This window comes from Hemiscyllium ocellatum, chromosome 42, assembly GCF_020745735.1.
Source record: "Hemiscyllium ocellatum isolate sHemOce1 chromosome 42, sHemOce1.pat.X.cur, whole genome shotgun sequence".
Lineage (NCBI taxonomy): Eukaryota > Metazoa > Chordata > Chondrichthyes > Orectolobiformes > Hemiscylliidae > Hemiscyllium > Hemiscyllium ocellatum.
This window is the reverse complement of record NC_083442.1, coordinates 10,549,720-10,621,808: the sequence shown is the minus strand read 5'-3', so window position 1 is coordinate 10,621,808 and position 72,089 is coordinate 10,549,720. Positions and strand designations below refer to the sequence as shown.

The 72,089-nt window shown below is 43.9% G+C and overlaps 2 protein-coding genes and 1 long non-coding RNA gene across 7 annotated transcripts in view; 1 reads left to right on the top strand and 2 right to left on the bottom strand.

The window, feature by feature from the left end:
• The window catches only part of idh3a (isocitrate dehydrogenase (NAD(+)) 3 catalytic subunit alpha), a 48,822-nt gene extending 43,693 nt beyond the window's left edge, over positions 1-5,129 (bottom strand). Inside the window, exon 1 of the mRNA XM_060853625.1 lies at positions 5,055-5,129. Within this exon, the coding sequence (XP_060709608.1) occupies positions 5,055-5,093 (39 nt within the window). The 5' untranslated portion in view covers positions 5,094-5,129. The remainder of the gene's footprint in view (positions 1-5,054) is intronic.
• A 13,507-nt stretch (positions 5,130-18,636) lies between these two features.
• Positions 18,637-45,164, top strand: LOC132834841 (uncharacterized). Its single transcript, XR_009647253.1, has 3 exons — positions 18,637-18,894; positions 30,319-30,409; positions 44,623-45,164. It is a non-coding gene; the product is annotated as an uncharacterized LOC132834841 (long non-coding RNA).
• On the bottom strand, positions 23,734-52,007 carry lrrc61 (leucine rich repeat containing 61). Of its 5 annotated transcripts, none has more exons than XM_060853913.1 (10): positions 51,850-51,999; positions 51,378-51,648; positions 50,228-50,323; positions 47,774-47,920; positions 37,816-37,876; positions 37,584-37,669; positions 36,692-36,757; positions 31,394-31,462; positions 24,440-24,562; positions 23,734-24,303 (listed from the first exon to the last, which is right to left on the bottom strand). In XM_060853913.1, the coding sequence occupies exons 2-10, from the start codon at positions 51,400-51,402 to the stop codon at positions 24,218-24,220; spliced, it is 759 nt and encodes a 252-aa protein (XP_060709896.1). In that variant the 5' UTR covers positions 51,403-51,648; positions 51,850-51,999; the 3' UTR covers positions 23,734-24,217. The 5 variants fall into 5 exon arrangements, with proteins under 5 accessions (XP_060709896.1, XP_060709897.1, XP_060709898.1 ...); XM_060853914.1 differs by having other exon boundaries at positions 51,397-51,648; positions 51,850-51,997; XM_060853915.1 differs by having other exon boundaries at positions 51,556-51,648; positions 51,850-51,997.
• Positions 52,008-72,089: the final 20,082 nt, after the last annotated feature.

Below are 72,089 nucleotides of genomic sequence, written 5' to 3'. Positions count from 1 at the left end.
CCCAGCCCCCATTCCACCCCCATCCTCCAGCCCCCATCCCCATCATCCTCCAGCCCCCAGCCCCCATTCCGCCCCCATCCCCATCATCCTCCAGCCCCCAGCCCCCATTCCACCCCCATCCTCCAGCCCCCATCGCCCCCCCATCCTCCAGCCCCCATCGCCCCCCCATCCTCCAGCCCCCATCGCCCCCCCATCCTCCAGCCCCCATCGCCCCCGCCATCCTCCAGCCCCCATCCCCCTCCATCCTCCAGCCCCCATCCCCCCCCCATCCTCCAGCCCCCATCCCCATCATCCTCCATCCTCCAGCCCCCATCCCCATCATCCTCCAGCCCCCATTCCGCCCCCATCCTCCAGCCCCCATCCCCATTATCCTCCAGCCCCCAGACCCCATCGCCCCCCCATCCTCCAGCCCCCATCCCCATCATCCTCCATCCTCCTGCCCCCATTCCGCCCCCATCCTCCAGCCCCCATCCCCATATTCCTCCAGCCCCCAGCCCCCATTCCACCCCCATCCTCCAGCCCCCATCCCCATCATCCTCCATCCTCCAGCCCCCATTCCACCCCCATCCTCCAGCCCCCATCCCCATCATCCTCCAGCCCCCATTCCACCCCCATCCTCCAGCCCCCATCCCCATCATCCTCCAGCCCCAGCCCCCATCGCCCCCCCATCCTCCAGCCCCCATCGCCCCCCCCATCCTCCAGCCCCCATCGCCCCCCCCATCCTCCAGCCCCCATCGCCCCCCCCATCCTCCAGCCCCCATCGCCCCCCCCATCCTCCACCCCCCATCGCCCCCCCCATCCTCCAGCCCCCATCGCCCCCCCATCCTCCAGCCCCCATCGCCCCCCCCATCCTCCAGCCCCCATCGCCCCCCCCATCCTCCAGCCCCCATCGCCCCCCCATCCTCCAGCCCCCATCGCCCCCCCATCCTCCAGCCCCCATCGCCCCCCCCATCCTCCAGCCCCCATCGCCCCCCCATCCTCCAGCCCCCATCCCCATCATCCTCCATCCTCCAGCCCCCATCCCCATCATCCTCCATCCTCCTGCCCCCATTCTGCCCCCATCCTCCAGCCCCCATCCCCATCATCCTCCAGCCCCCAGCCCCCATTCCACCCCCATCCTCCAGCCCCCATCCCCATCATCCTCCATCCCCATCATCCTCCAGCCCCCAGCCCCCATCCTCCAGCCCCCATCGCCCCCCCCATCCTCCAGCCCCCATCGCCCCCCCCATCCTCCAGCCCCCATCGCCCCCCCCATCCTCCAGCCCCCATCGCCCCCCCCATCCTCCAGCCCCCATCGCCCCCCCCATCCTCCAGCCCCCATCGCCCCCCCATCCTCCAGCCCCCATCGCCCCCCCCATCCTCCAGCCCCCATCGCCCCCCCCATCCTCCAGCCCCCATCGCCCCCCCCATCCTCCAGCCCCCATCCCCCCATCCTCCAGCCCCCATCCCCATCATCCTCCATCCTCCAGCCCCCATCCCCATCATCCTCCATCCTCCAGCCCCCATTCCGCCCCCATCCTCCAGCCCCCAGCCCCCATTCCACCCCCATCCTCCAGCCCCCATCCCCATCATCCTCCAGCCCCCAGCCCCCATTCCACCCCCATCCTCCAGCCCCCATCCCCATCATCCTCCAGCCCCCAGCCCCCATTCCACCCCATCCTCCAGCCCCCATCCCCATCATCCTCCATCCTCCAGCCCCCATTCCGCCCCCATCCCCATCATCCTCCAGCCCCCAGCCCCCATTCCACCCCCCATCGCCCCCCCCATCCTCCAGCCCCCATCGCCCCCCCCATCCTCCAGCCCCCATCGCCCCCCCCATCCTCCAGCCCCCATCCCCCCATCCTCCAGCCCCCATCCCCATCATCCTCCATCCTCCAGCCCCCATCCCCATCATCCTCCATCCTCCTGCCCCCATTCCGCCCCCATCCTCCTGCCCCCAGCCCCCATTCCACCCCCATCCTCCAGCCCCCATCCCCATCATCCTCCAGCCCCCAGCCCCCATTCCACCCCCATCCTCCAGCCCCCATCCCCATCATCCTCCATCCTCCAGCCCCCATTCCGCCCCCATCCCCATCATCCTCCAGCCCCCAGCCCCCATTCCACCCCCCATTCCACCCCCATCCTCCAGCCCCCAGCCCCCATCGCCCCCCCATCCTCCAGCCCCCATCGCCCCCCCATCCTCCAGCCCCCATCGCCCCCCCATCCTCCAGCCCCCATCGCCCCCCCATCCTCCAGCCCCCATCGCCCCCCCCATCCTCCAGCCCCCATCGCCCCCCCCATCCTCCAGCCCCCATCGCCCCCCCCATCCTCCAGCCCCCATCGCCCCCCCCATCCTCCAGCCCCCATCGCCCCCCCCATCCTCCAGCCCCCATCGCCCCCCCCATCCTCCAGCCCCCATCGCCCCCCCCATCCTCCAGCCCCCATCGCCCCCCCCATCCTCCAGCCCCCATCGCCCCCCCCATCCTCCAGCCCCCATCGCCCCCCCCATCCTCCAGCCCCCATCGCCCCCCCCATCCTCCAGCCCCCATCGCCCCCCCCATCCTCCAGCCCCCATCGCCCCCCCCATCCTCCAGCCCCCATCGCCCCCCCCATCCTCCAGCCCCCATCGCCCCCCCCATCCTCCAGCCCCCATCGCCCCCCCCATCCTCCAGCCCCCATCGCCCCCCCCATCCTCCAGCCCCCATCCCCCCCCCCATCCTCCAGCCCCCATCCCCCCATCCTCCAGCCCCCATCCCCATCATCCTCCATCCTCCAGCCCCCATCCCCATCATCCTCCATCCTCCTGCCCCCATTCCGCCCCCATCCCCATCATCCTCCAGCCCCCAGCCCCCATTCCACCCCCATCCTCCAGCCCCCATCCCCATCATCCTCCAGCCCCCAGCCCCCATTCCACCCCCATCCTCCAGCCCCCATCCCCATCATCCTCCATCCTCCAGCCCCCATTCCGCCCCCATCCCCATCATCCTCCAGCCCCCAGCCCCCATTCCACCCCCATCGTCCAGCCCCCAGCCCCCATTCCACCCCCCATTCCACCCCCATCCTCCAGCCCCCATCGCCCCCCCATCCTCCAGCCCCCATCGCCCCCCCATCCTCCAGCCCCCATCCCCATCATCCTCCATCCTCCAGCCCCCATCCCCATCATCCTCCATCCTCCTGCCCCCATTCCGCCCCCATCCTCCAGCCCCCAGCCCCCATTCCACCCCCATCCTCCAGCCCCCATCCCCATCATCCTCCATCCTCCAGCCCCCATTCCGCCCCCATCCCCATCATCCTCCAGCCCCCAGCCCCCATTCCACCCCCATCGTCCAGCCCCCAGCCCCCATTCCACCCCCCATTCCACCCCCATCCTCCAGCCCCCATCGCCCCCCCATCCTCCAGCCCCCATCGCCCCCCCATCCTCCAGCCCCCATCGCCCCCCCATCCTCCAGCCCCCATCCCCATCATCCTCCATCCTCCAGCCCCCATCCCCATCATCCTCCATCCTCCAGCCCCCATCCCCATCATCCTCCATCCTCCTGCCCCCATTCCGCCCCCATCCTCCAGCCCCCAGCCCCCATTCCACCCCCATCCTCCAGCCCCCATCCCCATCATCCTCCAGCCCCCATCCCCATCATCCTCCATCCTCCAGCCCCCATCCCCATCATCCTCCATCCTCCAGCCCCCATCCGCATCATCCTCCATCCTCCAGCCCCCATTCCGCCCCCATCCCCATCATCCTCCATCCTCCAGCCCCCATTCCGCCCCCATCCCCATCATCCTCCAGCCCCCAGCCCCCATTCCACCCCCATCCTCCTCCAGCCCCCAGCCCCCATTCCACCCCCCATCGCCCCCCCATCCTCCAGCCCCCATCGCCCCCCCATCCTCCAGCCCCCATCGCCCCCCCATCCTCCAGCCCCCATCGCCCCCCCCATCCTCCAGCCCCCATCGCCCCCCCCATCCTCCAGCCCCCATCGCCCCCCCCATCCTCCAGCCCCCATCGCCCCCCCTATCCTCCAGCCCCCATCGCCCCCCCTATCCTCCAGCCCCCATCGCCCCCCCTATCCTCCAGCCCCCATCGCCCCCCCTATCCTCCAGCCCCCATCGCCCCCCCCATCCTCCAGCCCCCATCGCCCCCCCCATCCTCCAGCCCCCATCGCCCCCCCCATCCTCCAGCCCCCATCGCCCCCCCATCCTCCAGCCCCCATCGCCCCCCCCATCCTCCAGCCCCCATCCTCCAGCCCCCATCGCCCCCCCCATCCTCCAGCCCCCATCGCCCCCCCCATCCTCCAGCCCCCATCGCCCCCCCCATCCTCCAGCCCCCATCGCCCCCCCCATCCTCCAGCCCCCATCGCCCCCCCCATCCTCCAGCCCCCATCGCCCCCCCATCCTCCAGCCCCCATCGCCCCCCCATCCTCCAGCCCCCATCGCCCCCCCCATCCTCCAGCCCCCATCCCCCCATCCTCCAGCCCCCATCCCCATCATCCTCCATCCTCCAGCCCCCATCCCCATCATCCTCCATCCTCCAGCCCCCATCCCCATCATCCTCCATCCTCCTGCCCCCATTCCGCCCCCATCCTCCTGCCCCCATCCCCATCATCCTCCAGCCCCCATCCCCATCATCCTCCATCCTCCTGCCCCCATTCCGCCCCCATCCTCCTGCCCCCATCCCCATCATCCTCCAGCCCCCATCCCCATCATCCTCCATCCTCCTGCCCCCATTCCGCCCCCATCCTCCAGCCCCCAGCCCCCATTCCACCCCCATCCTCCAGCCCCCATCCCCATCATCCTCCAGCCCCCAGCCCCCATTCCGCCCCCATCCTCCAGCCCCCATCCCCCTCATCAGCCCCATCCCCCCCCATCCTCCATCCCCCCCCATCCTCCATCCCCCTCCATCCTCCATCCTCTCTCAGTCACAGGCCGCGGTCTCCCTTCCACCCACACACCCGGACCTGGCCAGGCCCGGTCCATTGAGTCAGCCTCAGGTTCCCCACCCCGGCCTCACAGCAGATTCCCGCCCGCAGTTCACCGCTACTCCCGGAGTCTCCACAGTTCACCTCTGCACCGGTTGCCCTTACCGCGTTCCGCCATCCTGTCAATGTCGCTGCCGCTGCCATGTTCACGCTGCAAGAACCACCGCTCACAGCCCCGCCTTCCGTTACCATAGATCCCACTCCGCCAATCAGAGGCGGCTAACGAAACAGGTGCCGCCTTCCTGTATTTCCATTGGTTTGAGTGTCTGCCCATCAATGCTGGAAACCCCCACCGCGTCCGACCTCTAGATTTCTATAGGTTGTAAACTATGCCAATTAACAGGTCCCGCCTCCCCATGTCAGGGATGACCCGCCCCATGTCAGTCGCCTGGACCCAATCCTGTCAATCACTAAGACCCGCCCCCTGTCAATCAGCATGTTCCGGCTCCTGTCAATCACCAAGACCCGCCCCTCAATTACCATGCACCTAAACTAAGTAGGGGAGGAGGGGGCGGGGGGGGGACAAACTGGAAGTTTAAGAAGGAAATTGAAGGGAAAGTTAGAATAAGGGAAGTGAAGAAAGACAACGTATCAATGAAGCAGAAAACTCAGAAAGGGATCAAGCCGTAAGGTTGAGTGAGATTGGGGTTGATAGGAAGGATGAGGGTAGCAACAAATTAAAAATACTATATATGAATGCATGAAGCATTAGAAATAAGATGGAATACGATCCATATGTATAACCCCTACGTTCCAGCGGCTGATGTCATGACCTTCCTGGGAAGGTACGTCCAAGTTGAGGGAGAAGCGACCAATGTGATCAACCCCTTTGGGATCTGGACCAGTAAGCGGCAGGTCAGGGTAACTCTGAGGGTCGATGATAATAGGAACATTCCCCACCCACCCTCGAGCTTCACAATTGGAGGGAGCAGAGGCTACCTGACATATGCAGGGCAGCAGAAAGTGTACCGAACCTGGGGGAAGGCGGGGCACGTGGTGGCGGATTGCAAGGTGACCAGCAAGGTCCACCCAGACAGCAGGGAAACGGAGACTGGTGGCACCCAGAAAGAAGAACAGGCTGGAGTGGAGGAGGCAGCAGCCAGCAAAGAGACACAGCAGCTGATCCTAGCTCTAGCTGGGCGGATGGAAGCAATGGAGGAGGAAGTAATCGAGAAGGCAGAGGAGTGGATACTTATTAAAAACAGGAAGAGAAAATCCTGCCAGGCCCCCAAAGCCTCCCAGCAAAGGGGGAAAAGACAGCTTCACGAGGGAGAGACGGCTGGCTCTTCGGATGGGGAAGACGGGCGCAAAGAAGGTCATCACCACCAGAAGAAGAGACAGAGCGCCATAGATAAAGAGGAGGGCATTTCCTCCCAACCAGGAAACAACGGACCCCCAAAGTCCACCCTCCACCCAGTGAGAACCAGGGGGTACCCACTGCCCCACAACTACAGGTAACTGAAAGCTGTGATCCTCTGACAGTCCCATTGTCAGACACAGAACTGGACGGTGCAGACCCTTGCTTTGGCTCAATGACACCAGAGCGGATAAATGACCCCAGTGAGGAGCTGGATAGCTACCTCAGCCCAATGAAGGTCCAGCAGTTTGTGCTCACCATGGGGATGCAGACAGCTACCCCAGAGACAGGACAGTCAAATGGACAATGGTAACCCCATAAACTGGGGGTTAAAGAAGGTTCCTTTGCTATCGTATAACAGGGCACCCACTCAGTAGGTGGGTTCTGCTGAAGCCACAGCTAAATAATAAGAGACTGGATGGTTAATAAAGGGAACTGTAAATAGGAAAACTGTAAATTCGATTAATTCAATCTGTTCTTTGTAATGTTAAGACATGCAATGTATATATCTATGAACAACATGACAAATTGTACGGGTACCAAAGATTTAATTTTATGAATAAAGTATATTTTGAAATTTTAAAAAATGAGTTTGAGGTTCAAGGGGGCCCATGCAGTCATTTGGGCTCTGCTGACGCCTCAGCTAAATATATGGGCATATGATTGAAAAATGTACAGACCTGTATATAAAAATGATAATTTCTGATCTCTGTATGTAAATGTTTACATATGTATGGCATGACCAACTGTACAGCCCATCAAATTATTTTATGAATAAAGTATATTTTTGAAATAAAAAAAAGCTTGAGGCTCTTTTGGAAATTGGCAGCTACGATATTGTGGGGATAACTGAGACGTGGCTTGAAGTGGACAGGGCCTGGGAAATGAATATTCAAGGATATATGTGCTATCGTAAGGACAAACTGATGGGCAGAGGGAGTAAGGTGGCCTTGTTGGTAAGGGATGATATTCAGTCCCTTGCGCGGGCGGGGGGGACCTAGAATCAGGGGATGTAGAGTCAGTATGGATAGAGCTGAGAAATTCTAAGCTATCTACAGGCCCCCAAACAGTAGTATGGATGTAGGGTGAAAGTTGAATAAGGAGCTGAAATTGGCCTGTCGCAAAGATGTTACTCCAGTGGTATGGGGATTTCAACATGCAGGTAGACTGGGAGAATCAGGATGGTATTGGCCCTCAAGAAAGAGACTTTGTGGAGTGCCTCTGAGATGGATTCTTAGAACAGCTGGTGCTGGAGCCTACCAGGGAGAAGGAAATTCTGGATCTGGTATTGTGCAACAAACCAGAATTGATCAGGGACCTCGAATTGAAGGAGCCATTAGGAGGTAGTGACCATAATACAATAAGCTTCAATCTGCAATTTGAAAGGGAGAGGGTACAATCAGTAGTGACAATATTTCAGTTGAATAAAGGGAACTATGGAGCTATGAGGGAGGAGCTGGCCAAAGTTCAATGGTGCAGTACCTTGGCAGGGATGACAGTGGAGGAACAATGGCAGATATTTCTGGGTATAATGCAGGAGATGTAGGATCAGTTCATTCCAAAAAGGAAGAAAGATCCTATGAGGAGGCAGGGGTGGCCGTGACTGATGAGGGATGTTAAGAAACATATAAAGTCAAAAGAGAAAAAATATAACATAGCAAAGATGAGTGGGAAAACAGAGGACTGGGAAGCTTTTAAAGAACAACAGAGGATTACTAAGAAGGAAATACACAGAGAAAAAATGAGGTACGAAGGTAAACTGGCCAAAAATATAAAGGAGGATAGTAAAAGCTTTTTTAGGTATGTGAAAGGGAAAAAAATGGTTAAGACTAAAATTGGGCCCATGAAGACAGAAACAGGGGAATATATTACGGGGAACAAAGAAATGGCAGAAGAGTTGAATTGGTACGTCAGATCTGTGTTCACTGGGGAAGACACAAGCAATCTCCCTGAGGTAACAGTGGCTGAAGGACCTGAACTGAAGGAAATTTATATTTGCCAGGAATTGGTGTTGGAGAGACTGTTAGGCCTGAAGGCTGATAAGTCCCCGGGGACTGATGGTCTACATCCCAGGGGAGTGAAGGAGGTGTCTCTAGAAACCGTGGATGCGTTGATGATTATTTTCCAGAGTTCGATAGCTTCAGGAGGGTGGCTAATGTTGTACAACTTTTTAAGAAAGGAGCGAGAGAGAAAGCAGGAAATTATAGACCAGTTAGTCTGACCTCAGTGGTGGGAAAGATGCTGGAGTCAATTATAAAGGATGGAATTATGACACATCTGAATAGCAATAAGAGGATAGGTCAGAGTCAGCATGGATTTATGAAGGGGAAATCATGCTTGACTAATCTTTTGGAATTTTTTGAGGATGTAACCCTGAAGATGGACAAGGGAGACCCAGTGGATGTTGTGTATCTAGACTTTCAGGAAGCCTTTGACAAAGTCCCACATAGGAGGTTAGTGAGCAAAATTAGGGTGCATGGTATTGGGGGAAAAGTACTGACTTGGATTGAAAATTGACTGGCTGACAGGAAACAAAGAGTAGTGATAAACGGCTCCCTTTCAGAATGGCAGGCGGTGACCAGTAGGGTACCGCAGGGATCAGTGCTGGGACCGCTGCTTTTTACAATATATATTAATGATATAGAAGATGGTATTAATAGTAACATTAGCAAATTTGCTTTATACCCTAGCTTAATAAAAAAAAGATTATCTTATATTTAAAGTTAACAATTTAATTAACATTAACCTCTGTTTGAGGAAGAACATTCTAAACTTTTAAATGTAGAAGTGCTTTCTAACATCTTTCCTGCGTGACCCTGACCTAATGCTTAGGCAATGCTCCATCATTCTAGAATCTTCAACTAGTGTAAGTACTTCATCTTTATCAACCCTGTCTTTCCCTGTGAATATTTTGAAACCTTTCTAATCTCTCCTGATCACATAATCACTGAAAGCCAGGTATCATCCTTGTAAACCTGCATTGAACTCCCTCTAAGGCCAAAACATCCTTCCTAAGGTGCCCAAACTGCTCACAGTATCCTAAGTGGAGTCTATCTACAGTTTTGTATAACTGCAAAATAACATCTGCATCCATATACCCAGTCCTTTAGTTATGAAGGCCAGCATTCCACTAGCAATCTTGACTATTTTCAGCACCTATTCGTGGCATTTTAAAGAGTTATGCACCTGAACCCTTGTTGGACATCCACTAAATTCTAAAAAAAACCTGATCTATCCTTTTTCAGCTCAAAATGGATAATCTCAAATTTGCTTGTATTAAAATCCATCTGCCACAGTTTTGTCCTTTTGTCCAGGCTTCAAGAGGAGTCAGTTTGGAACAAAAGCAGAGGGTGAACTCTCAATTGGTGCCTGTATATTTCTTCAGCTGGGACCAGTATTTCCAGACCCCTTTCCCTCACATGTCAACACTAGTGCATGTGTCACCATTAATGATAACCTCATAGGGACCATTGCACTTAGGGGTGAAGCCAGGTTTAATGGGTAGAGTCTTAACCATAACTTAATACCCGCTGATGGGACTACGAGACAATCCTCTAATTGCCTCTGTTCATCCTGTCCCTCCTGTTTGAGCCTGACTGTTTTCCACATCTCCTTCAACTGGGCACGCAGTTCAAGCACATGGTGATGTATTCTATCGCGGAGAGGGCCAACATCGGAACTCCCCCCATGATGATGGACTCGGGCAGTTGCATTGCCCTACCAGTCATCAACTCCTAAGGGATAAAACCAGTCAACTGGCTTGTGATGGACTGGAATCGCATGAGTATCGCAAGCAGGATCTCAGTCCAGCATTTGTCAGAGTCCTGCATGACCTTAGCAAGGGAGGTTTTAAGAGTTCTGTTCATTCACTCCACCGTGCCAATACTTTGTGGATGGTAGGGTCTGTGAAATTTTTGTTTAATGCCCATCAGCTGACATATGATTTTTCCAGTGAAATGGACTCCCTGGTCAGAGTCAATCTGTGATGGCACTCCCCCACCTGGGAATCACTTCCTCAGCTAAAATCCTTGCCATGGTGTTAGCTGAGCAGTTCCGGGTAGGGTAGGCCTCCTGGTGAATTGGTGAATAATCACAAGGAAATATGTCTTTCCCTGGGATTGAGAAGAGATCCCATAAAATCTATCTGTACATGTGCCCAGGACCCCCCTTAGGTGCAGCTGGTCCCTCATTCTAATTTTAACAGGCCTGTCTGGATTGTGCTGGGCACACATCACACAGAATCGAGCTATATCTCTGCCCATACCTTTCCACCACCATTCCTTCCTGATACTGGTCACCATGGCATCATGGCCCACTTGGGACACATCATGATGTAAGTGCATTAGAGTATGTTGGATGCATGTTGGGGTATGTTGGGGTTATAATCTTGTCATTCAATCTCCAGACACCTTTCTCATCTGGCACAGCCCCCTGCATCTTCCACCTTGCATGTTTGCCCTCAAGGGTATCAGCGTGCAATTGGGTATTACTTATGGCCAGGCCATCATCAGCGAAGGTGGCAGAGAAGGGCTGAATATCTTCTGTCTCTGGGACTGACTGAGCAGATTTATCAGCAGCCTGGTTCCTCTTAAAAATGTGCCACTTAGGATTCTCTTTGTCTGGTTCCCTCTGGTAGACCTTGACCTTCAACACTGCAGCCTCCAATTGGACCTCGCTGGCCTCCAGTAAGGTGTCCATTATCTGTTCATGTTTGACAGGGGTGCAAGCCCAGGGATAAAATTCCTGCAGTAATTAAACAAGCCCAAGACCTTTCTCACACCATAGACTGTCACGGGTCATGACATCTGTTATATAACTGTCTTCCCGTCTGCAGGCATTTCTTTCATGTCTTGGGAAATTAAATGTCCCAGATAGGATAGTGAAGAAGGCGTTTGGTATGCTTGCCTGAATTGGTTAGAACATTGAGTACAGGAATTGGGAGGTCATGTTTCGGCTGTACAGGACATCGATTGGGCTATATTTGGAATATTGCATGCAATTCTGGTCTCCTTCCTGTCAGGAGGATATTGTGAAACTTGAAAGGGTTCAAAAACGATTTACAAGGATGTTGCCAGGGTTGGAGGATTTGAGCTAGAGGGAGAGGCTGAATAAGTTGGAACTTTTTTCCCTGGAGCATTGGAGGCTGAGGGGTTACCTTATAGAGGGTTACAAAATCATTAGGGGCATGGATAGGATAAATAGACAGAACTAGAGGGCATAGGTTTAGGGTGAGAGGGGAAAGAGATAAAAGGGACTTAAGTTGCAGCCTTTTCACGCAGAAGGTGGCGTGTGTATGGAATGAGCTGCCAGATGCTGGTACAATTGCAGCATTTAAAAGGCATCTGGATGGACATATGAATAGGAAAGATTTGGAGGGGTATGGGCCAAGTGCTGGCAAATGGGACTAGATTAGGTTAGAATAACTCGTCGACATGGGCGAGTTGGACCAAAGGATCTGTTTCCATGCTATACATCTCTATGACTCTATAAATAAAGAACTTTAGTTTTCCCAATTTGAGTTTTCTTCGGGCTGGCTTGTGTTGTGTGACCTCTGAGTTGAGTCAGTTCCCGCTTGGGATAAATGCCTAGATTAAATAAGCTGAATATAGGGAACTGATGATTCCTAAAACAGGTATTGCCGGACATTGATAGGAACGATCCTGGGTGAGACGTGACTTGCGGGTAAATGCGATCGACCAACAGAGGTTCCATGAGTATAAAGCTATCATTGTTATGGCAGAATAGGGAGATCAATGGGGACCCACAGGTCCCGGTATATGACAGACAGACATTCACTCATTAGACAGAGGAGGATGAGCGGTTGGGATCTGTTCCAGACCCTAGATTAACAGTGAAATTGGCACATGTGCGAAAAGACAGGACCAAGAAAATTGGAATCCTTTTGGTCCATCAATTGGCCGGCCTCATAGACTTTGAAATCCAAGCGGGAACAATCACACTGACTCAACTCAGAGGTCACACAACAGACACTCACTTATTCACTCTGAACAGATCAACAGTTCCTGATGAAGGGCTTTTGCCCTGAATGTCAATTTTCCTGCTCCTTGGATGCTGCATGAACTGCTGTGCTCTTCCAGCACCACTAATCCAGAATCTGGTTTCCAGCATCTGCAGTCATTGTTTTTATCTAACAGTTTCTGTAGTCTGACTTGCCTTTGACCGAAATCCTGCCCCAAAGCCCAGGAGGTGGTCACCCTACCCGGGACAGTGAACAGAACCCTGCTTGTAGCACCAATTTGTTTTAGGTAGAATTAATTTTTTAAAAATGCAAATTTAGAAGCAAGTCAAGGAACTGTTCATTAAACAAAAGCTTTTGGGAGAGGCAGCGTGACTCTGACCCTAACTATGGGACTTGACCACGCCGTCTCTCTCTAAACAAAAGGCACAGCAGTTTTTATACTCTCGATGATTTATCGATGGTATCTACACAAAAAAAACCCCGTTAAAGCCCACGATTCACAGTCAGTTGTTTTCACGCACGCTCGCGAGCAGAGCTTATTGTTTCAAATGATGTTTCCTCTTCCGGCGAGAGGTGAAACATGGTCCAAAGTTTCACCTCCCCATCAGATTTGTCACACAGCACTCCACCTGCAGCAAACCAGCCCAACAGCACACCACTCCACAGTCTGTAAGTATTAACCCTTCGTGTAGGAGAAGGTGACGACTGCAGATGCTGGAGATCAGAGCTGAAAAATGTGTTGCTGGAAAAGCGCAGCAGGTCAGGCAGCATCCAAGGAACAGGAGAATCAACGTTTCGGGCATAAGCCCTTCTTCAGGATTGCTTTTGTGTTCCGAACCTTTCAATTTCCATTTTCAGTCATACAGATATAAAGCATGGAAACAGACCCTTGGTCCAACCCGTCCATGCCAACCAGATAAACCAACCCAATCTAGTCCCACCTGCTAGCACCCTGTCCATATCCCTCCAAACCCTTCCTATTCATATATCCATCCAAATGCCTCTTAAATGTTGCAATTGTACCAGCCTCCACCACTTCCTCTGGCAGCTCATTCCATACACATACCACCTCTGTGTGAAAAAGTTGCCCCTTAGGTCTCTTTTATATCTTTCCCCTCTCACCCTAAACCTATGCCCTTTAGTTCTAGACTCTCTGACCCCAGGGAAAAGACTTTGCCTATTTACCCTATCCACGCCCCTCATAATTTTGTAAACCTCTATAAGGTCACCCCTCAGCCTCCGATGCTCCAGGGAAAACAGCCCCAGCCTGTTCAGCTTCTCACCGTAGATCAAATCCTCCAATCCTGGCAACATCCTGTAAATCCTTTCTGAACCCTTTCAAGTTTCACAGCATCTTTCCGATAGGAAGGAGATCAGAATTGCACGCAATATTCGAACAATGTCTATTCATTTAATCTATCAATATCCTGTTAAAATTTTAATGCTATCGCCAACACTGTCTATAATGCTGCCCAATTTTGGATGTTTGATTGTTTTTATGCCATTATCCAAGTCGTTAATGAATATTGTGAATGATTGAGACTCCAACACAGATGTCTGAAGGACAACACTAGTCATGCCTGCCAATTTGAGTACTTACCCATTATTCCATCTATTTCCTGCCACTCAACCGATTTCCTATCCATGTCAGTAATTTGCCCTCAGTTCTGTGGGATCCCATCTTAGTTAACTGTCTCTTGTGTGAGACTTTATCAAGATCCTTCTGAAAGTCTGTATAGAGTCCACACGAACAACATCCACTGACTTACCTCTGTCCACCACTATTGTCACCTGTTGCAAAAGCTTTTTGTTGTCAGCATGACCTATCCCCTCGATTAACTGAAATATTTTGAGGTGATCAGTCACCTTATCCTTGATTATAGACGCCAGCAATTTCCCCACCACAGATGTCTAGTCTGTAAGTCCCTGGTTTCCCTCTGTCACTCTTTTTAAAGAATGAAATGACATGTACAAATTTCCTATCCAGATGTACAACTCCCTGAATTCAGGGAACTCTGAAAAATTATGTTTAAGGCATCAGGAGTGTGCTCTCCTATCTTCTTTAATACCCATGGATGGAAACCATCAGGTCCTGGGAATTTGTCACTCATCAGTTCCATTAATTTCACCATTATTAGAACATAGAACATAGAGCAATACAGAGCAGAACAGGCCCTTCGGCCCTCAATGTTGTGCCAACCTGTGAATTATTCTCAGCTTGTCCCCCTACACTATCCTAAAATCATCCATGTGCTTATCTAAAGATTGTTTAAACCTCCCTAATGTGGCTGAGTTGACTACCTTAGCAGGTAGGGCATTCCATGCCCTTATGACTCTCTGCTTAAAGAACTTGCTTCTGACATCTGTCTTAATCTATTACCCCTCAGTTTGATGGTATACTTAAGCTAATTTTATTAAGATCCTGTGCCTGATCCTTTGTTAATTTCTTTAGGACTTCTGGCAGGATATCCTCCTTTTCTGCTGAGAATACTGCAGCAAAATGATCATTCAGCAAATCAGCCATTTCCCCATGGACAATGTCCCTACTCTCAGCCTTCAATGGGCCAATAGTACTCTTCACCAGCACGTTCTCTGTATATAACTATAACATCTCTTATTGTCTTTTATAATCGTTGATTCTCTTACTGGTTAAAAGTCTGTTTATCTCAGCTTTGAATATACTTAACAACTCGACTTCAACAGCACCCTGTAGTAAGGAATTCCACAGATTCATTATCCACAATAAATTCTTGCCCATCTCTATCATACACAACTTTTAAACAATAAAAGAATGTGGAACCGGTAGGAAAGAGGAATTGAGGATTATCAGATCAGCCACAATCTCATTGAACAGCAAAGCTGACTGGATGGGCCGAATAGCCTATTTCTGCTCCTATATCTATGGTCTTCTGATTTTAAATATGTGACCCCTTACACTGAGATTATGCCTTCTGGTCCTAGACTCAAAAGGGGAAACAACCTCTTTGCATGTACCCAGTCAAGTCTCTTAAGAATGTTTCAATAAGATTTGCTCTCATTCTTCTCAAATTTAATGAATTTTAGGCTAAGGGAATAGCAGATTTAAAATAGAGAAGAAGAGAAATTACTTCACTTGAAGGGTCATGAAGCTATGGAATTCTCTAGTGCTGGTTGAGATATTGAGTAAACTTAAGAAAGCGATAGATAAAGTTATAATTAGTAATGTGTTGAGAAGTTACGGAGAGTGAGCAAGAAAGTGGAGTTGAGGCCAAGATGAGATCACTCATAAATGGTAGAGGAAGCTTTAGGGGCTGAATTGTCTTTGCTTGCTGCTAGTTTTTACGTTTTTATAAGTGCAGGCCTAACCTACCCAACCTCTCCAGCTTAGAAAATCCCTCCATATCCAGTATTACCCAAGTGAACCTTCTCTGGGCTGCCTCCAATACCAGTAGATTTTTTCTTAAATAGGTGAACAGTCTGACTAGATGCAGTCTGATTAAGGCTTTGTATAATTTTAGCAAAACGTTTCTATTTCCTTTGAAATAAAGGCCAACAATCCATTTGCTGTCCCTAATACCCCCTGGATTTATATGCTAGCTTTTGAGATTTATGCACAAAGTTTTACAAGTTTCTCTGTTCCAAAATTTTCTGCAATCCTTTTCCATTCATATAATATTCAGCTCCTCTATTTTTCCTGCCAAGGTGCTTCACCTGATATTTCCCCACATTATCTTCGATCTGCCATATTTTTATCCATTTGCTTAACCTGTCGTGGTTGTGGGTATGTTCCCTGAATTGGGAAGTTGATTTGCAGACGTTTTGTCCCCTGTATAAGTGACATCTTCAGTTCTTTGGAACCTCCTGTGAAGATGCTGTACTGTGTCTTCTGGAATTTATTTGGTTCCTGCTGCTTCCGGTTGCTGGTTCCAGTTGTTCGTTGTAGTATATTGGGTCTAGGTCTACGAGCTTGCTGATAGAGTCTGTAGACGAGTGCCAGGCTTCTGGGAATTCTGTGGCTGTCCTCTGTTTAGCTTGTCCTATGATTGTTGTGTTGCAACTTCATCCACAGATGCCTTACAGACACCAACGCGACAAGAACATGCCATGACCTAACTCACTAGCCACGCTACCTTTTAAAGAAAAATCTCCCTGAACTGACAATCAGACTTCTCCGACCACTTGGATCCATTTCAGCCCATAAGCCGACAGCCACATTCAGACAACAACTCAACAACCAGGTCAAAAAAGTCCTACACCAATCATGTGCAAGACAAATATAATTTTCAAGATTCCATGCAAAGAGTGCACGAAACAGGCAGACAACTAGCAATCTACATCCACGAACACCAACCAGCCACTAAATGCCATGATCAGCTGTCACTAGAAGCCATACACACAGATGACAGGGGCCACAAATTCGATTGGGACAATACAACGATCATAGGACAAGCCAAACAGAGGACAGCCAGAGAATTTCTAGAAGCATGGCACTCATCCATGGACTCCACCAACAAACACACAGATGGAGACCCAATATACCGGCCACTACAGTGAACAATCGGAATCGGCAACCAGAAACAACAGGAATGGAACCAAAGGCACAGTACAACAGCTTCACAGGGGGCTCCAAAGCAATGAAGATGTCACCTAGACAGAGGACGAAATGTCCGCAAATCAACTTCCCAGCTCGGTGAAACATACCCATAATCATGGCAACCGGCACACAAGCTATAAATCTTTACACAAACATTGATTTGCTTAACCTGTCTATATCTATTTGCAGCTGAAAATGTGTTGCTGGAAAAGCGCAGCAGGTCAGGCAGCATCCAAGGAGCAGGAGAATTGACGTTTCAGGCATGAGCCCTTCTTCAGGAATGAGCTCATGCCCGCTTTTCCAGCAACACATTTTCAGCTCTGATCTTCAGCATCTGCAGTCCTCACTTTCTCCTATATCTATCTGCAGACTCTTTATGTCAATGTCACCACTTGTCTTTCCAAATATTTTTTGTGACATCTATAAACTTGTTTAAAATAAATTCACTTTCCTTATCAAAGTAAGTAATATATTCAACAAATAATTATGGCCTCAGCACTGATCCCTGTGATACTCTATTAGCCACAAACTGCTATATTGAAAATGCCCCCTTTATTTCAACTTTGTCTTCTGCTAGTTAGTGAATCCTCTATCCACCGCTAGTTAGTGAATCCTCTATCCACCGCTAGTTAGTGAATCCTCTATGCTCCTTTACTAACATGGTTAAAGTTTCTATGAGATGTGGACTAATATATAAAGGGATAGAGATGAATTACGTCTGGTTAGAGCATCTCAGACTGGGGAGAAGCACAGCCTCAAAATTAGAGACTGACCTGGCAGGATTGCAAATAGGAGCCACTTAACTGAGAAAATGGCAGTAGGCCTTTGGAACTAATTTCTGCAATTAGAAATTGATTCATTGATTAATACCAAAAGAATAATTTTTGTTCAATAAAGATATTATGATATATGGTAAAAAGATACGTGTTGTGTCAAAGTCAATAATAATAATACAGGTTTGAAGAGCTTAATGAAGAGCGGCATAGTGGTTAGCACTGCTACCTGACAGTACCAGGGACCCAAAATTCCAGTCTGTCTGTGTGCAGTTTACACTTTCTCCCTGTGTCTGTGTGGGTTTGCTCTGCTTTCCTCCCTCAAAGTCCAAAGATTTGCAGATTAGATGAATTGGCCATCTTAAAATCACCCATAGTGTTTAGGGATGTGTAGGTTAGTGGCATTAGTCAGGTGTATTTAGATAAGATCTCCTTTTGTTCTTCTCAACTCCAAAGAGTCCAAGCCCAAGCTTCCTCTGAAGACAGTCCTTCCATACCTGGTATCAGCCTAGTAAACATTCTAGCAATCTATAAGAAGTTTACAGAAGTTACATTAGTTATCAGTAACTAATCTTAACTCCGCCTGTGCAGGTCACATTTCTGATAAAGGGCTTATGCCCGAAACACTGATTCTCCTGCTCCTTGAAAGCTGCCTGACCTGCTGTGCTTTTCCAGAGCCACACCTTTTGACTCTGACTCCAGCATTGGCAGTCCTTGCTTTCTCCAACTCTTATTTCTACATCTCTCTGCATCTTGTCTATGTTTATTCTGTTAATTTGTTTAATTATCTTAAGGGTTTTTCTTTGATTTCCTCTTAGTGTTCCTTCTTCAAAACTTATTTTCAGTCTTTCCCAGAGATGTTGGGAACCATTTAACATTATATTTGAGTGCAGTGTATGATTTGGCTTTGATTTGTAATCTTTACAGGAAGTGATTTTGATCACAATCTTCTGCTAACTCCACAATTTATAGACTTAACCACAAAGTATGCTCTGGTGTCAGGCTTGCAAATGGTACAGAAAGCCTTGTTGTATCCCCAGGTACATTTTCCTCATTGTGCTCTGCCGAATGTTCTCCAGTCTTCCAAAATCTACTGGGCTTCCAGTTATCCTGGCCGAGTGTTACGGACTGGCATATTCCAAGATCCAGGAAATGTGATGATGGATTCACTGGAGCTTGGGGCAGCTGAGTTACAATGGAGTAAAGTCTAAGACTTCTCAGCTATTTCGTACCACGGGCTGAAAACTCTAAAACCTCTTGAGGTATGTGCCTCACATATTGTGTATGTTGTAAATCAAGAATATTGAAAATGTAGCGAGGCAACTCAGGGTGAAACATGTGCTATAGATTATATCATTGCAGTTTCATTGACTTTCAGTTGGGCTGTTTTGCCCTTGGGCTGTATACCTTGGGCTGTGGAATGTATTGTGTAAATATTAAATGGATTCAAGTCGGTCCTGCTGCCTTGGAATGTGTTGAATTTTCTTGCAAGTCCTGTCATATTCAATTCTAAATGTTTTTGTAATGCTTTAGTTTTGAAATTTTATGATTAAGCTAACATTTTGCAGATCAAGCTGTTGGTATCAGTTATGACCAAAGGTCCAGCATGTCTGTCTTCATTATATCATTATACTATTCTTTTCAATTCATTATTCCCAACCAATATGCACATGCAGAGTTAAGGTTAGTTTCTAATAACTGTTTCTGTTTACTTCTGATAGGTAAGTTAAGATTAGTTACTGACAACTGTTTTGTTAACTTATGATAGATTGCAAGAATGTTTATTAGGCTGATACCAGGTATGGAAGGACTGACTTCAGAGGAGAGGTTGAGTACGTTGGGCTGGTACTGCTTGAAGTTTAGAAGAACAAAAGGAGATATTATTGAAATATAGAAGATATTTAGGGAGCTTGACTAGGTAGATGTTGCGAGGTTGTTTTTCTTGTGGAGAATCTAGAACCAAGGGCATAATCTCAGAGTATGGGGCAGCACATTTAAGACAGAAATGAGGAATTTCTTCTCTCAGTGGGTAGTGAATCTGTAAAATTATTTACTGCAGAGGGTTGTAGAGGCTGAAATTTTAAGAATATTCAAGGCTGAGACAGATTTTTATTCAGTAAGGGAATCAAGGGTTATGGGGAAAAGGCAGGAAGTGAATTGAGAATGATCAGATTATCCATAAACTCATTGAATGACAGAGCTGATTTAAATGGGCCAAAAGCCTGCTTCTGCTCCTACATCTTACAATCTTATATGATATATTCCATTTGATGGAGAACATTATCAAGACCTCATTAAATTTACCCAAGTGTTGAGAGGGAGAAGATACACTCTGATTTATTAAGAATGTAGGCCTACCTGCACAGGTGCTTGGTGATTTTTAACTAACTGCAATATTTGGAGTGTGAGTCCTGAGAAATATAAAACAAAGGGCACAGCCATTTAGGGAGTGCAACACTTCTGAGTGTCTATGTGCATAAGTCCTGCTGACAGTTGGGCAGCTTGAGACAGTGGTTAAATAAAGCATATAGCATTCTGGTCTTTACTAATAGGGGTAGAGAGTACAAGAGAAAGAAACTTCCGTTGAACTTGTATAACTTTTGAATCAGTGTCAGCTAGAGTATCACATCCAGTTTAGAGTATTACACTTTTGGAAGAATGTGAAAACGCTGGACATGGTGCATAAATGATCCACAAGAATGGTTCTAGCAATGCGGAACTTCAGTTCTGATGATAAATCAAAGAAGTTGGGATTGTTTTCCTATGAGAAAAGAAGACAAAAAGGAAATTTGATTGGGGTATTCAAAATTCGTGAGAGTCTGGCATAATCAAAAATAAGAAGCAACAGACTTGAAGCAATTGGTAAGCAAACTAAAAAAAAACTGACATGAAGATAAACTCTCTCTCAGCAGCAAATACTTAGGGTTTCAAGTACACTGTCTGAAAGTGTGATGGAGGCAGGTACATTAGGCAAAGGCTCTGGTACAGTGGTAATGTCACTTGGCTAATAATTCAGAGTGTCCAATATTGTGGGAACATTGGTTCAAATTCCATTATAGCAGATGGTGAAATTTGAATGAAAACAAAAGTGGAGTTAAAAGATAGTTCAATTGCGACCATATGATCAGCATTGATTGATGTCTAAACCCACCTGACTCACTAATGCTCTTCAGAGAAAGAAATCTGCCCTCTTGACCTGACCTGGTCTACATGAGATTCCAGACCCACAGTCTTGACTCTGAAATACCTTCTGAAATGGCCTAACAAACATCTCAGTTCATGGACAATAAATGCTGGTCCAGCCAATGATGCCTACATCCTATGGACCAATATAAAAAAACTCAAAACATGCAAAAAGAAATTCATGTGTTAATTGAAAAGGTAGAATATACATGGTTAGGGGAGAAAGGAAGTAGGTGAATTGATCATTTGGAGAGGCAGTGTAAACACAATGGGCTGAATGGCTTCCTTGTTAACTGTATCAATTCTGAGATTCTCTGAGTTTGAGTTACAGGGAGAGGCAGAATATGCGGTAGCATTTTTCCCCTGGAGCATCAGAGGCTGAGGGGGCAGCCTTATAGAGGTTTACAAAATCACGAGGGACATGAATAGGATGAATAGCCAATTTTTTTTTTCCCTAGGATGGAGGTGTCCAAAATTAGAAGTTGCAGGTTGAAAAGGTGAGAGGGGAAGGATTTTAAAGAGACCTAAGAGGCAACCTTTTCACATAGAGGGTGCTTCATGTATGGAACAAGCTGCCAGAGGAAGTGGTGGAGGTGTGTTATATTACAACATTTAAAAGACATTGAACAGGTATATGAATAGCTTAGAGGCTATGGGCCAAATGCTGGCAAATGGGACTCAGTCAGATTGGGATGTCTGGTCAGCACAGACAAGTTGGACCGAAGGGTCTGTTTCCATGCTTTACGATTCTTTAACCACATAGAAGTGATAACAAAGAATGGAAAAATCAGGAGCAAGGCTGCTCCTGAACTTTTGCTGCAAGAACAGTAGGATCCACTACCTAGTCAGCTATTTGTAAGGAATTTTCAATTAATTTGTTAAATCTTTTTTTAAATAAGCAGCATCTAAGGTATGACTCGTTAATTAATTAGATAGTAAATACCCAAGTCAGAGATCTGAGTGAGAAAGAGTGAATTAAATTACAGAAAGATTAGTGTCAGGCTTGTGGAGTGAGTGGAGGTGCTCCACAAAATGGCCCATTAAATCTTGTATTTCATGTTGCCAATGTAGGGGTGGCTGCAGTGTGAGCAATGAATGCAGTGTATTGAAAGAAATACATGTAAATCATTTCTTCACCTGGATAACGTTTGGGGCAGCAGACAATGAGATTTGTTTTAAGGCTCCATTTAATATCACAGAACAAATGTTTTTGTTCTGACATTTCAAGAGTAGGTTATAGCTGTAAATTTCCTGTTTGCACTAGCTACATGTTTAATGCTAAATAAAGTTTTCTGCTGGTATCGGTAAAGAGCCACACACTGAAGGAATGTACATTCTTACACCTTCGAAAATCAAGGAGAATACATGGTGGAATGAGATAGAATACAGTAAGTGCAATGGATTCACTAAGTTTACCCAGAAATTAGGTAATAAAGGACACTCTTTCAGATACCAGATTAACATATGGGAGAACACAGTGACAAGGAATTCAGGATGAATGTTTAAAATTATGGAAAAAGTAACAGGAAGCACAATTGCCAAAAATCACCATTCTATTTTAAACAAAGTAGGCATTATAATTAAATATTTTTAAATTGTAGAGGTATCACAGTTTATATAAACTGGCCTGGACATGGTCAACTGAAAGATTATGGTAAAGATGGTAAACCATTCTGTTCATATTAATTACAATTGAACTAGAACACTAAGTTAGGAGACAGTCAGGTATGCACATAGGAGCATGAAATTCGAAAGAAATATGGACAGACTAAGTGAATGGATTTACCGGTGACTAGTGGAGTTCAATGTGGGAAAATGTGATATTACTTTGCATCCATTACAAGAAGAATACTTCCAAAATGAAGAGAAATAAGAAACTGGAAGAACAAAGTTACTTGACTTGTGTCCAAAAGACACAAATTATTTAGGCACAAAAATTAATCAAGGCAATGAAAAGCTGGCCTTTAGTTCAAGCAACTGAGCTGGATACAAAACAGATGAGGTAATGATTCAGATAAATATGGCCTTGTTTTAAAATGATAAGATTTGTTTCAGAAGTTCCATTTGTAAAGAATCCTTGCTTTGAAACTGCAGAGATAAGAAATCATTATGAATTTCTAAGAACAAGTGAGCTAGACTCTAACAGGTAAAAAAATGTCAAGTTAAAGAAGCTGTTTACAAGTTTCATATGAAAGGTTATCCAAGTTTTTTATTTTGTCCAAGCAGGGGGTTAAAGTGTTTATCATAAAGGGTGGCACGGTGGCTCAGTGGTTAGCACTGCTGCCTCACAGCAGCATGGACCTAGGTTTGATTCCAGCCTCAGGTGACTGGGTGGAGTTTGCACATTCTCCCAATGTCTGCATGGGTTTCCTCTGGCTTCCTCCCACAATCCAAAAATGTACAGGTTAGGTGAATTGGCCATGTTAAGTTACCCTTAGTGTTCAGGGATGTGTAGATTAGGTGCATTCGTCACATGTAAGCTTAGGGTAGGGGAATGGGTTTGGGTGGGTGACTCTTCATAGGGTCAGTGTGGACGTATTGGGCTGAAGAGCCTGTTCCCACACTATAGGGATTCTAGGATTGTAAATATCTTCATTTGCTTCCGTATAACGAAGTTAAAATTTAGAAATCTCATTTTGGAGATGTATTTTCTGCAGCAACATTCAGGAAATAAATGTGCATTTTAATGTTACTGATGTGGGAAGTCTTCCGAGCATCAAAACCTAAGAACGAGGAGCAAGAGTAGGCAATTCAGCAGCTTAAGCCTGACCTGCCATTCAATAGGAGTTTAATATGGGTGTGGTATTTCAAGATACAACATAAGGAAAGTCAATCAAATCACTCGTTCATTTAATCACCACACATGAATGATTTGTTCTAGCTAAATTGTCAAACTTGCAAGTTTTGAGCAGATTTAAAGCATTTTATTGCAGTTTTACACTAGTGAACGACTTACAAAAAACAGTATTGGGTCTAGAAAGTGTACAATTGATAAACACGCCACGCTGTCAGTCAAAAGTGAGGTAGTGAAACAGATTTAAATCCATACAGGTTAGATGTCTTCCTTGGTTCATAAGCTTCGAGTTGTAAACACCTCACTTAAAAGATAATTAGGTGATCAGCCATAGTTTATGAAGAATCATAGGCATCTCTCTCCATTAGAGACAGACCAATGGCTTTCACTGCATGAGCACCACTGAGGGCAAGGCAAAGAGGCATATTTCCATGACTTAATGCACCTTTATATTTGTTCAGAAAACAATCAGAATTTAAAAGGACCATTTGTTTTCTTGGTTTGAACAGAGATGAAAAAAAAGATTCAGTTTAGATGAGAAAACAGCAGCATCATCACAGTTCTTTGGGTTCTTGGGTTTCTGTAACTGTGTTTATTGCATGTGTTCATTACTTCCCACTACTCAGTGTCCTTTCTGATTTTTCAATGACATCAGCAGCCTTATTGTTGAGCTCTCTGCATTCCTTCAAAATATCTGTGTATTAAAAATAATGACCAGTCAGAATCATTAGTATTTAACAACATAACTGAAGTTTTAAAGTGTCAGAATTATATTTAAAATGGAATCACTAAATTGTACAGTCAGTCAAACATTGAGGAAGAACCCTTACTATAAAACTTCTCAATAGCTTCATCAGACTGAGTTTTCTGGATTGGTTTGAGCTCCCAGTAATTGTCCTCAACCCATTTCTTGGGAGCAGATAGCTTGCCAACGGGACCACTGCTGCACATTTCTAAAAATAAGAATAAAATTGCATTTAAGTAGCACCTTTTGCAATGTCACAATGTCCAAAACTATTTCATCGTCAAAATATTTTTGAAGGCTACTTTTGTAATGTAAGAAATCCGGCAGCTAATATGCACAAATCCATCTGCCATCACAGCAATGTGTGAGTTGGTTGAAGGATTAATATTGACCAAGGAAAACACCACTATGTTTCGTCATATTACAAGAAGGTTAAGCAATTTCTTTATATTAGTTTATTCTGTAGAATGGAGTTAATGTGTGGAGAAGATGAAATTGTGTGATAATGTGGAGTTACATCACCGACTGCTGGTTACAACCTTCAATTACAGAAGTTACCAGGACCAATTTCAGGAAATTTCCATTATACCAGATGACATTAACATTTTCAAATGTAAAATATTGGCAAAATTGATGACATCAATTACGGCTTACGGGCAGGAAATGTGCTCACGGAACACTAAAGTGTAAAAGTGGGAAAACATTCCAGAGAATACACAAAAGAATAATCAAACATGACTTTCAATACAATGCTGTCCATTTTACGTGTGATGGAATATTCACCACTTGCCTAGAGGACGTCAGTTTCAATAACACTCCAAGAAGCATTACACACCCATGAAAAAGCAATTGCTTGATTGACACCATATCCACAAACATCCATTTCCCTTACCAATGTTCAGTGGCACCAGTGTGTACCATCTACAAGATGCATTGCTATGAGTCACCAGAATTCTTTCACCATCCAAACCCATAATCCTGTCCATCTAGAAGGACAAGGGGAACAGATCCATGGGAACACCAACACCTGCAAGTTCCCCTTCAAGTCACACAAAATCCCGACTTGGAAATCTATCACCATTCCTTCAGTGTTACTGGGTCAAAATCCTGAAACTTTCTCCCAGTCAGCACTGTGGGAGTTCATACAGCACATGGACTGCAGTTGTTCATGAAATCAGCTTATCCCCACCTCCTAGAGGGCAACTAGGTTCAGGCAGTAAATGCTGCACTAGACAGTGAAACAAACATGATCAAACAAAAGAACCACAATCGAAATGGGAGAGGAGGGCAAGGGTAGAACGATAAGACCTGTCCAATCGGATTGGTTGGCACCATCAACAGTCTCCATTGCGTCAGAACGCGATAATGAAGTCTACTGGAACTGGAAGCAGGCCCCAGGATGAAGATAGCTGTGCTGCCCAGAACAAGTAACGGATTTTTGACTGGAAACCCAGGGAGGGTTATGGGGATGACAGGATTTGGAGGCCATGTAGGGAGGAACAAAGTATGGGTAGGATAATCCAGTGGCTTGACTAACACAATGATACTATAGTTCAAATTCTGTCAAGGGAGCTGGTGGAACTTAAATTCAATGATGTAGAAGCCCTCACTATTAGTTTTCTGTTTTTCTCTTTTTTTTGGTTTAGAACTGGGAGTTAAACTTCTAAAGAGACACCAAAGACAGATTTTTACTTTTGGGAACTGGCCTGGAAGGTAATGCAAATTTAAGAAAGGTTGCAAGAAGTGTAGACCAGCGAGTCTGACATCATTGGTGGGTAAATTGTTGGAGGGAATTCTGAGGGACAAGATTTACGTGTATTTGAAGAAGCAAGGATTAATTAGGCATTGTGCGTCGGAAATCATGTCTCACTAACTTGAGGTTTTTTTTTGAGGACGTGACCAAAAAGAGAAACAATGTTGTCTACATTGATTTTAATAAAGCCTTTAGTAAAGGATTCGTATGGTAGATTGGTTAGCAAAATTAGATCACATGGGATTCAAGGAGAGCTTATCAATTGGATACAAAATTGGCTTGATGGTAGAAGGTGGGGATGGAGGGTTGTTTCGTATACTGGAGGCCTATGGCCAGTGATCAGTATTGGGTCCACCGTTCTTTGTCATTTATAGAAACAATTTGGAAGAGAATTTAGGCAGCACTGTTATTAAGTTTGCTGATGACACTAAAATTGGTGGTATAGTCAACTATAAAGAAGGTTATCTAAGATTACAAAAGGATTTTATCAATTGGGCCAATGGTCTGAGGAGTGGAAGATTGAGTTTAATTCGGATAAATGTGAGGTATTGCATTTTGGCAAAATGAACAAGGGCAGGACTGAGACAGTTAGGTTGTGTTATTAAACAAAGAGACCCAGGCATTCAGATATATAGTTCTGTGAAAGTTGCCTCTATTGCTCAGACCATTGAGCTTAGGAATGGGATGCCATGTTGAAGTTGTACAGGATGTTGGTGAGGCAAGTTTTGGAGCATTGTGTACAGTTCTGGTCACCCTACTAGAAGAATAGTAGTAAATTGGAGAGGGCTTAGAAAATATTTCCAAGCAAGTTTCCACGACTGGAGGCTTTGAATTATAAGGGGTGTCTGGATAGGCTGTGACTTTTTTCACTGAAGCGTAGGAGATCAAGAGGTATCCTTATTGGGATTTATAAAATCATGAGGGGCATAGCAAAAGTCTTTTCCCTGCGATAGGGAAGTACAAAACTCGAGGGCATATTTTTAAGATGAGTGGAGACAGATTTGAAAAAGGGACCTGAGAGGCAATCTCTTCAGAGAGAGGGTGGTTCAGATGTGGAATGACCTGCCAGAGGAAGTGGTAGATGCAGGTATACTTACCACATTTAAAAGACATTTGGACTGATACATGAATTGGAAACATTTAGAGGGATATGAGCTAAATGCAAGCAAATGGAACTTATTTTAGTTTGGGAAACTTGGTCAGCATGAATGAATTGCACTCAAGGTGTGCTGTATGACTCTATAACTTAATTTCTGATTTAAGGACACTGTAGACAAACCAGCACTGAGCTGTCAATTAAGGGAAGACCAGTGCTAAATCCTAGACAAAAGTGAGGACTGCAGATGCTGGAGTAGAGGCGAGAGTGTGGTGCTGGTTAAACACAATAGATCAGGCATCATCCGAGGAGCACCCTTCATGCTCCTCAGATGCTGCCTGACCTGCTGTGCTTTTCCAGCACCACACTCTCGAGTGTTAAATCCTAGCCAACCACAGATTTTTGATTAAAAACAGCAGAAACTGATTCTGACTGGGTTTTGGCATGAGGGCAATTTTTGGCTGCTTCTGAAAACTGCTTGTGTTTTGTTCTCGCTCTTTTTTTTCCCTCCAGTTATCGAATTGAATGTTTTAGGAAAAGAATCCCAGTCTGTAAGAAGTAAGTAAATATTTCTAAGAGTCTGCTGAAAATGTTTGTATTAACCAGTGAATTCAGAATTCAAATAAGATATACAATTCTACCTATCTGTGAACAAATCATTTTCTAAGGATTTCATGAAGGCCTAGTAACCATCACTGGAAATGGTTTACTGAACGGGCAAAGTACGATTCTTTTGTTTTCTTTGTAATTTATCCCTTAACTGTGTCTGCACATCTGTGGCAGTCTCAAAAGGATTGAGCTTTAGATTGTAGATATTAATAAGATTGCATTGTTGCTGGTATTTGGCACAATTACATTATAACTTAAAGATTAACATTTTATTAATAAACTTTGTGATCAATATCTATTATTCATAAAGTCTGGTTAGGAACAGTTAGGCAAATTGGAGGGTCACTTAATGTTTTAATTATTGTGAATCCAGTGATAGTGAGGCTGATTTGGTTTAACTGACTATCCCTGTCACCTAAAAAAAAAACAATCTGGAAATGAAAGCTAGCGTCAGTGATGATGACTAATTGATTTTTATAACAGTTTATTGGTTTGCTAATGCCCTTTACGGAAGGAAGTTTACTGTCATCACCTGGTCTTGACTATGTAGGACTCTAGACGCTCACCAGCTGTGGTTGACTCTTAACCTCCTTTGGAAATGGCAACAGAAAGTCGATCAGTTCAAGGACAAGTAGGGATGGGTAACAGATGCTGGTTTTGTCAGTGATGCCATCATCAGTCAACAGTGTTTATTGCTTAAGGGGAAACCAAAATAAAATCCTTCCACAATGCTGGACAGTAGCTGAATGGCTTTGTAGTCTGGTGTAGCATTGTCCTGTGAATACCTCCAGTCATACATGGTTTACTTCGCTCCCTTCTATGGCAGTAATAAAAGAACAGAGGACAGCACCTTCCATTAGATATTATACAGAGAACGGAAGCAACTAAACCTATTGGAGAGCAGGAAAAATAAATGCTAAACCAGAGGTCAACAATTCTATTTGCTACCTGTGTTTCTTCTCTCTTCATGCTGGACTTGAACGTGCCATTTCTTCAGAAACTGCAAGGACTAAGGGGATTCCTTTCAGCCCTCAAGACACGCCATTACCATGCATGTAGTGCAGCACATCTCATCTGAATTTACATTTGAATCATTTATATGGTTGGAAAATAGGGCAGGCTGAAATCCAGGCTCATTAATCCCGCTGTTGATATCCCAACACATGCTATGATGGGGGTGCAATGCAAAACACATACTGTAATAACTCAAAGACAGAGCCTTGAAAAGTAGTTACTTATTAAATCACCTGCATTTTGTCGTTTCTACGTATAGTTATTTTACATTCAAAATCAAATTTCTGTGGTACATAGGTGTGATTTATTCAGATTCACCAAAGACACATCGTAGAATCTTACAGTATTCTTGCAATTGACTACCCTTCCAACCACTGTTCTGCAATTCTCGATTGAACATTTTAATGGGTAGAGTAACAAAACAAAGAATTCTAAAATTATAAAGATTGGTGTAATTAGTTCCAGAAAAAAAAAGATATCTTTAGTTTTTCCAAATCCAAGCTTCTGTGAAGTGAGTTGATAATTTGTACACTATACATTTGAGTGATTTGTTTTCTAACTTTTACTTTATAACTAAAGCCAATCTTTAACATTTCCAATTAGTTCTCCTTGATTGCTAGTTTCATAAATTTTAAAAAGCATAAATGTTAATATTAATGATTTAATTTACTGGGTAATTTCTAGCACCATACTTTTGACTTGGATCTTTAGCATTTGCAGTCCTCACTTTCTCTTAGTCTGGGTAATTGATGAACATCATACATTATTGGCACTTGGAATACAGCAGAAACTGCTTCCATGGCATTTCTACACTTTACATTTCTTCAGTACTGCATCCATATAGATATGTGTGTGCGTGTTTTGGTACAGTCGTGCCCCTGTTTTTAAAAACATTAGGATGAGTTGCCATCACAGAAGGATAAACAACACAGGATAAACTTGCTACAAATATGGTAAGATTGAATGCACATAATTCTCACTAACAAGATTTTAAAACATTTGTTCACGGAACATGGATGTTGCTGGCTGGACCAGCATTTGTTACCCATCCCTAAATGCTCTTGAGAAGGTGATGGTGAGTTCTCTTCTTGAACTACTTCACCCCTTAGAGTAAGGACATCCACAGCACAAAGGGTGGGAGTTCCAGGACTTTTACCCCGTAATGGTGAAGGAGTGGGTGATACATTTCCAAGTCAGGATGGTGATGGTTGTAGGAGACTTGCAGTGGACGTATTTCCACGTTTTTCGTCCTGGTCAGTGGTAGAGGCTGCCAGTTTAGAAAGTACTGTTGATAGAGCACTGCCGAGTTGTTGCAGTGCACCTTGGAGATGGTAGATACTGCTACTACTGTGTAGGTGCTGGGGGAATTAATGTTGAAGGAGGTGGATAGGCTGTCAATAGTGGACTGCTTTGTCTTGGATGGGGTCAGGCTGCTGTGATTATCCAGGTTAGTGGAGAATATTCTGTAACACTCTTGATATGTGTCTTATAGATGATGGACAGGCTATGAGGTGATGATTTGTTGTGGTGGTGTCCCTGTCCTGGATCCAGAGGCCTGCGCTCAAGTCCTGACTCTCCAGGAGGTAAAAACAACATTTTTAAACAGGTTGATTAGAAGAACAAACAGAAATGCAACAGAACAAAATGTCAACTTTAAAATAAAGCACAATTAACAGTCAGCGAGGTACAGGAAGATAGAGAACAGTACTACTACAAATAATATTAAGTCTAATCAAAATATGGGAAGAAAACAACTGAAAGTAGATTAGAGTGTGAACAAGATCTGACTTGAGCATTTGAACTATGGATAGATACAACCAAAGCACAATGCCCCCCTTCAGTGCTGTATTACTCTATAACAAGCCTCTCCCATATAAAGCCAATTATGTAGGTATCCTTGCATGTAGCAAACACTTCCTGTAATGTTATGTACATTCCCTGTGACACTTTCCTTGTCATACTCTATTAATAACACCTCCAGCACTTTATTATCAAATATCCCCAATTTTATTAAAAAGCCTGTTTATTAATTTGCTGTAGCACCTTAGAATATTAATTATTAAAACTGAGGGCGATAGAACATAGAACATAACAATACAGTGGAGAACAGGCCCTTTGGCCCTTGATGTTGTGCCGACCTGTGAACTATTCTCAGCTAGTCTCTCTACACTATCCCAAAAGCATCCATGTTCTTATCTAAGATTGTTTAAATCTCCCTAATGTGGCTGAGTTAAATACATTGGCAGTAGGGCATTCCACACCAAAGAATAAAGAAGTCAAAACATTGCTTGGAAAAATGATCAGATATAATTGTTTATCCATCAAAGGATTAAAATAAAAATGTTTGTTCAGTTGGCAGTGACGTTACTTTAATCACAAAACAAAATCGTATTTCTGAAAATATAGAAATAGTAAAGTGCCAGAGAAATAAACTCGATCAGGACTACAATGGAAGAAACTTATTCAGAAGCCCAAAATCAAAAAGCACTCCGCACTCACTTGGGTCTGAAGTGAAAACATGCATTCATTTACAATCTTAGCAATATTATAACAAAAAGGCACTAAACCTTTCAGAGAGTCTTCCATCTTTTTGCAGAGCTGATACAAATCGCTACCCCTTCCTGATAGCCTCTCCCCTGCAAATAAAAACCAGAAAAAAAAATTAAAGCCTCAAACATCTCAATATTTAAAACTTTTAAATTTGATGGAAAGAACAAATAAAGAATCAAATTCATTCACTGCACAACTTGAATTATTTTACATCAATGATAGAAAATAGAAGCTATGAATATCAACAGAATAAATGTTAACTGCAATGGAACAGAGAGAAAAATGTTTTACTAAAGACAGCTCTCTCATCAATATGGAACTTTACATTTAATTTTTTCTATCACTCTCAAACCTTAAATATTCAATCAAAAGCAAACATAGATTTCCATAGAGAGTAGGGTTTCACTGATAGCAGCAACATTGATTTTATATCTCACAAGCTGCCAAAGAAAGTAGGGCTGTTCTCCGAAAAGGACATTCACAGCTCTGATTGTCTATCAGGTTCCACAAGTTTCAAGCCCTGTATTGTATTGGCCGGGTGTGTTTTCAACTGCAAGAGTTTTAATCCTACCAGATGCAATTTCATGGTCAGGACAACTTGGCACAACCTATTTGTACTTTTTGTAGCCCCTTCCTCATTGTAAACAAAGTGAGTAGAGGGAATCCTATAAAGGGACAATTGGGATCTTGGACGCTACTGTCAAATTCCATTCTGAATCCAAGAGGTCGTTGTCCATCAGGTATCTACTGTCCATGTATGCTTACAGATGTGTGTCATGGCCCTGTCTCAAACATTACGTCTGTTGCCATCAGGCTTTTCAATGTCCTCGCCAAGGGCTGCATATGATCTTTTCACATGAAGTCGGTTTCCATTGTACAACTGCAGTCTTGATGGGTTGTTCATATCTATATTTAGAGTGCCATGGTGGCTCAGTGGTTAGCACTGCTGCCTCACAGGCCAGAGACCCAAGTTCGATTCCCACCTTGGGCGACCTTCTGTGGGGATATTGCAGATTCTTCCAGTGTCTGTGTGAATTTCCTCCCACAATCCAAAGATGTACTGTTCAGGTGAAATGGACATGTTAAATTGCCCACAGTGTTAGGTGCATTAGCCAGGGATAAAAAAATAGGGTAGGGGAATGGGTCTCAGTGGGTTATTCTACAGAGGGTCAGTGTGGACTTGTAGCCTACACAGGTAGCCTTCACAGTACCTGGTGCATGCTTGCCTAATTCAGCTAACTGTCCTGCTGGTCAGGACTTGTGGATCATTTAAACTCGGACTCATCTCTCTACACTAGTTCAGATCAGTGTAGCAGGGTCACTTTCTACAGATTTTAGCTGGGACAGTCTTGGTGGACACTGGCACCACCCCCCACCTTTTCCTCCGCTACATCGATGACTGTATCAGCGCTACCTCATGCTCCCACGAGGAGGCTGAACAGTTCATCTACTTTACTGATACCTTCCACCCCGACCTCAAATTTACCTGGACCGTCTCAGACTCCTCCCTCCCCTTCCTAGATCTCTCCATTTCTACCTTGGGCGACCAACTCAGCACGGATATTTATGATAAACCGACTGACTCCCACAGCTACCTAGATTACACCACCTCCCATCCTGTCCCCTGTAAAAACGCCATCCCATATTCCCAATTCCTTCGCCTCCGCCGCATCTGCTCCCAGGAGGAGCAATTCCAATACCGAACAACCCAGGTGGCCTCCTTCTTCAAAGACCGTAATTTCCCCTCAGATGTGTTTGACTATGCTCTCCACCACATCTCCTCTGCCCTTGAACCCCGCCCCTTTAATTGCCACCAGGACAGAACCCCACTGGTCCTCACCTACCATCCCACCAACCTCCGGATACATTGTACCATCTTTCGTCAGTTCAGCCACCTCCAAACAGACCCCACCACCAAGGATATATTTCCCTCCCCTCCCCTATCAGCGTTCTGAAAAGACCATTCCATCCGCAACTCCCTCGTCAGGTCCACACCCCCCCACTAACCCAAACTCCACTCCCGACACCTTCCCCTGCAACCACAAGAAAAGTAAAACTTGCGCCCACACCTCCCCCCTCACTTCCCTCCAAGGCCCCAAGGGATCCTTCCATATCCATCACAAATTCACCTGCACCTCCACACACATCATTTACTGCATCCGCTGCACCGGATGTGGCCTCCTCTACATTGGGCAGACAGGCTGCCTACTTGCGGAACGTTTCAGAGAACACCTCTGGGACACCCGCACCAACCAACCCAACCGCCCTGTGGCTGAACACTAACTCCCCCTCCCACTCTGCCAAGAACATGCAGGTCCTTGGCCTCCTCCATTGCCAGACCATGGCAACACGACGCCTGGAGTAAGAGCGCTTCATCTTCCACCTAGGAACCCTCCAACCACAAGGGATGAATACAGATTTCTCCAGTTTCCTCATTTCCCCTCCCCCCACCTATCCCTTGGACTCGGCACCACCTTCTTGACCTGCAATCTTTTCCCGATCTCTTCGCCCCCACCTCCCTCTCCGGCCTATCATCCTCACCTTGACCTCCTTCCACCTATCGCATTCCCAAAGCCCCTCCCCACCTTTTATCTTAGCCTGCTTGGCACACCCTTCTCATTCCTGAAGAAGGGCTTGTGCCCGAAACATCGATTCTCCTGCTCCTTGGATGCTGCCTGACCTGCTGTACTTTTCCAGCAACACATTTTTCAGCTCTGATCTCCAGCATCTGCAGTCCTCACTTTCTCCCAGTCTTGGTGGATACACAAGTTCTGAGCAGAACTACAGCCAGTCCACCTTAGTGGGATGTGAAGAGCAGAAGAAATGCAGAAGCAAAACTGTTGAGCTGTCAGCTTTACTAACATACTTCTTGCTGAGCGAGAATTTATTTTCATTTAACTCACTGGAATCACTGCTCACAAGGCTGGAATCCATACCTGCCAGATTCCAGTCACAACCATATTGCTTTTAGGGAATAGATAGCTCACTATAAGATCCTTGGAGGGGAGGACCAGTGAAAGGCAAAATGGAAAGTTTCCCTCCATGTGCCCTTAACAGTGTATTGATCAAGGAAGAACAGAGTACTCAGGATGGAAAATAATCACAGAAAATGGGGGAGATACTAAATGAATATTTTGCATCACTATTTACTGTGGAAAAAGATATGGAAGATATAGACTGTAGGGAAATAGATGGTGACATCTTGCAAAATGTCCAGATTACAGAGGAGGAAGTGTTGGATGTCTTGAAACGGGTAAAAGTGGATAAATCCCCAGGACCTGGTCAGGTGTACCTGAGAACCCTGTGGGAAGCTAGAGAAGTGATTGCTGGGCCTCTTGCTGAGATATTTGTATCATCGATAGTTACAGGTGAGGTGCTGAAAGACTGGAGGTTGGCAAACGTGGTGCCACTGTTTAAGAAGGGCGGTAAAGACAAGCCAGGGAACTATAGACCGATGAGCCTGACCTTGGTGGTGGGCAAGTTATTGGAGGGAATCCTGAGGGACAGGATGTACATGTATTTGGAAAGGCAAGGACTGATTAGAAATAGTCAACATGGCTTTGTGCGCAGGAAATCATGTCTCACAAACTTGATTGAGTTTTTTGAAGTACTAACAAAGAAGATTGATGAGGGCAGAGTGGTAGATGTGATCTATATGGACTTCAGTAAGGTGTTCGACAAGGTTCCCCACGGGAGACTGATTAGCAAGGTTAGATCTCATGGAATACAGGGTGAACTAGCCATTTGGATACAGAACTGGCTCAAAGGTAGAAAACAGAGGGTGGTGGTGGAGGGTTGTTTTTCAGACTGGAGGCCCGTGACCAGTGGAGTGCCACAAGGATCGGTGCTGGATCCTCTACTTTTTGTCATTTACATAAATGATTTGGATGCGAGCATAAGAGGTACAGTTAGTAAGTTTGCAGATGACACCAAAATTGGAGGTGTAGTGCACAGTGAAGAGGGTGGCCTCAGATTACAACAGGATCTGGACCAGGTGGGCCAATGGGCTAAGTAGCAGATGAAGTTTACTTCAGATAAATGCAAGGTGCTGCATTTTGGGTAAGCAAATCTTAGCAGGACTTATACACTTAATGGTAAAGTCCTAGGGAGTGTTGCTGAACAAAGAGACCTTGGAGTGCAGGTTCATAGCTCCTTGAAAGTGGAGTCGCAGATAGATAGAATAGTGAAGGCGGCATTTGATATGCTTTCCTTTGTTGGTCAGAGTATTGAGTACAGGAGTTGGGAGATCATGTTGCAGCTGTACAGGACATTGGATAGGCCACTGTTGGAATACTGTGGGCAATTCTGGTCTCCTTCCTATCGGAAAGATGTTGTGAAACTTGAAAGGGTTCAGAAAAGATTTACAAGGATTTTGCCAGGCTTGGAGGATTTGAGCTACAGGGAGAGGCTGAACAGGCTGGGACTGTTTTCCCTGGAGTGTTGGAGGCCGAGGGGTGATCTTATAGAGGTTTACAAAATTATGAGGGGCATGGATAGGATAAATAGACAAAGGTCTTTCCCCTGGGGTCGGAGAGTCCAGAACTAGAGGGTATAGGTTTAGGGTGAGAGGGGAAAGATATAAAAGAGACCTAAGGGGCAACATTTTCATGCAGAGGGTGGTACGTGTATGGAATGAGCTGCTCGAGGAAGTGGTGGAGGCTGGTATAATTGCATCATTTAAGAGGCATTTGGATAGGTACATGAATAGGGAGGGTTTGGAGGAATATGGGCCAGATGCTGGCAGGTGGGACTAGATTGAGTTGGGATAGCTGGTTGGTGTGGACGGGTTTCCATGCTGTACACCTCTATGACTCTAATCATTGGAATATTCTCCTTTGGCCATCAAATTTGACTGATCACCATAAGGAACAGTCAGAGTCAATCCTGTAGTCACAATAAGGCCAACTTGGGAGAGAGAAAAAAAAGACTTGCCTATGGACATTCCATGTGTTTACATTTTTACAACAATCTAATTTAGGTTTCCAAATTCAAGTTTGCAGGTTGTTAATTCAGTATTACAACCGCAGTGTCTGTTTCTATAAATACATAAGAAATAGCAGCAGTAGGTCCTTCAGCCTCTCAAGCCTGCCTTGGCATTCTATAAGATCATGGCTGAGCTGTCCCAGACCTCAAGTCAACTACTTTTTTGTGCCAGGTTCTCGTAGCCCTCAAATACAAAACAATTCAGTACAGGAGGCCTAATAGAGGGCCTAAACATTGTGAAAATTAACAAAGCTGGTGCACTGCAATCCAAACTTTAAAAACTAAAACAAACTTGACTGTTATAAACTCTAAAGCAGGACAAGTTTACTCACCATCTAAGGATTTGATTTTCGGAAAGATTTCCAACATTGCACTGTGATACGCAGTGTTCATACAAACTGAAAAACAAGCTTCGTCATATCATACTGTAAAAATTATAGTTCTTACATCAAAGCCATTCACATTTGACTTGAGCATTTTACAGTGCCAACAAGGTGTTACCATGGAAACAAATTATTCTACCCTTTAAAGTGTTTTAACATCGCAATAAAATATGTGCTGCATCACATTTGTACAGGCACCATTACACAGCGACTAAGTAGCTTTAAATGAGACATCCTTCCTTTAACCTTGCATCATTACTTGCAGCCAAGGTACCATAAATAATCGAAGGCTGAGGATTTATCTCCTGCCTCGCGACTGATGCAATCCTGCCACTTACACAGACGAAAAAACATATCAGGAAAGGAATTATCCAGATTCATGTCCAATTATTTTATTGCTTTCAAAGATTAAAAGACTTTCATTTATCCTGAGTCTTCGTGACCTCAGGATGTACGAGAGTGTTCTACAGTTACTGAGATACTTTCTGTTTTGAAGTGTAGTCACTGAGCAATGTTTGAAAATGTGGCAATCAATTAATGCACAGCAAGATCCCACAAATAGTAACGTGATAATGATTGGGAAGTCTGTCTTAATGAATTTAGTTGAGGATAAATATTTTCTGGGATGACTTCCTCTACTCTTATTTGAAATAGTAGTGCCACAAGACCATTAATATGCACCTGAGAGAGTAAGTAGGGTCTCAATTAAATATCACATCTGAAAGACTGGACCTTGAAGAAATGCTTGTTAGCCCAGATTTGCTTGGGAAATCTATGAACCTGCTAATTCAGAGGCAAAATTGATGGAAGCTGAACCATTACTTGGAGCAAAACAAGTTACCTGGATTACTAAAGTTGCAAACAGTGTCTTTCAACCGAATCATCTCCAGATTCTTCAGCTCAGAGAGGGACCGAAGACTATCAACACTACAAGACAAGGCAGGTGTTTAAAAGCAAGATTTTGTTTAATATAGCACAACCTAAATGCAGCAACCTTTGCTGAACATGGGATTGTAAAGAACACAATATAAACTCGATATAAAGGGCAGAAAAAAAAACACACACACATTTACCTGCTAATTAGGTTTCCTGATAAATTGAGGTTTTGTAGGTTTTCACAGGAGCGTAGGGGATCTGTGATAGCAAAATAAAGTGTCTTTTTAAACATCTCCCAAAATAAAAGGCTAAAGAATGCGGATTTTTCATTATGACTGGTACTGCTCCTTCCAAACTGATGGTTGCACCCATCACTACATACCCTGGTGGGGAACAGGGTATGGGAGAGTGTGAGTATGTGTGTGAGAGCGCGAGAGAGAGAGAGAGAGAGAGCGAGAGAGAGAGCGAGAGAGAGAGCGAGAGAGAGAGCGAGAGAGAGAGCGAGAGAGAGAGCGAGAGAGAGAGCGAGAGAGAGAGCGAGAGAGAGAGCGAGAGAGAGAGCGAGAGAGAGAGCGAGAGAGAGAGCGAGAGAGAGAGCGAGAGAGAGAGCGAGAGAGAGAGCGAGAGGGGTGGGTGGGTGGGATGAGAGGGGCAGGGTGCAAAGGCAGTCTGGAAAGTGTGGGAGAGGACAAAGATTGGCTGGAAGTGATTCAGAACGCTTCAAAGCTGCACATCTTTGTTACCAAACCCTTGACTGGAGCAGACCAGAACTCTCACACTGCTTGTTCATGAAAACCTTTCTGGAATTTATATTTGGAGTAAATGTAATTTCTAAGAGCAATTTGTTTCTAATCTTAGGATTTCTTGTTGAATGATTACATTCCCAGCTCCAGAACCTTCAAACAGAGAGTGTTCAGAGGGATCTTAATACATCTGGTGATCTGAAAATCCACAGCAGAACTTTCTTCAAGTCGAAAGCATTAAATCTATTCATTCCATTCAGGAGCAGAGTTCTCTATTTTAAAGAAAAACAGCTATTACAGACGATCAATAAAAGGTGAAATGTGTAGATGCCCACAAAACTGACATTACTAAAATGGACCAATTGTGATAAAGATTACATTTTCTCCAGCATGGCATGGGCTATTTGGCCTACGCTGGAGCCACACAAACCTCCTCACAATCTCTTTTCAACTGGTTCCTCCACTTTACGCAAATAAAATCTAGCTTTTGATTTTATAATACAATTTGATTTAATCACTCTGTTTCCTGAGTTCTTTATCAAATAAATACCCTTCAATTTATCTGGCACTTTTGCCATTACTAGCCATGCTTACACCATCCAACCCAGGAAGGTTAAGATTGACAGAGTCTCCTGCCATCTCTACCTCTTGGGGAAATGCTATCATGCAATATTCCTGCTAGTTTAGCTTGTGACCAACTGACAACAGCAGTCCCAATCTTGTCAGTACATTCTGCTACCTACCTGTAGCACACAATCTGATTATCTGCCTCTGTACAAAAATATCTGGCAGCTCACCCTTAGGTTGCTTTTAAATCTTTCCCCTTAAACCTACTCCCTCTAGTTTGTACTCCCTCACACTATGAAAGAAATTTTAGCTAGTCACCTTTTCCATAACTCACGATTTTATTCGTTTCTGTAAGATCACCCCTCAACCTCCAACGCTCCAGGGAAAATAGTCCCAGTCTATTCAACCTCTCCCTGTAGCTCAAACTTTCCAACCCTGGCAACATCCTTGTAAATCTTTTCTGAACCCCCTTAAGTTTCACAACATCCTTTCAATAGGAAAAAGACTAGAGTTGAACACAGTTTTCCCAAGAGTGGCCAAACCAATATCCTGTACAGCTGCAACATGGCCTCCCAACTCCCATACTCAATACTCTGACAAGGCAAGATACCAAACGCCATCTTCACTATCCTATCTACCTGTGACTCCACTTTCAAGGAACTATGGACCTGCACTCCAAAGATTCTGGGGAGTGTTCAGCAACACTCCCGAGGACCTTACCATCAAGTGATCAAGCCCTGCCCTGATTTGCCTTTCCAAAATGCAGCACCTCACATTTGTCTAAAATGAACTCCATCTGCCACTCCTCCGCCCTTTGACCCATCTGATCAAAGTCCAGTTGTTCTCAGAGGTAACCTTCTTCGCTGTCCACTACACCACCACCAATGGTGTCATCTGCAAACTTAGTAACCATTCCTATGTTCACGTCCAAAATCATTTATGTAAATAACAAAAATCAGTGAATTCAGCACTGATCCTTGTGGCACACTACTGGTCACAGACAACCAGTCTGAAAAGCAGCCCTCCACCACCACCCTCTGTCTTCTACCTTCAAGCCAGCGCTGTATTCAAATGCTAGATCTCCCGTATTCCATGTAATCTAACTTTGCTAACCAGTCTACCATGAGGAATGTCATCAAAAGCCTTACTGATTATAGATTATGCCCCCATTGCACTGCCTTCAATCCACTTTGTTCCTGAAATTGAAGTAGAAAGTGCTGTTGAGACAGAACAGGTCTGACAGCAACTGTGGAGTGAAAAACACTTAACATTTTGAGTCCAATATAAATTGTTTCTTCAGAACCTTCAGTTCTTTTTCAGTTCCAAAGAAGAGACATTTGGAATTGAAACAAGCTCTTCCTTCGACAGATGCTGCCAGATCTCCACTTACTATTTTAGTACGTAATAGTGACTTTTTGCCATTAATTGAAGGATATTATTCCAATATATAATGCTCTCACTTGCAAAACTGCATAGTTGGGTAGATCATGATGCCTGTAAAATTAGAAGGGGATGGATAGAGTAAATAAATGGATAAGGTCTTTTCCCTGGAATGGGGAGAATCCAGAACTAGATAGGACAGGCTTAGGGTGTGAGGGGAAAGATTTAAAAAGGGACCTAAGGGGTAACTTTTCCCACACAAAGGGTGGTGCACGCATGGAATGAGCTGCTAGAGGAAGTGGTGGAGGCTGGTACAATTACAACATTTAAAAAGAATCTGGATGGGTATATGCATAGGAAGAGATTAGAGCAATATAGGCCAAATGTTGACAAATGGGACTAGATTAATTTAGCATGATTGAGTTGGACCAAAGGGTTTGTTTCCATGCTGTACATCTCTGACTATTTTCAGTATCCACAGTATTTTGCCTTTTTAGTCATCATGTCTGCATGAATTTTTTTTTAGATTAGATTAGATTACTTACAGTGTGGAAACAGGCCCTTCGGCCCAACAAGTCCACACCGACCCGCCGAAGCGCAACCCACCCATACCCCTACATTTACCCCTTACCTAACACTACGGGCAATTTAGCATGGCCAATTCACCTGATCTGCACATCTTTGGACTATGGGAGGAAACCGGAGCACCAGGAGGAAACCCACGCAGACACGGGGAGAACGTGCAAACTCCACACAGTCAGTCGCCTGAGTTGGGAATTGAACCCGGGTCTCAGGCGCTGTGACATTTCTCAACATTAAAACTGCATGCTCCACAGAAACTTATGCATCTCTATGACAAGGGTGCCTGACATCATATAGTTACTCTTCAGGATAGTGCAATGCATCTCTCACATCCACACAATCAGACGAGTGTAATATTGTAGGCAGGCAGCATAGATTCATGAACTGTACAGCATGGAAACAGACCCTTCGGTCCAACTCATCCATCTCAACCAGATAATCTCAATTAATCCAATCCCATTTACATCTTAAACGATGAAGCATTACATCGGTACTGCACTGGAGTTTCGAATGAACTCTTCTGGAGGTTCTTGTCATAATGCTTAGTAACAATGAAATGCTGTTCAATAACTGTAACAATCCTCTGCTGAGACACAAAACTCCAAATAGAATCACAGAATCCCTACAGCACAGAAGTGGGCTATTTGAGCCCGAGTCCACACCGACCTTGCAAAGAGCATCCCAGCCAGACTGACCCACCCATTCTATCCCGGAATTTCCCATGTCTAATCCATTTAGCCTGCACATCCCTGGACACTATAGGCAATCCACCTAAATTACAAAATCTTTGAACTGTGAGAGGAAATGGGAGCACCTGGAAGAAGCACACACACAGACATTTGGAGAATGTGGAAACTCCACACAGTCACTCAAGGGTGGAGTTAAACCCAGGTCCCTGGCATTGTGAGGCAGAGCTAACCACTCAGTCACCATGCTTCCCCAAAGGAAGGGACCATTATTTTCCTGGCATCAATCAGATTCCAATTTAAATGTAATTCATTTTAATTTGAACTGGACACAAAACACATGAGTCAGCATAGGCATTAAATTGCTCAAGTCAATGGAGGAATTTAGCCAGGCCCAAATCAAACACTGAGTGGTAGGCTTCAGTATTTTAACTTGTACGGTAAACTCCGACAATAAGGTTTAAAAATTTGTCCTCCCCTGCTAGTTGTAGCAGAAATAAAACTCTATTTGCACATAACACGTTTTGCATTGGCAAAGTTACTTTCAAAAAGAAAAACACACTGCGAATGATATGCTACCACACAGAGGACAAACATCCTCAGCTTATGCCAGGCAGCTCCATCAATATTTCAAATTCATGGACCACCTCCACAATGCTGCTTTTCGTGCCATGTTATTCAAATTACACTTGCTACTGGTGTAGTGACAAAATGTCTGACGCTCGGTAAGTAGGTTTACATTGGAATCCGACTGGTAAACATACCAATGTAGCAGGACTGACTTGAGGAGAAACTGGATAGGTTAGGATTATATTCACTGGAGTTTAGAAGAATGAGAAGGGATCTCAGATACCTATAAAAATCTTAACTGGACTAGACAGGAAGGATCCCATAAAGGGATCTTGGATTGCTTGTCACTGATCCCTGAAGGTGGCAGCACAGGTTAATAGGGTTCTTAAGAGGACAAACATTTGCCTTTCTCATCAAAGGCTAGATTATAAGAACAGAAAATTATGTTAGTGCTGCTTAAAACTTTGATTTGGCAATAGCTGGCGTACTGTGTGCAGTTCTGGTCACCACACTTAAAAGGAAGGATGTGATTGCACTGCGTGGGTGTGGGAGGGATGTACTTTGGAGACTCACCAGGATGTTGCCTGGTATGCAGCATTTTAGCTATGAGAGGCTGGATAAACTTGGATTGTTTTTTTTGCCCCAAAAGAAAGTTAGGGGGGGAAAAAAGAGGATCTGATAAAGGTGTACAAGATTACAAGGGGCATAGACAGGGTGAAAAGAAAGCAGCTGTTCCCTTAGTTGAAGGGTAAATAGCAAAAGGGCACATTTTTATAGTGAAAGACAGGAGGTTTAGAGAAGTTTTCACTGATACTGGAATGCACTGTCTTGGAGTGTAGTTGAGGCAGTTAACCTCACAGCTTTTAAAATGTACTTGGTTAAGAATTTGCAATACCATAATATTCAAGGCTACAGGCCAATTTTTGGAAAGAGAGAGTTGTGTAAATTTAGCGTACCTTTGGTGGTTCAGGCTTGATGGGCCAAAGGGTCTTTTCTGTACTGCATCATTCAATGTGCTCAGAACCAGCAGCACAATCTAATGATATGGGGCAGGACAAAATAATGATCAAGTTGAGGATAAATTTCTTCATGTAGACAGTGAGTCAGATTGTGAAATTTTCTGCTACAGGAAGTGGTTGAGGCTAAAATGTTGAATGTTTTCAAGAAGGGGTTAGATAACTTAGGGATAAAGGGATCATAGGATATGGGGAGAAAGTGCGAACAAGTTACATGGATAATCATGGATTACTTGGATAATCAGCCATGATCAAAGTGAATGACAGAGCGGGCTCAAAGAGCTAAATGGCCCACTCCTTTAACTATTTTCTATATTTATCTGCTTAAAAGGTATCCTCCTTCAAAGAGAAAAAACTTCTCTGCAAGAAAAAAAATGAAACATTCTTCTCAGATGAAGATAAAAAAATCCAGGGTAAACTTTGTCCTCAATCAATAGTACTTATTTGCACTACTATTGTTTGTGGGACCTGTGCATAAATTGGCTGATGTGTTTCCTACATTAGACTGGAGGTAATTATTTGGCTATGACGTGTGTTAGAATGTCCTCAGGCTGTGTGAGGCACTATATGAATGCAGGATCTACTTTCTGTAGAAGGTACGGCAGCATTTGTAACTCTCAATCACTTGGTTAATAGTCAAGAATATCCAGTCTTGTTACAGAAACTTCAAATGCAGTGCCTTCAAATCACTACAAAACTGCCTGCCTATCATGCCAAATCCATTTGCACTTTGAACAAAACAAAAAGTACTGTATCAGGTTCCTCCTGAGTAAGAGTCACCTGGCAAACTAAAGTGACTCAGTGTCTTGCTGAGGTCATTATTCTGTTGAAGTACATGTTTAATTAACTTCTTGTAAATTCCACATCAACATGCAGCAAATTGAGCCAACAAGGAAGGAGGTGCTGAAACCAGATTTTAGTAATTTAGTAAAATTCATTCATTTCTCTGATCTAAGAAGACAATCTGGAAAAAAAAACAAATCTCCACGAAAAGCTCAGTTGACTGGATGGCTAGTTTGGGATGCAGAGTGATGCCAACAGCATAGATTCAATTGCTGTATTGGCTGAGGTTGCCAAGAAGGACTCTCCTTCTCAACATCTTCCATCGCCTGAGGCAAGGCGACCCTCAGGTTAAACCATCACTAGTCATCTCTCTGTAATTGCCCGGTAGGAATTTGGCAACTTTACAACATTATACACAGTTCTAGCTGTCCCAGTACTGCTACTACGAAATGCAAGTGTGTAAAATCAGGTGATTATAATAATGGAGGGATTTGATCAAGAAGAGGACTTGAGGAGGGTTGTTGCTTTCTAGAGGGTAGATCAGAGCTTCCCAAACTTATTCCCACTGTGACCCCAATTTGAAAGTTGTCGTGGTCCCTCAGAGGAAAGGCCTGTTAGAGCAGGAATACGATTGCTGTAACTTGGTCAGAACTTCATGGTATTCATTTACATTGCAGATTCCAGAAACCACCCAGGTATTGTCAATAACAAGCTCTTCTATCTCAACTGAGGCGATGGCCTGCGATTGAAGAAGATGGAAAATTCAAGACTAATCTGTGGAAACCTTATTTCAGTGAGAGTGCGATCAATCCTGGGGGAGATTATGGAAGCGACGATCTTCATTAATTGAAAGCTGCCATTTAGTGCATGTCACTATGAAATTGAGAGAAACCAGTAATTTTAGATCTCATGCTTCCAAAAGTCCTCTCTCATTGGTAGTGCATAGAATATACAGGAACAGGCCCTTCAGCTCACCTTGTCTACACCAATCATCATGCCATTCGAAAACTAATCCCACATGCCTCCACATGGTCATTATTGCTGTATCTCCTGCCTATCCATGTGTTTTTCCAAATGCCTCTCCAGGTTGTCCATTCAGCCTACTGGGTCTATACTGATTTAAAACCTATCCAATTTGGTTTCTCTCTCAGTTCAGGCATTAATTACGATGTTCTCGTGTTGTATTTACTCACTAGCTGTCTCAATGTTTTCCTCTGTGCAGGTGTGCATACATTGATGGATACTAAGTGCTATACATAATCATTAAATTCAATTTCATTGCTAAGACACAAGTTGGATTTCTGGTTTCCCTTCATTCCTATCCTATTAGTTTAATGATTACTCTTTGTAGTTATAAAGGCAGCAACCACTGTCACCACTGCCACCAATGTCTGTGTTTGAAGTTACATCGGTTGGTGTGTCGTTAGATTTGCCATGTGTTACGATCACCAGCCTTGTCCAAATCTACCTCTAGGTCAACAGTCACAATGCCTTATTAAACAGATGTCTCAATGTTGAATTCCTGCTGCTTCTTCAATATTTGAAATAGCTTTAGTTAAAAAATGCACTCAATTAGAGACACACACTGACAGTGGGCGGCACGGTGGCACAGTGGTTAGCACTGCTGCCTCACAGCGCCAGGGACCTGGGTTCAATTCTCGCCTTAGGCGACTGTCTGTGTGGAGTTTGCACGTTCTCCCCGTGTCTGCGTGGGTTTCCTCCGGGTGCTCCGGTTTCCTCCCACAGTCCAAAGATGTGCGGGTCAGGTGAATTGGCCATGCTAAATTGCCCATAGTGTTAGGTTAGGGGTATGGGTGGATTGCGCTTTGGCGGGTCGGTGTGGACTTGTTGGGCCGAAGGGCCTGTTTCCACACTGTAAGTAATCTAAAAAAAATTAAGGCTTGGATTTCTGAATCACATCATCCTATATTCCACTTGAGATGCTGTTGCCCCTTTAACAAGGTTATGTTGTCTGTTTTTTTTCCTGAAGAGGGGTCATAAAGACAGAGGTGCTGATTTGTCTGGAAATTAGTCGTTTTGAACAATGGCAGGGGAGTCACCAGTTTTTTCACTTCAGGTTTTTCTCCAGCTTGGTTTAGTTTTAGCAGGCAGTCAGTCAGAAAACTGCTGGGGATCCCAAGAAACAGCTACGGTGAAGAGATTCCATGCTTAAAAGGTCTTGCCTGAACTTTTTCCTCGGAAACCTCTCCTGTTTCACAGAAACTGTGCTTGAATTTACCTTTTACCAAAAGGGTGTTTCTGGGATGTTGCAGAGATTGGCAAAGCTTCATTAAGTTGCGATATCGTGGTAGTTTTCAAATAAGTTAAATAATTCTAAATTTTTTTTTGTTCATGTTTCACCCATAGTGCTTAAATAAATTCTGTTTTATTTAAAGTGGAGTAGTTTGACCAACTGCATTACTCCTGGAATATTCACTTTGTATCTGCCTTTGCAGAAAATAAAGAGTTAGGATCTAGGCTACCTTAAGGTGTTATGAGGGGGTCTGGCCTGGCTGCGAAGCACTTTTCAGTATCAAGGTCACATTTTATTCAAATACTGACTTGACTGAGGTTTTCTTCCTCCTTCCCCATCCAATCACATCATTTCTTCCACTTCAGCTATTCTTTCCAACAACACAAGCACTATTCTTCTTCCCTCAGGAAGAATAAAAGTAATTGTTTCTCATGATACACAGGTCAAATAATTGATAACTGCACATGATTCAGAGTGAAATAAACCTGTTGAAAAACATGTTTTGGAAACAACATTCAAGCACTTCAAGAAGTATTACTTCCAAAATATGATCATGATTCACAGCTTATTAGAGAACAGTGGGTTGAAAAGCATTTTTACAGCACATTTGGACTCAAAAAGGAATACACCTTCCATGACTTATCTGACCCCATGATCTTTTGATGACCCTAATTTCTTGTTACCCATTGTATAATGGGTATTTAGTCATACTGTGGAAGAGGTTTGCACTGGTATGATTTTGAGCAAAAAAAAAAGGTTTTTTCTCATCGCTAGAGGAATTTAAGGGAGAGGAGAATCCAACAAAATGGAGCTTAAAGGTCACCTGTGATGTGGCCTACTCCTATTTAGCTTGGAAACAAAACATTTAGGTTGACACTCCACTACTATACAGAGGGAGAACTGCACTCTTCATTTCTGGTGAGATATTATCCTGAAGCTTGCTCAGATGGATGCAAATGATTCCTGGGCACCATTTCAAAGTTGTCCCCAGTGTCTAGCCAATATCTATCTATTCCTTTATCAACATCACAAAAATAGATTATCAGCTCATTACTGGAGCTTGCCAAGTGAAAATTGGCTGTTACCTTTCCTACACTGCAAAAAAGTGATTACACTTTGAAAAGTATTCCATTGGCTGTGAAAGTTTCATATGACTGCTAGACAGTAAACTGCTAGACAAATCTTTCAAACAAGTCTGGCTAGCATCCTTTGCTATGCTTCCTATTAGTGTTTAGGATGTTACTATTGTCAAATTTGTTCAGTGGCAATAGAAATGCACAAGTCATTAGGACATGCAAGGAGCTTGTTTTTTTCGCAACACAGCTGAAGAGACATTCCTCGATTGTCAAGGGAGTCAAAAAGACTCTGATGGTAAGAAGGAAAATGAAGCTGAGTTAGAATCAGATTATTCATCATCTAACTGATTGGTGGCACAGGTTTGAGGAGCTGAATTGCCTTCTCCAAATGCTTATGGTTGTGTGTTGCCTCTGACTAAGGTTGTCAAACAGATGCAACTTCCTGCTTTGTGTAAAGCTGGTCACATTGTTGCTGGTGGATCAAGACAGCTCGCTTACCAAGATTTGAGATCCTATTGGCTGACAGGTTGAGCACGATCAGAACTTTGAGTGATGCGAGGGGAGCGAGGTTTGAGATGTCATTTCCTGACAAGTCCAGTCTTTCTACATTTACACAGTCTCCGATACATCCAAGATTGGTGATCCCTGCAGTGAACAAGACCAGAAATAATCAATCATTCTTTTCACATTTATTCTGGTCAAATCCTTAAAATGAAAGATGTTCTTCTGTTTTGACTGATTTTAACTTTCTAATGTTGGAAATTGCAAACTGTAGGATGGTTAAATTAGAAGTCATTTGTCAATAAAGTCCAGACCTGTGCTAATGAAAACAGTCAAAAAGAATTAGTATTGATTTTATTTTATTCGTATTGATTGCTTGTTTATAATAAAAAAAAAGCTGAAAACTGGGCCAAAGGAAATTGATAATGTTGCACTTGGCAGAAGTGGAACTCTATCAAGGCTACTCAATGACATAGGTTCCTAATTTCAACTCAGAAGTTTAGGTATACAACAAGCATTGATATGAAGAGTTGAGTGGTCTCCTGTTCTGAAATTACTACACTTACAGGAGCGCTTAAAAGTGTATATCCTCAACACTTCACAGCAGCTGACTTTAAAGCACAGTATGATTGGTTATATTTCCTACCAGGGAAATTTTGTTTTCATTATTCGAAGATGGGATGTGGGTGTCCATTTGTTGCTCATTTCTATTTGCCTTTGATTTAAGCAGCTTGTTAGGCCATCGTGGAGGGCATTTAAGAGTAAACCACTTACTGTCGTGTAGGCCAAAGATATTAGATTTCTTTCTATCTAAAAAAAGATTTATTTTCCTAATGGTCTTCAGTGGTTTTTATATCAATTACTTTTATTCATCATTACTGAGTAGAGCTTTAAATGCCAGAATTAGTTCAATTGCACCAGCTGCTCTGATGGAATTTAGATTAGATTTACAATGTGGAAACAGGCCCTTCGGCCCAACGAGTCCACACCGACCCGCCAAAGCGCAACGCACTTTACCCCTTACCTAACACTACGGGCAATTTAGCATGGCCAATTCACCTGGCCCGCACATCTTTGGACCGTGGGAGGAAACCGGAGCACCCGGAGGAAACCCACGCAGACACGGGGAGAACGTGCAAATTCCACACAGACAATCACCCAAGGCTGGGATCGAACCTGGGACCCTGGTGCTGTGGGGCAACAGTGCTAACCACTGTGCCACCGTGCCGCCCCTAGCCGACTAATTTGAACCTGCATTCCCTGCCCTTTCACAAGCATTAGCCTCAGCCTCCAGATAACCAGTCCAAATGACATTACACAGCTCAACTGCCTCCTCTGTTACACAACATACCCACCCAAGAATAAAGTAGGGGGAGAAGCAAGTCAGAAGTCACATGACACCAAATTATAGTCCAACAGGTTTATTTGAAATAACAACTTTCGGAGTGCTGCCCCTTCGCCAGGTGAAGTGAGGAGAAGACACACATGCACAGAATTTATAATTAGAGATCAAAAGATTAAACAAATGGTGTGATGAGTGCTGACTGGCTGAATGAGGAGTCTCAGCATATGATCAAGAGTGTCAGATGGTGTGAGTAAATTGTTACAGCTGAACAAGTGAAGAGATGACCTATAATCTGATTAATTAAGGCAAAAGAGATAATAACAAAACAATTAAAAAAAGGGGAGGAGAAGGTGTGCTTTTCAAAAATGTATAAATATCATGAATGTGTCAAGGAAGCAAGAGGCTGAGGGGGGAGTTCCTGTTCCCACATTGAAATGCTGCAAAAGGAGAATTGAACAGTTAATTTTAGCACAATATAGCATTTTAGTTATAGGTTTATATATTCACTATATTACCATCAATAAATTAGCTTATCCTCAGATTTACACAGGCACATATTAAATCAATGAGACAATACAATAATGTCAGTTTATATAGTAAAACGTAGATAGAGACCACATTTCTATGATTAACAATCTCGTAATTACAGTATGAATTAGAGTCTTTAGCTGAAGAGTTAACTGGATGCTACATCTGTCAATTAGAAGGATCCTTGGTGTAATGCAAACTAAAGGGAAACTTTATGGTGTCTTGAACAAGATTCAGCCTCAACCATCACCTTCAAATAGACAAGTTATCTCGCTGTTTATTTGACAGCTTTGCCGGTTTACTGGATGCAGATTTAGTTACTTTTTTGGATACCTCGCACTTCAAAAGGGAATCTCTTGGTTCTAAAGTTCTTTAGTAAATCATGAAGGTAGACGGTACTATAGTATATAACAGACAGTTACTGAAATAAACAATATATTAATGCTATACTGAAAGTAACTTCACCACATCAAATTAACCCAATGTGGATTTGATGCAACTGATCCAAATTCTGTTATCAGTGTGACAGAATTTGAAAACAATGGGTCACACTAACACTCCAATTGCTCATCACTCACCAATATTCTTCAGCTTCAGGAACAGAATTGACTCCAAATCAAATTGTCCAGTTCTGGATTTGAGCATTTGAACTGTGACTTTCACGTTTTCATCACCTGAAAGAAAAAAACTGTTGGAATATTGCTTGCAATTCTGGTCTCCTTCCTATTGGAAAGATGTGAAACTTGAAAGGGTTCAGAAAAGATTTACAAGGATGTTGCCAGAGTTGGAGGATCTGAGCTGAACAGGCTGGGGCTGTTTTCCCTGGAGCGGAGGCTGAGGGGTGACCTTAGAGGTTTACAAAATTATGAGGGCATGGATAGGTTAAATAGACAAAGTCTTTTCCCTGGGGTCAGGGAGTCCAGAATTAGAGGGCATAGGTTTAGGGTGAGAGGGGAAAGATATAAAAGAGACTTAAGGGGCAACGTTTTCTACGCGGAGGGTGGTACATGTATGGAATGAGCTGTGAGAGGATGTGGTGGAGACTGCTATAATTGCAACATTTAAGAGGCATTTGGATGAGTATATGTTTAGGAAGGGTTGGAGGGATACGGGCCAGGTGCTGGCAGGTGGGAACTGTTGGACCGAAGGGTCTATTTCCACGCTGTACATCTCTATGAAATGAACACGTACTCCGTATTAAATCAAGAAGTGGTGCCAGTGTCAGAGGTGGTAGTGGGTTGGGTTGGGGGGGGGGGGGGGGGGATGGTTTGAGTGGTAAAGTAGTTGGGAGTGGAAGAGCAGGGGTTAAAGTCAGGTATGTGTGAGGAATAATAGTCTGGATCAACTGAGTCAAATGGATATCGGAGTGAAAAGGATGTAGATGAATGGGAGGTTTTATCAGGAGTGAGGTAGCTAGTTTAGGGGGGGGGCAGGGTCAGATGGAGAATTGGGTAAGGTAACAACTGGAGGGAGTATGGAGCTTGATAGTTGTGAAGTCGAGGTTCAGGTGGTCAGAGGGGTTCAAGAGTTAGGTAGCTAGAGGTAGTAGGTGACTAGAAGGGTCAAGTGGCCAGATTGAGAAAGGTCTAAGTTTTTTTTAAAAAACAGTGAAGAGGATTGAAGGGTTAGGTGGCCAGAGTGGGGAGGGTCACGGGCCGGGGGGCCGGAGTGGGGAGGGTCAGGGACTGTTTAGGGCCCGAGCTTGAGCCCGTGTCCGGGGACACTCACTCCCCTCTCGGTCTTTCACCTCCATCCTCGCTTGGCCTGGTCAGGCCAGGGGGATCCGCTCCGTCACCAAGGGGGAACCGATCTCCGCCCGGGATTTCTGCCGCTAACCGACAGCAGCCGCTAAGGTCCTGTGGCGGAGTGAGAGCGCGAGGGAGACTGCCGCGGAGAGATCACCAACCGTCACTCCTGGGCTGAAGGCCTCGACAAAAACAGCAACAGGTTCCTCCTCCTCCGCTGGGCGTTTAAAGGTAATTATTCATTTCTAAAGAAACTTAGAGACGGGAAAAACAAAAGGCTGGTTTTATAATTAAAGACAAAAGATCATGTGATTAACAAGTCTCCAGGAATAGGTCCAACCAAATTTGATAATCTTGCTGAGGTAACTTTTAATGTAATTTTGTAATTAATAACACTCTTAACACTTACATTTTGACTATAACATATTAAAGTGTAAATCCAAAGGATTACTTACCATCTAATATAAGAACAAGAGTAGGAGTACACCATTCGGCCCATCACCTCTCTGTGCTGTTTGATTGTTGTCGATCTCGGGATTCAATTGCACTTTCCTTCCTTTTCCCCAAACCTCCCGATTCCCAATTATTTGTATATCTCAGCCGTGGTTGCTCAACAATGGAGAGACCATCCACAACCTTCTGGCCGAAAAATTTTAATGATTCACAGCCCTTTTGAATGAAGAAAATTGTCTTTACATCAGCCCTAAATGGCTGGACCCTGATCCTGAGACTGTGCCCCGTGTTTTAGACTTCTTTTGTTAATATCCTCTCTTAGTGCTGACCATGCGTAAAATTATATCCAACTACTGGGATTTAGATTCCAGGCTCTCAGGGGCCCTGCAGACATCGCAAAATGATTGCCCCACAACGAGTTAAGAGAAATAAAATCTTGGTACTATGGTTTCAGCCAGTAGGGCATCACAAATCTCTCTTTAAGTAATGAAGTACCTAAGCTTTTGAAAGCTGGTTATTGAGTACAAAATACAATTTGTGCACAGCAAGCATTCATAGCACTCTGATAATGACTTCCATTGCACATATCAAAAGGGCAACAAAGTGTTGTGATAGCTAGAAGGAATAAATTATCTTGGAAACTTCAGTTCACCCAAAAGAAGCAACAATTGTTTTTCTTTTTATGACTTAGTGCCATGTGCATGAAACTTGATGAACTCCAAATTAACGTTAGGAATCCATGAGCATGATCAATCGCCATGTTCATCCAATTGGATCAAAATTTGGGTTCTTCCAGCAATTTCTTATAGATTTAATTTCCTGATTGGGAGTGCAAATTTCTAACATTACTCTCATCACATTGTAACTGCAGTAGAAAAGGCATTTTGTTCAAGAGGTGGGTGATATTTAGTCATGAATGAGGTGCTGAATGTAAAAATGTCCCTTCGTGGTAAAGAAAAGGAGGGGCCATTCAGTCTATTGAACCTGTTCCACCATTCAGTTAAATAATTGCAAGTCTGTATTCTGAAGCCATTTAGACTTAGGGTCAAAGAGATGTACAGCTTGGAAACAGATCCTTCAGTTGAACGTGTCCATGCTGACCAGGTATCTTAAATAAATCTAGTTTCATATTTATTTACCCATCCAGATGCCTTTTAAATGCTGTAACTGTACCAGCGTCCACTACTTCTTCTGGCAGCTCTTTCCATACATGCACCACTGTTTGTGTGAAAAAATTGTCCATTAGGTCACTTTTAAATCTTTTCCCCCTCACCCTAAACCTATGCCCTCTCGTTCTGGACTCCTTCACCCCAGGGAAAATAACTTGTCTATTTACCCTATCCATGCCCGCATGATTTTATAAACCTCCAAAACGTCACCCCTCAGCCTCCGACACTCTAGAGAAACCAGCCCCAACCTGTTCCACCTGTCCCTATAGCTCAAACTCTTCAACCCCGACACATCCTTGTAAATCTTTTCTGAATCCTTTCAAGTTTCACAACATCTTCCTATAGCAGGGAGACCAATACTGCACACAATATTCCAAAAATGGTCTAACCAGCAGCAACATGACCTCCCAACTCCTATACTCAATGCTCTGACCAATAAAGGAAGCATACTTAACTCCTCCTTCACTACCTGCAACTCCAGCTTTAAGGAACTATGAGCCTGCACTCCAAGATCTCTTTGTTCAGTAACACTCCCTGGGACCTTACCATTAAGTGTATAAGTCATGGTCTGATTTGCCTTTCCAAAATGCAGCACCTCAAATATCTAAATTAAACTTCATCTGGCACTTCTTGGCTCACTGGCCCATCTGATCAAGATCCTGTTGTATTCTGAGGTAATTTTTTTTTGCATCTGCTTTTTTAGCTAACAAAAGTATCATTCAGTTTTGAAATGTTCATTTGATTGTTGTCCCACAATCTCTAGAGCTTTTATTCATGGGAAAGTTCCAGGTTTCCACAGCACTTTATGTCAAGAAGTGGCTCCTGATTTAACTCTGACTGGCCAAGCTCCAATCTTAATGTTTAGTTTTTTCTCAATTTCTTTAATCATATGTACACAGACCTCAGTGCTTTGTGTTGGAAATTAGGTATCCCTTAAAAACTGAAATTTCCTAGTATTTACTGTGTATCAGGAGATTTCATTTATAGAGTCATAGAGTTGTACAGCACGGAAACAGACCCTTCAGTCCTGGCCAACCAGATATCCTAAATAAATTTAGTTCCATTTGCCCAGCACGTGGCCCAAATTCCTCTAAACCCTTCCTGTTCGTATACCCATCCAGATGCTTTTAAGTGTTGTAATTGTACCAACCTCCACCATTTCCTCTGGCAGGTCGTTCCATGCATGCACCACTCTCTATGTGAACAAGTTGCCCCGAGGTCTCTTTTAAATCTTTCCAATCTCAGCTTAAATCTATGCCCTCTATTTTGGACTCCCCCACTCCAGGAAAAAGACCTTGTCTGTTCATCCTATCCTGTCAGCCTCTTTACGCACCAGGGAAAACAGTCCCAGCCTATTCAGACTCTCCCCTCCAACCCTGGCAACATCTTTGTAAATTTTTTCTGAACCCTTTCGAGTTTGACAACATCCTTTCTATAGCAGGGAGACCAGAACTGAATGCAATATTCCAAAAGTGGTACAACCAATATCCTCTACAGCTGTAACCTGAGCTCCAAACCCTATATTCAATGCACTGACCAATAAAGGCAAGCATACCAAATGCTGCCTTCACTATCCTGTCTACCTGTGACTCCTCTTTCAAGGAACAATGAACCTGCACTCCAAGGTCTCGTTGTTCAGTAACACTTGCTAGAACCATACCATTAAGTGTATAAGTCCTGCCCTGATATGCCTTCCCAAGATGCAGCACCTCATATTTATCTGAATTAAACTCCATCTGCTACTCTTCGGTGCATCTGATCAAGGTCCTTTATACTCTGAGATAACCTTCTTCGCTGTTCACTACACCGCCAATGGTGTCATCTGCAAGCTTAGTAACCTTACCTCTTATTTTCACGTCCAAATCATTTAACAGGTATTACAGTAGCAATTAACATCTTCCAAAATTCTAGCATGGGTATATGAAAGAGAAGAATTGCAAGAAACTTGGAGGTCACAATGCACATTGAACTAGCAGTGAAAACTAAGGTGAGCAAGGGCCCAATGATCATCCAACTTCATGAGCAACTGTCCCATGGCCATTGACCAGAAGTTTTCAGATAATGGATTGACACAGAGAAAATAATCTAGCCTTAAGAATATGATTTACAAATAAGTGCCCAGGGCAGAGAAAAGTTCTCATCGGACTGTCCTCAGAGAACCATCTTTTCCATATAAAAAATGGACCAGAGAAAGACAACGAAGATCCTGGAAAGAGTTTCCTTATAGATCAGTGAGAAAACAGGAAGCTAACCTCACAACTTTAACAAGACCAAAACATTATGCACCAACATCCTGTTAGTCCTCTGCTGTCAGTGAATCATCCCCAGTTGTTATGATTGTACACCTTCTTTATCCAATTAATGAAAGTATCAGATCTAGACTACTGCTTCTTAACAAAATTAAACTATCAGAACTTTGCCACAAATCATTAACTATCTATATTAGGTAACTGTGATCTGAACCGCCCCCCCCCCCCCACCCCCCCAAATCAGTATCTGTGGCTGCTCCCACGCTCACATACCAAGGCAACAGCTGCTACTGGAGGGCTAGCAACTCAGTGAAAGATGCTTTGTTGTCTGCCCAAAGTCTGTTGGTCTTCCAGTGCAAAGAGCTGTTGGAGACCATGTAGATTGGCGCTTTCAGAATGTGCACAATGTGGGATATGCTAAGTCTCAGGGCAGACAGTGCAGAATTTCAGTGGCATGAGAACACTAATATCTTCTCATCATAATACACTGGGGAGCTGAAAACTGAGAAACTAAGAAGAACTAGAGAATGTTTGACCTGAAATGTTAATGTATATTGTAAATATGATTGGTAATGGCAAGTACAGTGAAACACCTCATATACTGTTTTGGAGGAATTGCACTTTAAATAATGTCAAATTTGAAGTATTTGTATTTTTACAAATCTTAAGAGTGAAGTGAATTTTTAGAAAAAATAAACATTTGAATTTGATCACATGATGAAAGTAGTGTGGTTTGTTTATTTATCATTTTTTAGTTTGAAATTAAAACTATAATGTCATATGAGTGTTGGTTACTTTTGCAAAGGAGTTCTTTTTTAAAAAAAGAAAATGTCAGGGATACCTCTTTGGAACCATGACCTAATCCTGTATGTGTCAGAGTAAGGTGACTGCAAACCAGCAAAGCACTGAGGGTGGCAAGGGTGCAAAAAGTACCCTTGGTGTTGGGGGGGATTTCAATGTCCACCAATGTGTAGCTTGGCAGCAGCACTACTGATCGAGCTTGTTGGGTCCTAAAGGATGTAGCTGCTAGACTGGGTCTCCAGCAGGTGATGATGGAACCAGCAAGAGGGAGAAATACACTTGACCTCATCCTCACCAATCTGCAGACTGCACTTGACAATATTGGTAAGAGTGACCACCTTTATGGAGATAAAGTCTCGCCTTACCATTGAGAATAATCCCCATCATGTTGTGGCAGTATCACTGTGCTAATTGCAACAGACTTTGAACAGATCTGGCAACTCAAAGTTGGACATCTGCGGGGCGATGTAGACCTTTAACTGCAGCAGAAGTGTACTGCAGCACAATCTTCAACCTCATGGCCTGGCATATCCCCCATTCAACCATTACCAACAAGCCGCTGGTGCAATGGAGAATTCAGAGGACATGCCAGGAGCAGCATTAGGCATACCTAAAAATGAGGTGTCAACTGATGAAACTACCAAACAGGGCTACTTTCATGCCATGCAGCATAAACAGCAAGTGATAGAGCTAAGTGAGCCCACAATCAATGGATCACATCTAAGCACTGCAGTCCTGCCACATCCAGTCATGAATGAACAAAGAATAAAGAAAATTACAGCACAGGAATAGGCCTTTTGGCTTGGAGAGCCAATCCAGATCCTCTATCTAAACCTGTCACCAGTTTTCTAAGGATCTGTATTCCTCTGCTCCCTGTCCATTCATGCATGTGTCTTAAATGACCCTATTGTGCCCACCTCTGCTGACAAAGCGTTCCAGGTACCCATCATCCTCTGCGTAAAGAACTTTCCACGCATATCTCCCTTAATTCTTTCCCCTCAGTTTGAAATCGTGATCCCTAGTAATTGAGTCCCCCACTCTGGGGAAAAAGCTTCTTGCTAACTACCCTGTTTATATGTCACAATTTTGTAGACGCCAGTCAGGTCCCCCCTCAACCTCCGTCTTTCTAATGAAAATAATGGTGGTGGGCAATTAAGCAACTCATTGGAGGAGGAGACTACACAAATATCCTCATCCTCAACTGATGGAAGAGCCCAATACAACAGTGCAAAAGATAAGGCTGAAGCATTCGCAGCAATCTTCAGCCAGAAGTGCCAGATATGATTGGAGGCACTGGACAGTGCAAAGGCTATTGCCCCTGATAACATTCCAGCAAAGACTTGTGCACCAGAACTTGTTGCTCCCCTAGCCAAGTGCTCTTGAAGTACAATTACAGTTACAGCACTTATCTATACTCAACATGTGCATAAAAAAGCAGGACAAATGCAACCTAGCCTACTATCGTCCCATCAGTCTACACTCAATTATCAATAAAATGATGGAAGGTGTTATCAATAGTGCTACCAAGAACATAGAATAGTACAGCACACAGAACAGGTCTTTCGGCCCTCGATGTTGTGCCGACCATTTATCCTACTCTAGCAGCACATGCTCAGTAATAACCTACTCAGAGATGCCCAGTTTGGTGTTTCAGGCCCACTCAGCTCCTGACTTCATTACAGCCTTGGTTCAAACATGAGCAAAAGAGCTGAATTCCAGAGGTAATGTGAGAGTGACAGCCCTTTACAAAAAAGTCGCATTCAACCAAGTATGGCATCAAGGAACCCTGGCAAAGCTAGAATCAATGGGTATAGGGGGCAAACTGTGCTGGTTGGAGTCATACCTGCCACATAGAAAGATGGTCGTGGTTGTTGGAGGTCAGTCATCTCACGTCCAAGACATCTCTGCAGGAGTTCCTCAAGGTAATGTCTTAAGCCCAACTATTTTCAGCAGCTTCATCAATGACCTTCTCTCCATCATAAGGTCAGTAGTGGGGTTGTTCGCTGATGACTGCACAACACCATTTGCAGCTCCTCATATACTGAAGCAGTCCATGTTAAATTGCAACAAAATGTGGACAATATCCAGGTTTGGGCTGACAAGCAGCAAGTAACAAATGCCAGGCAACAATCATCACCAATGAGAGACAATGTAACCACTGCTTTTTGAGATTCAATGATGTTACCATCGCTCCTACAGCATCAACATACTTGGGTTGCCATTGACCAGAAACTCAACTGAACTCACCACCTAAATACAGTGGTTACAAGAGTAGGTCAGAGGCTAGGAGTACTGCAGTGAGTAACTCACTTCATGAATCCAAAAGCCTGTTCATCATTTTTAAGGCACAAGTCAGGAGTGTGATGAATGGGTGCAGTTTCAACAACACTCAGAAAGATTGACTCCAGGCCAATGCAGCCCAATTGATTGGCACTGCATCCATAAACATCCACTCTCTCCACTACCAACAGTCAATAGCAGCAGTGTTTACTATCTACAAGATGCCCTGCAGAAATTCACTAAAAATCCTTAGCATCTTCAAAATCCATGACCACTTCTAACTGGAATGACAGGTGCAGCAGGTACATGAGAACATCACCACTTACACATTCCCCTTCAAGTCACTCACCATCCTGACTTGAAAATATATCACCGTTCCTTCACTGTTGTTGGGTCAAAATCCTGGAATTCTTTTTCGAATGACATTGTGGGTCAACCCACAGTAGGTTTACAGCAATGCTTTGAGAAGGCAGCTCGCTACCACCTTCTCAAGGGAAACTAGAGATGGGCCAGCCATCTCATAAATGAATTTTTAAAAAGTATGGAGTGTTAATGAAAGGTTTGTTTATACTATGGAATTTACAACAGTGTGTAAATGTTGAAAGACATTACCTTGCTTTTGGTTTAGGATAATAATGAATTTACCTTAGAACACTTTCAGGCAGTTTTGAAGGAGATCTAAATCTATCCAGAGCAAATGTAGTTACTTTTCTTGAAAGTATAGAATGGCTCAGCTGTAAACAATTAGTTTGTGAAACTTTCAGATTTGGAGAATTGATTAGTAAAAGACTTGGAAAGTCTAAGAAATCAATTTTTTATTTATTCATGTAAGAATACTTCACAGTTCGTCGGATAGAATTGGGGGGAGGAGCAGTTTAACGGAAACTTGATATTTTGGGGTAGGGGGTGGTTTTTTCTCTTGAGTTGAAATGCTGTAAAGTGGTGGCTTTGGGGAGTGTGTGAAACTTTGCTTTGTTGTGTGTTTTAAGATTTTTCAGACTGTGTTATAGGTTTGGTCAACTTGGTTTGTTTTATTTAACAAACTTTCAGGGTTTTATTGTTAAAGAAAATCTGCAACCTTGTGTGATTGACCAATGTAGTGAGATCAACCAAGTGATGGAGTTTTTTGAAGAAGTAACAAAGAGGATTGATGAGGGCAGAGCGGTAGACTTGATCAATATGGACTTCAGTAAGACGTTCGACAAGGTTCCTCATGGGAGACTGGTTAGCAAGGTTAGATCTCATGGATTACAGGGAGAACTAGCCATTTGGATACAGAACTGGCTCAAAGGCAGAAGACAGAGGGTGGTGGCGGAGAGTTGTTTAGGGTGAGAGGGGAAAGATATAAAAGAGCCCTAAGGGGCAACTTTTTCACGCAGAGGGTGGTATGTGTACAGAATGAGCTGCCAGAGGAAGTGGTGGAGGCTAGTAAGATTTCAACATTTAAAAGGCATCTGGATGGGTATATGAATAGGAAGGGCTTGCAGGGATATGGGCCGGGTGCTGGCAGGTGGGACTAGATTGGGTTGGGATGTCTGGTCAGCATGGACAAGTTGGACCGAAGGGTCTGTTTCCGTACTGTACATCTCTATGACTCTATGACCTCATCAAATATGAGTTACCTGATTGGGGCTGTTAATTGGGTAAGATAAGAAGAGGAAATCAGACATCCTGTTCAAGCTGAAAACTGGCTCTTAGGGAGCTGGACCAATGTCATGGACTTTCCACATGTAAATAAAGGATGACTTGGTGACAGGATACCAGCATCTGTGGAGTTATTTCATTGGTGACAAGAGAAAAGCACAGTCCTGAAAAAAATCTGCTCTTGGCAGTCATCTGATTGGGGTAAGCATTTCTGGCTGTGATAATGTTGTGGCTTTAAGATGTTATTTTGTTCTGATTTCTTTTAAGAGAGAGATTGAATGAGAGGTGCAGAGCTGGCTAACAAAGAGTAAAGTAGGAGGCATTGGTTTTTTTGGATAATATGAATGGGTGTGGCCAACTCTCACAGATCAGGATCTCTGGGTTTTGTTTTTTCAGTAGTATCAGGTGCCATTGGAGTCTCACTAGATTTGAAGCTTCAGTAAATGTGTCCCGGCTGCTACTCTCTGTATTTTCGCTTAATGTTTTTTTCTCCTGGATTGGGCAACTGCATATGAGAATCTATACCTGAATTTGTCTTTTTGCCAAGTGGTCTGTTTATGGGATGTTACCAAACTGGAACAGTTAATTAGAAATAGTTACTGTATTTATTATTTTAAGTTTTCCAGTGCAGTTAAATTATTCTAAATTCCTCATTCTTTGGTTGTATTTTAAATACAGTAATTAAATAAATTGTGTTTTGCTTAACAATAAGTAGTTTGAACAGTTGCATTGCATTTGGAAAATGCATTTTATACTTGCCTTTAAAATAAGAAAACGTTAGGGGCAAGAACCTTCTTAAAATAGTTTGAGGGGTTCTGGTCTGGTCCATAACATGACACCATGCCATTATTTGGGAAGCTTGACTGATTTGTTTCTGCTATCGAAGACTGGGCCAAGTATGCGTTATTGTTTATGGGCAGATAACATTAAGGCAGATCAAAAGCTGGAGTAATTCTCCTGACAACTTGAAGATCTGCAGCCTGTTTAGTTATTAGGAGCCTAACTTTCCCTAAGGCACCAGATACTAAAACCTTTAAAGAGTTGATGGACGTAGTTAAAGAATGTTGTGACCCCAAGCCTCCTCTGATTCTGACATGCTGTCAGTTTTACTCAGCAATTCATGAACCAGGGGAGTCTGTATTGGCATTTTTGACTCAGTTAGGATGACTAACAAAGGCATGTGACTTTGGTTCAATCCTTAATAAGATGCTGTGAGACTGTTTGTTGTGTGAGATTAATGATGTAATCATGCAAAGGTGCCTACTAGCTGAAGCCCAAAAGGACTTCAAGCATGCAGTACAAATGACTTTATCATTTGAAACTGTGGCACTCTGATGGAAGAGGACAACCTCACCAGTCTGACTGAGCTTGGGTACACTACTTGAGTAATAGCTATTACATAACCTCACTCAGGACATATACTGAACAGAGGAGCTCTAGATCAGCCCATAGCAAAATCCCAAAGTAAAGCCAAGCCTAAGTCAAATGGTTAAAATTTTCTTAAGGATCCAGGCTGGCAAGCCATTGTAGTTGCTGTCGATATGTGGACTCAAGACAGCGAAGGAGTCCTATTAGACCTAAATTCTGTAAGAGAACTCATAGGCTGGTGTCCACAAGAGTGCACATCCTGGAAAGTCAACCTACATTTGGTTTGGAACAGTTAAATGGCTTAGCAACATCCACATCAGAACCAGTCGAAATAAACATCCAGTTAAATGGTCATCTGGTTCGAATGGAAGTTGGTACCGGGGCAGTCATTTCAGTGATCACAGAACTGGTCTTTAACAAAATTTGCTCTGGAGTCCAACCCTTAAGTCTGTGCAAGACCTCACCTAGACCGAGAACCTATTTTGGAGACTCTTTACAGTTTAAAGTACAATGTTGGTTCCAGTCACTTATGAGAAGCACTAGTTCAATTACTACTGATTGTAGTAAAAGGCTCAGGCCCAAGCAATTTTGGTTGAGAAAGATTCACATAGATTGGTTCAACATTTTTGGAATAGAAAATGGATGCCGAAGTGAAGTGCTAACGAAATACCCGGAGGAAACTTAGGAGTGTCTATGGACTATCAATGGAGGCAAAGCCACCTTGCACGTTGACCAGGAAGCAATTCCATAATTCTGCAAGGTCCATCCAGTGCTACTTGACTAATGGGCAAAGGTAGAGGCAGAAATCAGAAGGATGGAAGGTAAAGGAATTATTAAATGGGTCCAGTTTGAAGAATGGGCAGCACCAGTCATATTAATTGTAAAGCCTGACATGTCGATTTGCATTTGTGGGGATTTTAAACAAAGGGTCACAAACCGTTTCTCACAGCTGGATACATACCCAATTGCATAGAGGATTTGTATGCAAAGCTGTCGGGTAGTAGATGGGGATTAGCAGAAGTATGCTACAATTAATATACATAAGGGTTTGTACCAATATTTGGACTGTCATTTGGAGAATCGTCAGCCTCTGCAATTTTTCAGTGGACAATGGAGTCCATTTTACAAGGTCTACCCCAGGTCACTAATTATCCAGATGACATGCTCATAACAGGGAAGACCGATAAGGAACACTTTGAGAACTTAGGTATAATCCTTAGATGTTTCTCCCAGGTGGGCATATGCCTTAGACAAGACAAATGTGTGTTCCAGACCCCCAAAGTGACCTACTTGGGCTGCAGAGTCTATAACATGAGGTTACACCAATTGGAAGATAAAGTGAGGGGGATGAAAGGTGCCCTGGCTTCCACATCTGTACCGGAGCCTTGGTCTTTCCTTTGATTTTGAATTATGAAGGAACATATGTAATATGGCCTTCATGTTAGTATCAACTATTATGAAAGGGTCACTCTTAGAAATGGTCACATAGCCAAGCGACAGTTTTCAAGGAAGTGAAGAAAGGGAAACCGGCATTCTGTAAGGTGTTGGCACACTATGATCCCAAACGAGATTTGGTATTGATATGTGATGCTTTGCCATATGGCCTCGGGATAGTCTCAGCTCATTGGTGGCCCAATGGAGAAGAAAACCCAGTAGCGTATGTATCCAGGACTTTGGCTAATGCAGAGCATAAATACCCAGATAGAGAAGGAGGGTTTAGTGTCAGGAAGTTCCACCAATATCTTTATGAACATAAATATATAATAATAATGGATCACAACCACTGCTAGGCCTATTATAAAGGACAAGGCAGTGCTGTCCATAGCTACAGGTTGAATTCAGTGGTGGGCTCCAATTCTAAGTGTGTATAATTACAAGTTGGAACACCATCTGGGAGGAGAAAGTGAGGACTGCAGATGCTGGAGATCAGAGCTGAAAATGTGTTGCTGGAAAAGCACAGCAGGTCAGGCGGCACCCAAAGAGCAGGAGACTTTGGATGCTGCCTGACCTGCTGTGCTTTTCCAGCAACACATTTTCAGCTCTGATCTCCAGCATCTGCAGTCCTCACTTTCTCTTAGAAGATTTTAACCTACTGCGAATCCTCTTGCAAGGATGCCTTCCTTGAAGAAGCTCTCTTCCTCCCTCTACAAGGATTTCAGTGAGTCCCTCTCTCACTGCACACCCTAAGTCATCTCCTTCGCCCATTCCTGAAGAAGGGCTCATGCCCGAAACGTTGATTCTCCTGCTCTTTGGATGCTGCCTGACCTGCTATGCTTTTCCAGGAACACATTTTCAACACCATCTGGGAGGCCAAGTAGTAAATGCGGATGCATGGAACCACCTCCTGCTGGCAGATACTCCACTGGTGGTACTGCAGTAGGGAAAAACTGTATTGGAGTCATCGGGTCATAGAAATGTACAGCACGGAAAAAGACCCTTTGGTCCAACTCGTCCATGCTGACCAGATATCCCAACCCAATCCAGTTCTACCAGACAGCACCTGCCCATATCCTTCCAAAACCTTCCTATTCATATACCCACCCAGAAGCCTTTTAAATGTTGCAATCTTACTAGCCTCCACCACTTCCTCTGGCAGCTCATTCCATACACGTACCACCCTCTGTGTGAAAAAGTAGCCCCTTAGGGTTCTTTTCTATCTTTTCCCTCTCACCCTAAACTTATGCCCTCTAGTTCTGGACGCGCCCACCACAGGGAAGAGATTTTGTCTATTTATCCTGTTCATGCCCCTCATGATTTTATAAACCTCTATAAGGTCACCTCTCAGCCTCTGACACTCCAGGGAAAACAGTCCTAGCTTATTCTACCTCTCCCTATAGCTCAAATCCTCCAACCCTGGCAACATCCTTGTAAATCTTTTCTGAACCATTTCAGATTTTACAAAATACTTTTGATAGGAAGGAGACCAGAATTGCACGCAATATTCCAAAAATAGCCTAACCAATGTCCTGGCCGTAACATGACCTCCCAACCCCTGTACTCAATACTCTGACCAATAAAGGAAAGCATACCTTCTTCTTGATTGTATCTACCTGCGACTCCACTTTCAAGGAGCTGTGAACCTGCACTCCAAAGTCTCTTTGTTCAGCAACACTCCCCAGGACTTAACCATTAAATATATAAGTCCTGCTAAGATTTGCTTTCCCAAAATGCAGCACCTCACATTTATCTAAATTAAAGACCGTCTGCCACCTCTTAGCCCATTGACCCATCTGTTCAAGATGCCATTGTAATCTGAGGTAGCCTTCTTCGCTGTCCACTACACCTCCAATTTTGGTGTCATCTGCAAACTTACTAACTATACCTGTGATGCTCACATCCAAATTATTTATATAAATGACAAAAAGTAGTGGACCCAGCACCGTTCCTGGTGGCACTCCACTGGTCACAGGCCTCCAGTCTGAAAAGCAACCCTCCACCACCACCCTCTGTCTTCTACCTTTGAGCCAGTTCTGTATCCAAATGGCTAGTTCTCCCTGTATTTCATGAGATCTAACCTTGCTAACCAGTCTTCCATGGGGAATCTTATCGAACGCCTTACTGAAGTCCATATAGATCGCGTCTACTGCTCTGCCCTCATCAAAATTCAATCAAGTTTGTGAGACATGATTTCCCATGCACAAAGCCATGTTGACTATCCCTAATCAGTTCTTACCTTTCCAAATACATGCACACTCTGTCCCTCAGGATTCCTTCCAACAACTTGCCCACCACTGACATTAGGCTCACTGATCTATAGTACCCTGGCTTGTCCTTACCATCCTTCTTAAACAGTGGCACCACATTAGCCAACCTCCAGTCTTCTGGCACCTCACCTGAGACTATCGATGATACAAATATCTCAGCAAGGGGCCCAGCAATCACTTCTCTAGCTTCCCACGGAGTTCTCAGGTACACCTGATCAGGTCCTTGGGATTTATCCAATTTTATGTGTTTCAAGACATCCAGCAATTCCTCCTCTGTAATTTTTCAAGATGTCACCATCTATTTCCCTACATTCTATACCTTCCATGTCCTTTTCCACAGTAAACACTGATGCAAAATACTCGTTTAGTATCTCGCCCATCTCCTGCGGTTCCACACAAAGGCCACCTTGATGATTTTTGAGGAGCCCTATTCTCTCCCTATTTACCCTTTTGTCCTTAATGTATTTGTAAAAACCCTTTGCATTCTCCTTAACTCTATTTGCCAAAGCTATCTCATGTCCCCTTTTTGCCCTCCTGATTTCCCTCTTAAAGTACACTCCTACTGCCTTTATACTTCTCTAGGGATTCATTTGATCTGTCTTGTCTACATCTGACATATGCTTCCTTCTTTTTCTTAACCAAACCCTCAATTTCTTTAGTCATCCAGCATTCCCTCCACCTACCAGCCTTTCCTTTCACCCTAACAGCAATACATACTGTCTCTGGACTCTCGTTATCTCATTTCTGAAGGATTCCCATTTTCCTTTACCTGTGAGTATTTGCCCCCAATCAGCTTTTGAAAATTCTTGCCTAATACTGTCAAAATTAGCCTTCCTCCAATTTAGAACTTCAACTTTTAGATCTAGTCTATCCTTTTCCATCACTATTTTAAAACTAATAGAATTATGTTCGCTGGCTGCAAATTGCTCCCCCACTGCACCTCAGTCACCTGTCCTGCCTTATTTAGATTAGATTACTTACAGTGTGGAAACAGGCCCTTCGGCCCAACAAGTCCACACCGACCCACCGAAGCGCAACCCACCCATACCTCTTACCTAACACTACGGGCAATTTAGCATGGCCAATTCACCTGACCCGCACATCTTTGGACTGTGGGAGGAAACCGGAGCACTCGGAGGAAACCCACGCAGACACGGGGAGAACGTGCAAACTCCACACAGTCAGTCGCCTGAGGTGGGAATTGAACCCAGGTCCCTGGCGCTGTGAGGCAGCAGTGCTAACCACTGTGCCACCGTGCCGCCCTTATTTCCCAAGAGTAGGTCAAGTTTTGCACCTTCTGTCATAGGTACATCCACATATTGAATCAGAAAATGTTCTTGTATATACTCAACAAATTCTTCTTCATCTAAACCTTTAACACTATGGCAGTCCCAGTCTATGTTTGCAAAGTTAAAATCCCCTACCATAATCACCCTATTATTCTTACAGGTAACTGAAATCTCCTTACAAATCTGTTTCTCAATTTCCCTCTGACTATTAAGTGGTCTATAATACAATCCCAATAAGGTGATCATCCCTTTCTTATTTCTCAGTTCAACCAAATAATTTCCCTGGATGTATTTCTGGGAATATCCTCCCTCAGTAGAGCTGCAATGCTATCCTTTATCAAAAACGCCAAACCACCTCCTGTCTTGCCTCCCTTTCTATTCTTCCTGTAGCAAATAATCTCTTCCCATGCATATCCAGGGAGGGTAAGTTCAAAAAGCCCAAAAGGAGAGATACAGGTTCCACTTTAATTTCCGTTTCTAAAATCTCTGTCAGGGTACTTGCTACTTTAATCCAGTATCTACGGATCTTATGACAGGTCCATAGGCAATATACAAGAGTGCCCACCTCTATTTTACATTTGGGACACATTGGAGATGCTCCTGTCTTAAATTTTGCCAATCGATCCAGTGCTATATGGGCTCTATGAAGTATCTTCAGCTGGATAGCCTGAGTTCTGTTGCAGATGGTGATTCTTCTGGCGTTTTCCCAAATGTCATTCCACGTTTCTATAGAGATTTCTAGTCCCAAATCCTGATCCCATGTTTTAAGCAGATTGTCCATATCTCACGATACTTCATCATGTAGTAAATGATAAACAGTACTGACGGAAGATACCCCCATTGGCCGTAGCACTCTACATTCTCTATCTGATTTACAAAGACTATCTAATAACGTAGTCTTCTTCTGTACATAATCTCGAATTTGGAAGTATCGAAAGAGGTCTCCATTAGGTAATCCAAATTTCTAACGCAGCTGTTTAAAAGACATCAGGACCCCTTCTTTGAATAGGTTCCCTAGACATGAGATACCCCTGGATCTCCAGAGTTTAAAAGTGGCATCTGTAACCCCCAGTTGAAATCCCCATGCTCCCACTATCGGAGCATAGGGGGATGTTTTATGTGAGTTGTCCTCATTATGCCGCATTATATTCCAAGCTTTAATTTGTGTTTAGTATTATAGGGTTTTTACAATGATCCATAATGATTTTCCTCTTGTCTGAAAATAAAAGATTAATAAGTGGGCATTTTACTTGAGAAGCCTCGATGTCCAGCCAGATTGATTGCGGGTCAGACAAGACCCAATCAGCTATGTAACTTAATAGGGAACTTAACTGATATTTCCTAAAATCTGGGAAGTCCAATCCTCCCCTTGCCTGTGGAAGCTGTAGCTTCTTCAGCTTAAAGAGGGGCCATCTATGATTCCAGATAAAGGAACTCAACCAGCCATATAATTTACGTAGTGCCAGCCTTGGCAGCATCACCGGAAGCATTCTCATAGGGTATAGGACTCGGGGCAGGACATTCATTTTAATTAGTGCTATTCTACCCAGCCAGGAAATTGGAAGGTCTCCCCATCGCTGGAGGTCCTGCCTTATCCTTTCCAGTAAATGCACAAAGTTAGCCTTGTATAACTGACCAAATACTGGGGCAATGAAGATTCCTAAATATAAGAAACCCTCCAGGGACCACCGAAAGGGAAAGTGTGATCCATCCACTAAGTGGGGTACCATAGCAAGGCCACCCATTGGCATAGCCTCCGATTTTGAGAAATTAATTTTAGAGTCTGAGAATGCACTAAATGTATTAATAACTTGGATTAAGCGAGGCATGGACATCAGAGGACTACTGAGGAATAGAAGAACATCATCTGCATAAAGAGTAATTTTATGTTTACCTGTACCAATCCTCAGGGCCGTTATATTAGGATCAGCCCGTATAGCTTCTGCTAGTGGTTCAATTATTAGCGTAAATAACAATGGCGAGAGAGGACATCCCTGACGGCAGCCCCTATCCACACCGAGGCTATCCGAGCCTAATCCATTGATAACCACAACTGTTTTGGGATCACTATACAATGTTGAGACCCATTTGGTAAACACCTTCCCAACGCCAAACCTTTCCAGTGTGTAAAACAAATATGACCATTCAACCCTATCGAGTGCCTTTTCCGTATCTAATGAGACTACTACTCCTGGTATCTTTCCCTGATGGCAGGCTTGACTCATATTCAAAACCCTTCTAATACTATTGGATGATCTACGGCCCTTAATAAACCCCGTCTGATCCTCCTTTATGATATGTGGCAATACCCTTTCTAGTCTCAATGCTGACGTTTTAGAAAGGATTTTAAAATCTACATTTAGCAAGGATATTGGTCTGTATGATGCGCAATCTTCTGGATTTTTTAAGGATAAGAGAGATATTTGCCTCTTTCAACGAAGGCGGGAGACAGCCCTGACTGTATGAGTAGTTATACATGTCCATAAGTGGACCAGCCAATATTCCTGTAAATTCTCTATAAAATCCAGCTTGAAAGCCATCTGGGCCCAGTGCCTTTCCGCTCTGAAGTTGCCTGATTGCGTCAAGTATTTCATGGACTGTTAGGGGAGCATTTAAGACCAATACCTGTTCCGGAGTTAGGTCCGGAAAGGTCAAATTTTTAAAAAATGATTGCATCCTCCCAGTCCTGTCTTCACAATCCTGCAATTTATATAAATCAGAATAAAATGTTCTAAAGATTGCGTTAATCCTTTTATGATCATGAGTCATAATAGTCCTTGATAGACGTGATAGTTTGAGGGGCCTTTTTTTTCTTGGCAAGAAATGCTAATAATCTACCCGGTTTGTCGCCAAATTCATATAACCTTTGTTTTGCAAATAATATTTCCCTCTTAGCCGTTTGGGTAAGCGTAGTGTTTAGGGCTGTCCTAAGGGCCTTAATCCTTTGCAATTTGATAATAGAAGGTCTATCAGCGTTTGCTGTTTCAGCTGCTTTTAAGCGAGCTTCGAGCAGATGCTGTTGTTCTCCCTTTAATTTTTTCTGGGTTGCTGATTATGAGATGATCAAACCTCGCGCGTAAACTTTGATGGTCTCCCACATCATTGATGGGTTGCTAGCTGTACCTAAATTAATTTCTAAAAAGGTTTGACATTCTTGAGAGAAGTACTTTACAAATTTACTATCTTTCATCAGGAAGGGGTCCATATGCCAATGCCGAGGGGATATCCCATTGTTCCTCATCTTGATTTCCATATATACAGCAGCGTGATTGGAAATTGCTATACTACCTATTTTACAGGATGATATGTAATTTAAAAAAATCAAGGGGGCAAAAAACATATCAATTCTGGTATGACATTTATGTGGATTGGAGTGAAAAGAAAAATCTCTGCCCTGTGGATGTAGACATCTCCATACATCTACTAATCCTAATTCTTTATTCAAATCCATCAATTGTCTAAATCTGGGAGATACTCCAGCAGTACTCTTGGAATCCTATCTATTTCCAGATCCATAATACAATTAAAGTCTCCCCCTATAATTGTATGACGGGCACCGAAAGCCATTAATTTTGAGAAGGCTTCCGTTATAAATTTAAAAGGATGTGCCGGGGGAACAATACAAATTTAAAATCCCATATTTCTCTCCATTTATAAGGGCTTTCATCAGAATATATCGTCCAGATTCGTCTTTTATCTGATTTAGGATTTTGAAAGGGAAATTCTTCCGAATAAGAATAACAACTCCCCTGCTTTTTGAGCTAAAAGAAGAAAAAAAGGCCTGATCAAATGCACCCTGTTGTAATTTCAAGTGTTCTTTAGCCAACAAGTGTGTCTCCTGTAGGAGAGCTATATCAACCCTTTCTTCTTGAGATTTGATAATATTTTCTTCCTTTTGACTGGTAAATTACTCTCCTTGACATTCCAGGTGCACCACTTAACCGACTGATCAACCATAATTGTCCGGGCAAATCCGAGACCCCTCAGGAGGGGAAACCCTATCCAGAACATCCCAAACATAGAGCATATAAATTCACAAAAATAAAGGCTCTTTAATACACTCACAACAGTATAATAAAAAACTATTTCTAAATTTAAAAAAGTATTTAAATGGAGATTTTCCCCCTTGTTCCCTTCCTTTCCAAAGGTCCATCGTATCCTCTCCCAAACAGTGGCCCACCCTTGACCCAGGCGCTCCTCAATAGGTTGAGGAAAATTCAAGTATACTACAGAGCTAGAGTTAACAGTGAGCACGCTACCCCCACCCACACCAACACCTGGATATATTTGGTAATGTTAATACCATGTATAAACATATATAACTAAAAAATTACAACCTCAACAAGTAATCATTAAATATAATAATACAAAATAACAAGGGAAAACAACCCTACTCCTAGAGACAGAGGCAAAATAGAATAAGGTAACCACCTCCCCCCCACCAACATTAACTAGACCCCTCGGCATATATATATAGGGAGGGAGAAAATCGTTAAGTAGGGAACAAATAAATAAATCCCTCTCCCCACCCCCCAAGATAATATTAAACAGTAAGCTAAAATAAAAAGGGGAATAGAAACCGGAGTTGGGGGAAGGCAAACCAACATCAATTATCTCTTACAATTTACCTAAGAGAGTCCAAAAATTCCTTGGCCTTTTCCGGCGATCCGAAGTTATACTCGGATCCTTCACGGTTAAAACGTAGAGTCGCTGGGTTGCGTAAGGAGTACTGAATATTTAAGTCCCTTAAACACTTCTTCGCCTCATCAAATGCCTTCCTCTTTCAGACCAGAGCTGGAGAAAAGTCCTGGAATAACATGATCTTGGATCCTTTATAGATCATGGCTTGGGGATCTTTTCCAAGATTTCTAGAGGCTTCTAGGAGTATCTGCCTCTCCTTATAGCTTTGCAGCCGGAACAGGACCAGGCGGGGGTGCAGGTTCGAGCCGGTTCCGCGTATTGCAACCCGGTAGGCCCATTCTACCCTTACCTGGCTTGATCCAGCCTCCAGATTTAACAGCTGTGGAAACCACTGTTCAAGGAACCTTGTAAGCTGGCCTTCCTCTTCCTCTTCGGGAATGCCCAGCAAACGAATATTTTTTCGACGACCTCGAGTTCGTCAATGTGGTTCTCTAAGTTCCGGACTTGCTGTTCGAGAGTCCGGACCCGATCCATGGCCGATTGTGCTGTAGCTTCGGAGGTCGCGGCCTTTAGCTCCGCCCCTCCGGCTTGGCGCTCGATTTCCTGAATGTCTCGATCGTGCTTTTGCAGCGCGGCTGAGAGTGAGTCCCATCGACTTCGGGATTCTTCAATAAAAGCGTCGATCTTCGCATCCAGTTTGGAGATGATTTCCACAAGGCTCGCCACTGTAGGTAAGTCCCCTGGGGCGGCTGCGGATGCCTCTGCTGCAGCTGGAGAGGGTGGGGGAGGGGTTCCTGCTTGCTGAGAGCTGCGGGCTCCCCTCCCTTTAGTCATTTTTACTGAAGATTAAATTGTTTAAATTCAATACGAAACAACTAATTAAATTAAACAGTCATTTTTAATGATTTGGTGAGTGTGGTGGGGGTGGGTGACCCACTTTGCCCAAGTCTTGGGAGGAGTACTGTAGACTCAGACTTGCTGGGCCGCCCCCATCTTGGATCCCCGATTGGAGCAGATTAACAGCACCAATCAGGGAGACCCATCTGTCACATATAAGCAGGAGTGCCAGACATCCTGTTCACTCTGAGAATTGCCTC

What these genes read in the sequence shown, in the direction of transcription:
- lrrc61 (XM_060853913.1), bottom strand. Translation starts at nt 51,402, where the DNA reads ATGGAGGTGAAAGACCGAGAGGGGA. An exon ending in TTGCAACTTTAGTAATCCAG is followed by an intron (nt 36,758 to 37,583) that starts GTAACTTGTTTT and finishes CTTGTTTTTCAG; the next exon opens with TTTGTATGAACACTGCGTAT. An exon ending in GATGGAAGACTCTCTGAAAG is followed by an intron (nt 24,563 to 31,393) that starts GTTTAGTGCCTT and finishes TCTTATTTTTAG; the next exon opens with AAATGTGCAGCAGTGGTCCC.